This window comes from Camelus ferus, chromosome 8, assembly GCF_009834535.1.
Source record: "Camelus ferus isolate YT-003-E chromosome 8, BCGSAC_Cfer_1.0, whole genome shotgun sequence".
NCBI classification, from domain to species: domain Eukaryota; kingdom Metazoa; phylum Chordata; class Mammalia; order Artiodactyla; family Camelidae; genus Camelus; species Camelus ferus.
The window spans coordinates 59,728,142-59,782,016 of NC_045703.1; the positions used below are offsets into that span (position 1 = coordinate 59,728,142).

At 36.2% G+C, this 53,875-nt stretch overlaps 1 protein-coding gene across 4 annotated transcripts; it reads right to left on the minus strand.

The window, feature by feature from the left end:
- Nucleotides 1–10,169: 10,169 nt before the first annotated feature.
- Nucleotides 10,170–45,886, minus strand: PPIL4 (peptidylprolyl isomerase like 4). 4 transcript variants are annotated; one of them, XM_006185444.3, is made up of 13 exons: nucleotides 45,732–45,886; nucleotides 40,864–40,931; nucleotides 40,712–40,776; nucleotides 40,307–40,424; nucleotides 39,543–39,685; nucleotides 38,924–39,020; nucleotides 38,029–38,145; nucleotides 35,649–35,773; nucleotides 33,987–34,053; nucleotides 29,432–29,543; nucleotides 25,945–26,041; nucleotides 21,251–21,398; nucleotides 10,170–16,197 (listed from the first exon to the last, which is right to left on the minus strand). In XM_006185444.3, exons 1-13 carry the CDS (start codon nucleotides 45,799–45,801, stop codon nucleotides 15,946–15,948), a joined length of 1,479 nt encoding a protein of 492 aa, XP_006185506.1. In that variant the 5' UTR covers nucleotides 45,802–45,886; the 3' UTR covers nucleotides 10,170–15,945. The 4 variants fall into 4 exon arrangements, with proteins under 4 accessions (XP_006185506.1, XP_032341017.1, XP_032341019.1 ...); XM_032485126.1 differs by lacking the exon at nucleotides 45,732–45,886 and adding an exon at nucleotides 45,515–45,719; XM_032485128.1 differs by lacking the exon at nucleotides 45,732–45,886 and adding an exon at nucleotides 45,036–45,496.
- Between the last annotated feature and the right edge of the window lie 7,989 nt (nucleotides 45,887–53,875).

Genomic DNA, 53,875 nt, shown 5'->3' on the forward strand with positions numbered 1-53,875 from the left:
CAGGGATTTTCTAATACCAACTGCCATTCGTTCAGCCCCTCCCGGTATTTGGTGACCTCCCATCAGAGTGTCCTGGTGCCCACAACAGCTCTCTGGCACAGGAAATATTATTCCCATTTTTGAGATGAGGTAATTGGGGCTGGGGAAAGGTAATTAAACTGCCCAAGTTCACTCAGTAAGTAATTGAGTCAGGATTGAAACCCAGAGCCACCAGGCTCCATCATGCACGGTCACCCGTGGCCTCTCAGCTCCTAAATCCCTAGTAAAACATGCATGGTTTTCAAGAGAAATCAATATTTTCCTGGGATTAAATTTTAGGAGAAGTCTAAGTCCTTATATGGAATAACGTATCGGACAATACCTTCTGCTCAAGTCCTACAGAAGGTGTAGAGGGTTCAAATGCCCATCCTTCATCAGAGGCCTTCATAAAAAGCTGAGTCGTTTCAACTCAGGGAAGGGCTTCTATGCGGAAATGAGCTAACACTGTCCAGGAGCCTTGTTCTCTGACTGTCTAACTGTCTAGTGGAATAAAGCGACAGCCACATACTGCCAAGGGGCTCCTTGGACGATCTCCTCCAAATACCAGACACTGAGTCATGGGATTTTTATGTATAGGATAGCAAACAATCAAGGAGGGACTTCTCTGCAGAGACTGCCAAGTGCCACCATGCTGTGCACTCAATAAAAGATGAGCTTGGGCAAGGGGACTTAAGAACGCTGATCTGTGTTCAGCGCCAGGTGAACAGCACTCTGCACAGGACAGGCCCCACAGTGGAAGCAGCAAGTTGTTTTGCAGAAAAGTTGTTTGAATCTGCTCAACTATCAGACAAGTAAGTACTTGGCAGAGACCCCAGAATTCTGTGTCTGAAATCTTGGAGACATTTTGTAGACCAGAAAAATTGTTCCTCAGCTGTCTCCATAAGAAAAGAACCACCATATGGTGCCTTTCCAGTATCTGATTTAGAGAAATCTCATCTTGATTTCTCTACAGCTAAAAAGACTTCGCTTACATGACTCTAAGAAGCTGAAAGTTTTGAACCACTGTTTAGGCTATTTCTCCCCAAAGGGAACAAGAAATAAGATCTGCCGGAGGTTACAGTTTTAGTTACTTGATCACTGACCCCAAACCGGACTCTCCGTTCGAGAGACCGAGGACAGCAGCCTCCCACCAGCGGTGGCAACTGGGCCCACATCTACTTGCCCCTAAAAGCTGTTAGGCTTGGAGAAGGGCGAGACAGCAGGCCTGGCACACTTCCCTCTTCTGCTCTAAGCCTGGCATTCAGTCTGCCCTCAGGCTATTTTTCTCCACTCTGGCCCTTGCGGTGAGAGACAGAGGTCTGTGCTTTCAGGAAGCAGCTGGAGGTGTTGAGACAGTGGGTCCTAAATGCGGGGTACGGACCCTCCCCAGGGAGGAACACACGAACGTGTGGGCAGATGATGTGGGTTGTTTCCGTGGTTCCTGGACCCTGGAAGCCCGAGGACAGACCGAGGCAGGACTGCTGGTTTGGCTCCCCCGGCTCTGTCCACAGCATCAGGGAGCACCGGGAACGGTCTCCTACTGTATAATCCGTGTTCTCCGAGCGCCAGCAGAGTGTAGGCACTGGCAGGGCCAGGACACGCAAAGGCTCGGCCCTGCTGGGGACGCCCAGCCCCTGCCCGTGACTCCTCCGCCCGCAGCGCGTGGGAGTTCTTGTTTCTCTGTCTCTCCACCGACATTTGCGAGTGTGAGACTTTTTGCTTTTTTCCAGCTTGATGTGTGAGAAATGGTGTATCGTTTCTCAGGGTGATTTTTTTTTAACTTTAATTTCCCTGATTACTGTTGAACTTGAGGATCTTTTCATATGTTTCTGGGGCGTACAATTTTCTTTTTTCCCCCTATTGTTCATTTTCCTGCCACGTAGACTTTTTATTAATTGGTATTAACCTTCATCTGTTCTTCATGCTTTATCTTCCGTATGTGCCGGGACTTCCAGCTCCCGGTCAAATGCTTGCCTTTCAGCTTCGTTTACAGTGTTTTGCGGCTGCAGCTGTTTTCACTTCTATGTCATCAGAAACTACTGTTTTTTCCTTCATCATTTGTGCTTTTGGAATCTTGTTTAAGAAATCCTTCCCTATCCTGAGACTGTAAAGATATTTCCTATACTGTCTCTAAAGTTGTAAGTTTCTATTTTTTGTAATCAGACCTTTTATCATGATCTTTTTTTTTTTTAATGAATGGTATACTTGTTAGGATAGGCGGCTTGGTGTCATGATCTCGGAGTCAGGCTGCCCTGATGTGATTAGCTGTGTGACCTTGAGCAAATTATTTAACCTCCCCTTGTCTCCATTTCATCATATGTAAAATGGGAATAATAATCACATCTATCTCATAAGGATATCCTGGGAATTTAATTGATGCATGTGGACTGCTTATAACAGTGCTTGGCATATATATTTTTAATGTTTTTTCTCTTTTTCCTTCTTGGTGGGGGCAGGTAATTGGGCTTATTTATTTATATTTGGAGGAGGTACTGGGGATTGAACCAGGACCTCGTGCATGCTTAGCTATACCTTCCCCCACTCCACCCCCAGCATATATAGTAAACGCTCCACAGTTTGCTGTTTTTATTATAAGCACAAACTTTAATGCAGATAGGATTGCTGGAACTCATTATGGCAAAGTCTAGCACCCAGGGAACACTGCAAAACTGTCAGAAGGTGACAGAGACTTGTAGAACAACCGTCTTGGTCACCAGCAGGAACGTGTCTGCCACGGTACCCACGGCAGCACATGGGAAGCAGCTGGCTTTGCTCTGTTGCTTAGCCAGTCGTCTAACTGCAGTTGTTACTGGCTTGGCCCAATGATCTAATTTAAAACAATTGTGCATTTAAAACCATTTTAGTTTATGAAATAAAATCTATGTCTCAGTTTCTTTGCATGCCACCTGAGATGTTACCATAAATAACTGCAGGGATCAAGGCGATAAAGACTCATTTAAGCTCATTTCAGTTTCATTTCACACTGTACACTGGGCTGAGAACATAAGCACCAACTAAAGAGTGTCCGTCCCTGAGTGACATGATTGTAAACACAGAGCTGCAGTCACACTATACGTGTTCGAGTGAAGCAGACTTGGACTAAAGCCACCTCAGCGGGGGGGGGGGGGGTCGGGGGGCTGTCCCGTGCAGCAGAGGGTATTCAGTGGGCCTCTACCCACTAGACACCAGTAACACAACCCTCCACGATCAGACAAGTAAACATGTTCCCAGACATCGTCAAGTGTCCCCTGAAGGCAAAATTGCCACTGATTCAGAACTACTGGACAAGAACTACTGTGAGGGGGCAGAGGAGGCCTTGCAGAGGAAAAGGTGGTTTGGTGACTTTGAAGGGATAGGAGTGTTCCAGGAGAAGTCTGGGATCCCTGGGACATTCCTGATGGAGGGAAATCTAGGCAGAGGCTCAGAGACACAAGAAGCCTGACCTGCTCCCTGTGGCTGAGACTTAGGCTCAAGGGGGAACAATTCAGCTCAGGAAAAACTTAACAAGCCTTTTTTTTTTAGGAAGCTTTTTCATTTTAAAAATACAATTAACTGAATCATTAATACGTCTTCCACACACAGGTAGCTTTGTTGTGATTTTTATTTCTGGGCCATCATGAAGCAGCCAGAAGGCTGGGAAAACCGGGTGTCTCAGGGTGATCGAGGTTCAGAAACTGGTTCTAATCAAGGCAAGGGCCTGGCATTCCAAATGTCACCTAACCGTGGAAGCATCTCAGACCTTCTTATCAACCAACGGTAAGGAAAGTGATGATTTTTCCAGGGTGCTCTCCACCTGACTCTATTCTCTTTCCAAGCTTGGTCACCGAATTCCTGGCCCTGTTGTTTAGTGTCTGAGTAGCTGACTGAGGACTCAAATGCCTTTGTGTTTGGTACTGGAGACATTCTCCACTTAAATTGTGAGATTGTATCTATGTAATCAAAATAAAGTTGGCGTTTTGGAAAAATCTCCCTTAAGCTGCTGCAACCACTCAGCTCCTTTGGATTAAAGCTGACTCTGGGGAACCCACCTTTTCTGGAGACTGTGGTTCCCTCACAAAAAGCCCCTAGGGAGGTATGAGATGGTCTAACGCTCCAGCCATTGCTAGGAAGAGAGACTACATGTCAAAAGGAGGGAGGTCTAAGGGAAACAGGTAGAGGAACCCAAGTTAAGGGCAAAGAATGAGTTAAGGTAAAGCCTTACTCCTGGGCTAATGACAGCGGATTGTAGGTGGTCACATTTGAACACTTGCAACACACTCTACATCTAGAAACTGGGGTTCTCAGGCTCCCCTGGGCATTCTCTCCACAGCTTCCTTGCTGGCCTCTGGCCAAAGTGCTGTGGAGGCTTTTCTTGAACTTTACAAACACCCCACCTCTTGCAGTGGATTGAACTGTGCCCCCTAAAAGGATATGTCAAAGTCCTAACCTCCACTGTGTGTGAATTTGACTTTATTTGGAAGTAGGTTGTCTGCAGATGTAATCAAGATAAGACACTGCCATACTGGATTAGGGTGGGCCCTACATCCAATGATTAGCATCTTTATAAGAGAAAAGAGAGGGAGGTTTGGATACAGAGATGCAGAAGAGCCACAGGGCAGAAGGCCAGGTGTAGAGAAGCAGAGACTGAAGTGATGCAGCTATAAGCCAAGGACCACGACTCTATGCTAGGAAGAGGCAAGGTAAGATTCTTCCCTAGAGCCTTCAGAGGGAGCAGGGCCCTGCCGACACATTGATATTGGACTTCTAGCCTCCAGAACGGTGAGAATCAACTTCTGTTGTTTTAGGCCAGTTTGTGGTCATTTGTAATGGCAGCCCTGTGAAAGTAATCTCCCCGCCTCCAACCCCTAAAACACCATCTTCAGAGCTCTCAGACATGGTAACCATTCACTCAGCTAAGTGCACGCCTACCATACACAGTGAGAAGACAGGAAGGAGCTGGAGAGTGAGTCCTTGGGCCCAAGGGCTGGTTGGCCGGCCAGGGAGCAGCTGCCTGCACTCAACACAGCACTGCCTGTGCCCACAACTGCAGGGGGGTGTGCGGCGAGAAGACAGCTGAGACAAACCTGGAGATCAAGCAGGTTTTACGGGGAGGCCCGTCACAATCTTTCCCATAAGCGTATACCAGGGGGAAAGGCCACGAACATGTGTCTTTGGTTTATTTTCAGAGAATGAGTAGTAGATAATTATCAACATAATAGTGAAACATCACTTATGATAAAGTTAAAAATATGTTACTGCTGTCTGCTGAGACCACAGAATTTGTGGGGCTGGTTTCCTACTCGAGGTGAGGCACTGTCCTGCGTGCAGATGTGCAGACACGAACCTGACAATGTGCATGTCCTCAGGACAGCCCTCTGCTGCACATCCCACCAACGCAGCACAAAGTGAGCCCCCGTCAACCAGGGGGTCTCCATTCAACCCTACACCTTATCAAAGTTTTACTAGAAGCATGCCCCTCGGCCGCCATCCCAAAGAGATCTGATTGATTTTCCATAATGCCTAATGAGTGATTAGGTCACTAAGATAGTGTGACTTTTTACATTTTTATTTATTGCCTAATCCCAGTTCCAGCACTGCACCAGCTTGGATATCAAATGCAGGAGGTGTCAGCTTATATGTCTCCTCCAGGAAGCCTATTTTGATGTAAATCTGGATTGGGATCCATGTGTCAGTAGATATCAAATGAATCGTGCATGGTGCCATCTGAGGAGTTTGGTGACAACCCTTGAGTGACTATACACAATTCCCAGATAACTTTTCTCGACTGTCCTAATGTCACCTCCTTTCTTAGCAATATGTTCTAATTTTCCACTGTGGGCAAATCAAATCCAAGCTTCTCAGTTCTGCATTCGGTGCCTCCCCTTCCTAATCTCCCTTCCCTTTCTCACCGCCCTTCACAGTCCTCTGCTCTGGTCAGACCACCATATTGTTCGCTCTCTACCTCTTGCCTTTGCTCTAGTCATTTTACAATGTAGTGTCAATTTCTGGTGTGCAGCACAAAACTTCAGTCATATAGGAACATACATATATTCATTTTCATATTCTTTTTAACCATAAGTTACTACAAGATATTGAATATAGTTCCCTGTGCTATACAGTATGAACTTGTTGTTTATCTATTTTTACATATAGTAGTTAGTATCTGCAAATCTCAGACTCCCAATTTATCCCTTCCAACCCCTTCCCCCACGCCGGTAACCATGTTTGTTTTCTATGTTTGTGCGTCTGTTTCTGTTTTGTAAATAAGTTTGTTCGTTTGTTTGTTTTAGATGCCACCCATAAGTAATATCATATGGTGTTTTTTCTTTCTCTTTCTGGCTTATTTCACCTAGAATGACATTCTCCAGGTTTTCAGCAACATGGACGGACCTGGAGAATGTCATTGTCTTTGCTCTTGACTCATTTTCTGATTCGGAATCCCAAGCTCTCTCCACCAGACCAAGCTGCCTGGAGGAAACAAAACTAAAGAAAGCTTTTCTCTTTTTCAGAAACCAGAAGCCATTGTGGTCTTGTAAATTCACAACAACAAAGCATCACTCTTCCAACTTCTCTTTTTATAAAAGCTCTCTTGCTTGTACGTTACCATATTTTCAATCCTTTATGTGTCTCAAGTGTCCTAGTGTCCTGGGTAAAGTAAATTCATAGCAATATAACTTTTTAATTGTACACAAAACTCTCTCAAAAATTCTGCCCATCTCCCATTCCGCGCACAAGGAATAGGAGAGGAGGCAGACGTAAAATTAAACCTAATTAGCAGTCCTGGATGGGTAAAACAGGGTAAGAATAAAGATTGTCCCATTGGAAAGAATAATGGAGATTACTTGCTTTAAAAAGGTAATTTTGAAGGTTAAGGGGATCTCCATATTCTATCATTTAACAACAGGAAGCACAGTCTTCTCTAAAATTTCCCATCAAAACATGGTTTCATAGCAACAGTCACTGAAAGGTAAGGCTTCTGTAGATTTCGATTTTACTGTCTATAATGCATTCTTTGTGACTCACCCTGGATGGGTAAGAAATGTCAAACTTGAGATTAAAATTTTTTATGACAAATGGAAAACATAGATACAAAATATCTTTCAGTAACTAAAAAGCAACCAGCTTATTAAAAGACATTTGTGAAAGTATGAATCCATTCAAAGTTTCTCTTTTTAGCCTTTAATAGTTCTGATCAAAATCTTTGAAAATTCAGCTGGTATGGGAGATTAACCTGAAACTTTACAGCAAAGTTATAAGGAATGAGCAATTTTCATCTCAAGATACCTATTTTTTTCTTTTGAAAAATAAAAAATCTATAGCTCACTTTTTTTTTTTTTTGGTTTTAGCAAAAGTGAATAAGATATATTACTGGAACCATGATTTAAGAGTTTACTTAAAACCTAGAGAAGCAAAACAGAAGAAATAGGAAACACAGTTACTTTACCCTAGATGTTAGTAATAGTAAAATAGCACAATGACTGCCCTGTACCTAGTCAGGGAGACTTGATGGACACTATGATTACAGGTCCTCACTATTAAGATCACTTTCTGAGTAACAGGACTCAGTGTTTCCATGCATACGTCTTTGTTAAAACTATAGATTTTCATACCTAAAATATCAGCTATTTCAATTAAGGATAGTTTTCCCTTGAAATGTGAGGTTCAGAAATTTTTACTATTTATTTTTCCCACTGAACCTATTGAATTCAAGTTTCAGTTATCAGTAAGTGATTTCTTCTCACTACTCCTATTTCATTCAACCATCATTTCTCTCTTGCTCATTCATTCTTTCAGACCACAGTTTAGAATCTTCTGCATGGACAGTACTTATTTTTCTAGATTCAGGGTGATAGTCTCTTATGTAATGTCATTACATTATTTTTTCTATTGATGGGTAAGAATTATGTACAATAGTAGAGAGACACCTGCTCTAAGCAGTATGGTAGATAGGATATTCTGAATGGTGACCTCCCCTATAACCCTCTCCCCACTTCTTGTAAAACATCCGCATGGCAGATAAATCCAGATAAGTTACAGCAGTCATACTTTAAATGCATTAATGACATTGTAAGACAGTTGGGGAAAGTCCTCAAGACCAAAAATATATGAAAGAAAAAATGGTGAGCAAATCATCAGCCCTGACTGTAGAGCTTTGGGGACTGAGGGCCTCAGACCACAGTGATGAAAGATGTTGATGAAGACTAGGCTTTAAACTTGAAAGTCAGAAAACTGAATCTAAGATTTTCACACAAAGCCAGGAGACTAGAAGGGCTCACCATCAGAGAAAGACTAGGCTAGAAAAAAAAAAAAAACAAAAACAAAAACATCTGCAGCTTTAAGGAATAAAGAAAAAATCTGCAGGCATCTTCCCAGCTCTGCAATGAAGGTGATGGGGATAGCTCCTAATTGTACACATGTTTTCTCTGATATTTTGTTAACTCTCACTATGTCCTGTGGTTCAGAAGTGCACTATGCATGCACATGGAAACTTTAAGCCAATGAGCAAGGAACAAAAGAAAATAAAAACCATACAAATTTGAAAAAGAATCAAACAGAACTTCTAAAAATGAATCACTGAAATTAAAAATTCAGTGGATGGATTAAGTAGCAGATTGAATTTATATGAAGAAAGAAAGAATGAGTGACCTGGAATGCAGACCTGAAGAAATTATTCATAATGAACCATATGGAAAACATAAGAGTTAAGATTCAAGGAACAGAATTCAAGGCCTACAAAAAAACTGGAATTGCAAACGAAAAAGACAAAAATGAATAGAGGAGAGGCAATATTTGAAGACAAAATGGCAGAGAAGTATCCAGAATAGTGAAAAAATGTGAAGCCATTAAACATAGGAAATTATATGCCTAGAATAATAAATAAAATAAATCTATATCTATTAAGAGATAGATTGTGAGTTTGGGATTGACAGACACATATCGCTATATGTAAAATAGATAAACAACAAGGATCTGCTGTATAGCTCAGGGAACTATATTCAATTACTTGTAATGAGCTGTAATGGAAAAGAATCTGAAAATACATACATATATATAATATGTATGTATGTATATGTATAACTGAATCACTTTGCTGTATACCTGAAACTAACATTGTGAACTGACTAAACTTCAATAAAAAAGAATTTTTTAAAAATCCATATCTAGGTACAGCAAAGTGAAACTCTAGGATACCAAAGACAAAGAAAAACCTTTAAAAGGAGCCAGAGCCTTTGCTACAAGTTGTGCTGGAACAAGTGGATATCCTCAACCTACATATTACATCTTCTCAAAAATTAACTCAAATTGGGTTACAGATTTAAATTTTAAATCCATAAAGCTTTTAGAAAAAGTAGGAGAAAAACTTCAGGGTCTAGGGCTAGACAATTCTTATTCTCAACACCCAAAGCATGGTCCATAAAAGGAAAAAATTGATAAACTGAACTTTAATAAAATTAAAATCTTTTGTTCTGCAGAGACTTGATTAAGAGGATGAAAAGACAAGCTACACACTGGGAGAAAATATTTGCAAACACATATCCAACAAAGAACTAGTATCTAGAACATATAAAGAACTCTCAAAACTCAAAAGTAAAAAAAATCCAACTAAAAACAGGCAAAAAACATGAAAAGACATTTCACCAAACAGGATATATGAAGATGGCAAAATGTGTACATGAAAAGATGTTCAACAGCATTAGTAATTAGGGTAATGAAAATTAAAACCACGATGAGCTATCACTATACGTACACCAGTTGGCTAAAATAAAACAGGGAAAACACACACTGGCAAGGATGCAGAGAAGCTGAATCACCCATCCATTGCTGGTGGGAATGTACAATAGAATGACCACTCTGGAAAACAGTTCAGCAGTTTCTGAAAAATCTAAACTTGCAATTGCCACATGATTCAGCAACTGTACTCCTGGGTATTTACCCAAGAGAAATGGAGATTCATGTTCACACAAAAATCAGTAGCAGCTTTATCCATTATAGCCCCAAACTAAGAACAACCCACATGTGCTTCAACAAGTGAATGGTTAACTGTTGTACATCCACAGGGTGAACTACTACTAGCAGTAGAAACAAATTAACTGCTGATACATGCAATAACCTTGTAAAAGTCTCCAGAGAATTAAGCTGAGTGACAAAGAAGCCAATCACAAAAGGCTATAGACTGTGTGATTACATTTATATAAAATTCACCATAGTAAAATTACAGAAACTAAAAACGGATTAACTGGTTGCCAGAGGTTAAGGAGGGAATAGGAGAGACAGGGCAGTGGGCGTGGCTATAAAAGGGCAACTGGAGGGACCCTTGTAGTAAAGGGAATGCTCTGTCTTCACGCGTTGGTGTCGATATTCCGATTGTGATGCTGAACAACAGTTTTACAAGATGTTACCACTGGGAGAAGCTGAATGAAGGGTACACGGATCTCTGTTTTATTTCTTACAACTGCATGTGAATCTACAATTATTTCCAAAATGAAAAGTTTAATTAATAACAACACAAAATGAAAAGTTTAATTAATAACAACAAATATGACGATGTTAAAGCATTTTTTTAGAAATGGTTGAAAATGCTTCTGAAATGTAATTATCGCCCATTAGATGTGCCCATTATAAGACATTCCTTTTAGAAGCTTTGAAATGTTACAATGTATGCTTATGTAGACACAATCTTCTGTCTCAGTATAGAGGCACTGACTTCAACAAAATCTATTTATTAAAAAAAAAAAAAGAAAAAACAACAAAAAAGCAACCAGAAAGAAAAGACACATTACCTCCAAAGAAATGATATTTGCAATAATAATGGGCTTCTCCACAGCAATAAAAAAAAATCAAGATAGTAGAGTGCTGAGGAAAAAAAGTATTCAGTTAGAATTGTGTATGCAGAAAATCAACTTTAAAGAACATAGGTGAATTAAAGACATTTTTGATAAATAAAAACTAAGGGTTCACCGTCAACAGACTGTCACTAAAGAAATATCAAAGGTTCTGTTTTGGGAAAAAGGAAAATTATCCTATGTGGAATATCTGACATGCAAAAAGAATGGGTAAATCTAACAATTACCTGTATAAAAACAGTAACAATAAGGTCTAATTTGTAAGGTTAAAAATCACAAGCTAAGACTAAAATACTGAAGGATTATAGCACAAAATTTGGAAAAGGGGTGATTTAAACTTAAAGATTTCCAAGATCTTCAATGACAGAGGAAGGTGAAGATATTACCATTATATTTTCAGTATGAATGGTAAATTTCAAAGGCAATTCACCAAAACAATGAAGATGGGGGAAGGGGGTAAATTTTTTTTAATGTTTTAAGTTAATCCAAAAGAAAATGAAGGGAAAACAAACAAACATACAGCACAAAATACAGTGGTAGGAATAAATCTAAATATACCAGTAAGCAATCAGGACTAAACTCATTGGTTAAGGTTAAGATCATATTAAAAATAATCCATTTTGTTATACGCTATTTCTGAGACACATTGTAACATAAGGACCAAGTAAGATAAAATTTAAAAGGCAGTAAAAAATCTACTAGATATACTATGAGCATCCTCATGTCAATAAAGGAAAAAATGCAATAACAAAAATGACTAAACTCTTGAGAGAAACAGAAAGCTGATACTTCTATAATCATCAAAATCTAATCATTAGTTAAATTTTCTTACAAAGAAATACAAAGGTCAATTTTACAGGCACACTGTATCCAATATTCAAGGAATAGATACTTCTAAATATTTCTCTTCTATTTCTATAGGGAAAAAAGAAGAAATCACTAACTTATTCTATAACATGGACATTAAATCCAGACAAAAGTAACACAAAAAAAGGAAAATTATAGGCCAATTTTATCACTGTATTAGGAATTTCAGCCAGGAAGCATTGTAGGAACACCACCATCAAAATAAGTATATACTTTTTCTTAAAAATAATTAAAAAAAAAAAAGAATGGGGATAGGAAAAAAAAGTCATCATTATTTGAAGTTATCATTGTCCACATGAAAGACCCAAGAAAACCCTATGAATTTTAAATCTAAGACTTTAGCAAAATGGCTCCATATAAGAGCAGTAATCAAAAATGTAACTCCTTAGGTGAGCAAACAGAAAAAATATTTTTAAAGATATCATTTATAGTAGCATAAAAGATAAACAAGTAAATCTAACAAAAGATGCTCAAAAGCTTTAAAAGGAAAATTCAAAGAATGGAGGGATATACTATCTTTATGAACAGAATCATGCAAAATTACAAAGATATTGGTTCCACAAAGTAATCTGTTTGAATGCAATGCAGTTGAAGTCCCAACAGAATTCTTTAGGAAGCTTAACAAGTTGGTTCCAAAATTGCACAGAAAAAAGGGCCAAGGCATTCTTAATGAAACAAATTGAGGGAACTTGCTTAAAAATCAAGACTTTCTCTAAAGCCAAAGAAATGTAGATGTTTGATATTGATACTGGAAAAAACAATAAACCAACGGAACAGAGAGCCCAGGAAACAAAACCCATATATATAAACCTGTATGACAGATCAATAGGAGAAAGATGAACCATTCATAGTAAGTTCTGGACAACTGGTGGAAAAAAAAAAGTGAATTTGAATCCCTGTTATCACACCATGCACATACACACAGTATGGATTAAAATTAAATGTAAAAAAAAGTTTTTAACTTTTAGAATATAGGCGAATACCTTTATTAAGGATTTCTTAAACAAAATACAAAAAGCACAAAACACACAGGAAAAGGCTAATAAATTTGACATTTAACTTAAAATTTTCTACCTAAAATGCATAAGCTAACTTTAATCAAACATCTATAGACTTAACTTACAGTTTATAGGAAATAGGATAGAGGACACGATGAAGATACCATCAAATAATTCCAGAACGTGCATTATTCTACAAAACAATTGGCCTGAACTCTTCAAGAAGTCAATTAAAAAAAAAGGGTGGTTAGGGTGGGTGGATGGGTAGGAAACTCTTTTAGATTAAGAGAGTAAAATGGCAAAAATAACATGCAAAACATGAGCTTTGGTTGAGTGTGGGTTTAAAGACCAGCCAACACCTAAAAATGATATCACTGGAACAATGGGAGAAATTTGCATATATATTAAATACCATGGGATTATTGTTCAGTTTTTTTTCAGTGTGATAATAGTATCGTGGTAATACACTTGCTTTTTGGAAAATGTATGATGAAATGCTGAAAGATGAAATATCATGATGTTTTCAATTTATTTTCAATTTGCTCAATGACCAAATGTTATTAACTGTTAAATCTGGTTGGAACGTATATGGAAGTTCATTGTTTTGCGTGTTTCTATATATGCATGAATTTTTCATATTAAAAAGCTGGAGGAGAATTTAAAACTTGTGCTCTTTCAAGGGCATCAATAGGTAAAAAAAAAGAAACCATAAACTGAGAGATGTTTGCAACATCTAATAGTAAAAATGGACTAGTATCCACAATCCATTTTTAAAAAAACACTCCTTAAAGACATCTATAAGAAAAAAACAACATAATATCAAATGGGCAAAAGACATGGAATAAGCTTTTCACAGAGCAATCAGGAATGAATATATATGAAAAACAGCTCAACCTTGTTAGCATTTATGAAACACAAATTCAAACAATGAGACTTCCATTCCAGCAGGATTTATCTTCCTCATATTAAACAACTAAACACCTGTACAAAATATATACAACAAAGTTTTTCAGATATTGGACAACTGTGAAGGGACAGTGACTCTTGAGAGAACAAAGCAGGGAAGTCTGACAACTGCCTGGGCTTACTGCAGGGAGAGCTGGGGAGTTTCCTGGCGGAGAATTCAGGGGGGCCAAGGTACAGTCTGTAGGGCAGAATATTGGAGACAGGAGGGAACTACAGAGGGAAAGTTCCAGATCTACAGAGGGTTCCCCTGAGTCTTTGACTAATCAGTGTATGCACTTGAGAAAACCACCCAAAGGTGGGAAAGAACCACCAGAAAAGAATAGGTGGTACAATTCAAGTTCATACAGGGCTCAGAATAGCTCTTGTTCCTAAAGCCAGAGTGGAGAAATCTCATAATAAACCAGGCACAGGGAAGATTATTCAGAAGGGTATTATCTCAGTAGTGGGCCAAAGTAGCACTAGATTTAAAGCTGTTCTGGTCCTATCCCATTAAACTTAAAAGCAAACCACGGAAGGATCAAACTGTTTCTAAATAACTTAATCATGCCCCAGAACAAAGCTCAACATATTTAAAGGAATACAAAAAACCCCAGCACCTAACAATGAAAAAATCCAAAATTTACCAGGCAGGCAAAGAAGGAAATTACAACCCAATAATGAGGGAAAAATCAATCAATATAAACTGACAAGAAATGACACAGATACAGAATGGTCAAGTACATTAAAACAGCAATTATAAATATACTTCAGAAATTCAAAAAAAAAAAAAGAAAAAAAAGAGGAAAGCATAAGCCTGTGACAGAGAGACAATGGAAGATACAAAAAAAAAAAAACAACCCAAATGGAACTTCTGAAGTTTAAAAATGTAATTTATGAGGTGAAAAATACACTGGGTGGGATTAACAAGAGAGTAAATACTTAAGGAACTTGACATAGCAATGGACACTATACAACCTGAAACATAGAGGAAAAGGAAAAAAAAAAAGACTTAGGAAAAAAAAAAAAAAAGAGCATCAGAGTGCTGTGAGACAATTTCAAGTAGCCCAACATACAACTGCAGTCCCAGAGGGAAAGAAGTGAAAGGAGGACAGAGACAGGGAAAAAAAAAAAAGGAAAGAAAAAAAAAAGAAAATAATAGCCCTAAAATACCAAATTTGATGAAAACTATAAACCCACCCCCAGCAGAAGAAACATGGAGGGAGGTGGAGGAGAAACCCTACACTAAGCACACCATGATCAAAGTACTCGGCAGCAGCAATCAAGAGAAACCTTAAAAGCAAACAGAGAAAAAGAACAAGAAGAAAGTTTCCTACAAAACAAACACAAGAATAATAGTAGTCTTCTTGCTGGAAACGACAATTAAGATACCACTTAACAGCCATTGGATTGGCAAAATTTAAAAGTCTGAAATTAAAAAGTGTTAGAAATGATGCAAGACAAAGGTAATTCATACAGTGCCTGTAGGGGTATAAACTGGGACAGCCACTGGAGAATGTAATTTGGCCTTATCTTACACAGATGAAGATCAGTATCACATGACCAAGAGAATCACTCCTAGATACAGAACGTTCATAGCAGCATTGTTTGCAACAGCAAAAATGAAAACAAACCCCAAACATGCAGCAACAGACGAATGGATAAATTACGCTCTATTCATGTAACACAATACGGCAGTACAAATGAATGACTTTCAAAAAACATTAGGTTGAAAAAAGCAATTCACAGAAGTAAACATACGTTATACCATGTATAAAATATTCAAAAACATACAAAACTTAACATTCCACTTAGGAATACATACATATGTGGTAAAACTGTAATAACAAGAGAATGACAAACACAAAATTCAGAGTAATAATTACTTGAAGAGGCGAGGGCACTTTTAAAGTGCCAGTAATAATCATTTCCTAAGCTGGCTGATGGGTACAAATTATTATTCTTTATACCTTGTATATACATGTTTGTGTATTTTTGTAGGTATGAAATCATTTTTTAAAAAGGACTGAAAAATATGAGTGACTATAAAAATGAAGACTACTATTTATGTATAACAATTAGTGTAAAAAAGTATACAAAGAAAATGTTTAATTCTTTTTTGTCTTTCAGCGCCCTATACTATCAGTGTTAATCTAAAAGGGCCATAATCCTACCATGAAAAAATAATAATAATAACAAGCAGAGTCTTTAACTGCTTTGACACAAAATCTGAACATCTGGTACTCTAAGTTATACGAGAAAGTGTAAATGTTAGCCAATTAGGTCTGATTCCTCTTTCATCTGTACTTAGATTTTTCTTTATCTTTGGATTTTTTGGGACTCCTGCTTCGGTCTCTCTTTTTGCTCCTTTCTCGTTCATAGGGATCTGTTTGGTATTTGGATTTGTGACTATTACTATAGTGGCCATCCCTTTCTCGAGATCGGCTCCGACTTCGGTTTTGAGGTCGGTCTCTCTTTTCACTCTTTTGTTTCTCCCAACAACTTTCTTCTTCTTCATAGTGACCAAAGCCCATTTCCCTGTAGATATCCTGTCAAAGGAATAAAGAGTTATAAGTGAATCAGTAAAATAATCATTTTGTAGGCACTGTCAATTAATAAAACTTAAATAAGTCCCCATTAGCAAGCAGTTTTAACAGCTCAAATTTGAACACTACCACTAATGCCAAGAATCTTGTAAATTAAAAAGCAAAAATAACTAAGAAAAAGACTTAACCATTTTCTCATCCATCTCATTACTGTGTACCTGTTATTTCAGCTAACCTGAAGGATCAGATCTAAAAACAAGGAACTGAAATAGCCCAATTGAAATAAGTCTTTGGGGCAAAATTGCAATACCAAGAATTCTGGCTGTGTATGGTCACCTCTTTCTCTGTCCCTTCTCCAATTCCCAAAAACGTGGTTCCATCACTGGTCTGCAATAAAACTACTAATATTCCCAGGAGAATCCCATAAAGAAGACATCATTTAAATAACATAGCTAGAAGAGGTTTTAGACAAATCAGTCTAAAAAGAAAACAGATTGTGAATACTTTGGTCTGAGCAATTATTTTTAAAGTGTTGATTTAATAACAGCTCCTCTCTAAATCTTCAGATAAATTGTTTTATTTAAACTAAACTAATAGATGTTTTTATTAAAAAATCAGTATTTACATACTTTTTTAAATGAGTTAAGAAACACTGAAATAATCCATTGCCCCAAAGACTACCCAGTGGGTACATCTGGTTCTATTCTTAAGTAGCAGTAGTAACTTTTCCATATAGAAAAGGGCTAGTTACAACCATTCTATCTGTGTCTTATCTCTAATTAAAATGAATATCTTAGCAAATGGCTGAAACTGAAAGAGATCAGAGCCAATGCTCTTTCAAGAACAATTCAAAAAGTTCAACTTTCTTAAAAGATTTCTCAAAGGAAAGGCAAAATTCTAAGGACTGAACTCCCAAGGGTCCCAACTCTGTCACCTAAGACATTATTATAGCAGATGTGAATGTCAAGGTTTAAAATCCAGAGTGGCGATATCCAAGGTCAAGGACTAGGTTTTAAGTAACGGATTCATAATTGTTCCATATGCTGTCTAGATACCACACATTATGGCTGGCAGAGAGACTGCAGTGTGTGAAAACAGATCTAACATGATTATTATAATCAGTGTTTACGGAACACCTCATTAGAAACTGATTCATGATTTCCCACACAATGCCAATAGTTCTTGTCATTCTGTAAGAGTCCTAGAGGTAGTAAAATGAGTAGGTATTTTAGTTTGACCTTTTACCAACTACTTTTGAGCAAAATGTGACATCCCTAGGTAAAAGAATTATTTTGTGCTTCCTGCAATATGTATGAAATGTAAATATCCATGTACTATTCTGACTGTACACCTACTACTTATTTCTGTACTGGTTAAGGGAAAAAACTTTTTAAATGGAGAGACGTATAATCTATAAAGTCTTCAGCACATTAGTATACAAATAAGCACTTGAGTGCTTTGAGGGTTTAAAATAAGAGAGAGAGAGAAAAGATTACGCAGTACTTAATTCTTCAAAAAAATTGAGGAAGCTGAAAATATGAAATGGACTGAAACCTTACAACCTCTCCTACTTGGTATAGTTTTCAAAGCTACACAAGCTTTGAAGTCGGGCAGCTCTAAGTTCAAATGGTCTTTGTCATTCAGGAGATGTGTCAAACAAGAAAAACTCTTGAGGTTAGCTTTATCAGGGAAGGTTTCATAGAGAAGTTATAAAGTGCCTGAAATGAGCCTCAAAGATAAATGGGTTAGGGTTTGGACTGGCTGCGAGAAGGCTAACGCAAGGAGTAGAAGTGAAAACCAGAAAGCAAGGTTTAGCACTGTTCCCATGAAGGAGAAAAGTTAAGCAGTATTAGAAAGACCCTATATGTATGTGCTTGCACAGTGCTAAGTGCTTCTGGAGTACAGTATTATCCTGACCGTGGAGATAAGGAAACTGAGACTGAGGAGATCCACATAAGTTGTAGGTAATTATTTAACTGATTAGTAACTTTTCATATAAAATTGAAAAGGGCATGGTACAGAGTAGTGAAAAACTCCCACACCTGACTAAATCAAAGTAAACGTTAAAGTTCCAGCGGTCCCACTGAACTACAAGGCCCACGGGCCTAGGGGCCAGAACCTTCGTATCTAAGTTGAGGGAAATGAATCAGATGAGCTCTAAGTCCTTTCCAGCATGGACTTCTAAAAATTTTTATCATTTTATACATTTCAGACATAAGACAAGATGATTAAACCAGCACGCAACTGAAAAAAAAAAAAAGAAAGAACCATAAAATGGCCAATTTAAAGCAATCAACTTAACCTAGCCAATGATTTCATGCATAGTAGTCACAAAAAATGTTTAAAAATTTAAAAATCAACCAAAAGCGGTCCTTGCTGAGGTCCCTGGGAATAAGTCAGAGATTTAGTTACACCTAAATCACTAACATTAAGTGATTAAAATGACAGCAAAAATAGAGTCCCAAATTATAAGAATACTGACACCTATGAAAACCACAGAGGACAGCCAGCCAGTCTGAGTACTTCTCAGCCAGGCAACCCACAGTTGAGTACTCACTTCCTGTAACCTCACTAGAACCCAAACCTCAACAACACAGTAACCAACCACCTTGGAATTAAGACATGAGGTGGAAAAATTAAACAGAGATTTTGAATTGAACAGTAAGGCTGTCATTCAATAAAAAACAAAGAACGTGAAGAAATCTAAGTTAAAACATTCTTAGGAAACTAAGCTCACCAAGAAAAAAGGCCAACAAATAGGAAAATTTGAGCCATATCTGAAAATCACATAGCACTGAAAACTCCCTTTAATGATTATGTATTCTTGAGACTAAAATCAAAGGGCTAAAAATCAGAATAATAGAAAAAGCCTATGCCCACTGAAATCTTAAATATGGATGCTGTTTTATTAGAAAGAAAATGAATACAGCTGCATTATTAAATCGAAGTATAAAGTCAAAAAACATTTGCTTTAAGATACTTTGAGGGGAGAAATAAAGTTAGGAGATTACTGCCAAAAGAGAAGGACATTTGCTACTGTAAAGTTTTAAGCAATCAAACAGTAAGATAAAAAAGATTCACAAAAAGGCAGGGGTGAGAGGATGGGAACCACAGGCTTAAAATGCAGCCAGTCTTCAGATTATCTCAAACACACTAATGTGTATCATTGAGGAGTCCATGTACAAGTGCAGGATGAGGAGCTGTAGCTAAAAGGAACATATGCGGCAGGGGGAGGTGAGCGGTCAGTGGGAATGAGGATTTTTAGTGGAAAACATGCTAAGCATTCATAGAAATGTGATATAGCCACCATTAAAAAAGACTGAGGTGGTCTTTGGCTAATAGAGTATAAAAATTAAGAAAGAGAGAGATGTTCCTTTTAGTTCACACTGGAATTTTATACCATGGGACAAATTATATTAGAATTAGCTGGATTTAGGAAAGAAATCTGCTGACAGGAATACATCCCAGGTAAGAGCAGCAGCAGAACAGATAGGGGTGCAAGTCTGAATTTAACTTATGGTTCCATTACATGTTAGCTGTGTAAAACCATGTGCAAGTAGCTTAACCTCTTTACTTTTTTAATTTCTTTGCTGTGAATACCCACCTCGTATTGTAAGGACACAGAAGATGTTAGCTATTACTGATTCATGTGAGGATTACTTGAAAGACTGACAAGGGTGTAACTTAAAAACTGAGAGCAGGGCATGATGGATGGGAATCTTTGAACAGCAAAAGGGCTATGGAAAGAAGAGAGACTGGACCTCTGCTGGACAACAGCAAGAAGCAGGAAGATACACTGTCTAGAAAACTGGGGAATAAGAATATATATAAAATATGCACTTGCTGAAATTTTTTAAATAAAAAATAAACCATAGAACATATAAAATGGTTAGCTTTGGGGAAAGACGAAAAAGGGGAAAGGACAGGAATATAAGTTGGTTCTCTGTAAGTACTATTTTGTAGATTTTACTTTGGAACAGTACAGTCTTTAAAACTACAAAACAAAAATTTTAAAGCAATCCTTAAACATAGAAAATAAACAAACTGACATATGAATCCAGTTAATGGCCTTACTACAGACAGAAACTATTCCAAATGATTTAAAACATAATAATTTGACTATAATAGTAAAAGTAATAGTAACAGCCAGTGTAGGAAATGTTTGCACACACATTTTTTTTTCCACTTAATCTTAACGATGTGCCTGGGAGATAAATATTATCTTGATTTCACAGAAGAGGAAACTGTGACCAAGAAAGTTAGATAACTTGATGAGGTAGCAACGTAGAAACCTAAACTTGGCTTTTCTGACAGCAAATCCTTTACTTTGCCAACCATACTCCATCTTTCCATCTCTGCGTCTTTACTTGACATTCTCATCGTCCTGCGTTCCCTCTGCCTCCTCATCTACCAGGGCCAGTTCAAACGTCCTCAGGTGGCAAAACCAAAGCAAGGAGCTGTAATATAATCTGCTGTTCACTTAACTGAGAGCCAAAATGCAGGCTGGAAATGACTCTTCTCTTTATAAATAATTTCCTTTGGGGAATTTTTAATTATCGTCTCAGAAAATGTATTGTTCAGGAATGGTTTGAGGATGATCAGGTTAGTTCTAAGTGCTGCTTTTATTTCATACATAGAGTACAGAAGGACATAGATGGTGTTCAGGTCCTAAAACTTCAAGAGCTGTAAGTGCTGTACATAACACTTAATGATAAATTAATACGATGAATTAGAAGAACTTTTTTTAGCATTACCATACTTGTTTTTGATGGGGAGTAAGTGAGTGTCCACAGATATGGAAATCACTCTTGCTTCACAATGTGGAACTATATGATATGTTAAGTCACTTTGAAAACAGTATTTTATAATTTGTTGTATTATATTCTTGAAAATTAAAGTTCATTACCCTGGTGAAACCACTTGACATCTTAGAGTTAGGAACACAACCATCCCTATTCAAAACTGTACCCTTACCTCCAACATTACATCATCAGAATGTAATTTACAAAGGGATAAGGTACTTATTTCTCTACCAAGTCAGGACATCAGTAAGTACCTGATTAGTATTTTTGATTGGCATGTAGTCCTCATCTTCTTTTTCTTCAGAGCAGTGATGGGTTTTCTTCTTGTGTTTTTTACTTGTGTGTGAGTGACTTGATTTTGAGTCTTCTGCCTGGTCCTCTAGTACAAGATCATATTTTGCACTGTAGCAGTTAGTTAAGGAAAATGTGAGAACTGACACTCAAAACAAAGAATCTGGTAAACAAAGGGAGGCCAGGAAGCTAAAGGTAAACTTTTAAAGCAGTAAGTATCTCAGAAGCATAGAGTATGTTTTTAAAACAAAACTAACTCATATTTTACTTCATTACATAGTCAGGAAAAATGGAAAGAACCCTAATCTTAAATAAAGAGTTATCAATTGCTAAGTGGGCAAAAAATATGGAGAGGAAATAAAACTGTCTTCACAAATGAAAATATAAGTAGCATAAAAAATAAGGAAACATATTTGTCAATAATGAAAAATCTTAAACTTAGAAAATGAGGAACATTTTTAACCAGAAAAAATTAAGACATTACAAATCCCAATGCCAGAAAAGGTATAAAAGATGAAAAATATATTCATGTGACTCTTCTTCTGAGTGTAAATTTGTTTAATCTTATAGGAGAAAATTTAGCAATACATATCAATTTATATTTAAATTCAAATACAAATTTACCAAAAAATTAAAATAACACTAAGTTAAATGAACAAAGGTACAGTTGTCCCTCATTATCCACAGGGGGTTGTTTCCAGGGCTCCCTGAAGACACCAAAAGCCGCAGATACTCAAGTCCCTTATATAAAATGGCACAGTGTCTGCTTATAACCTACACTTGTCCTCTCTTATACATTAAATCATCTCTAGGTTACTTATAAAACCTAATAAATGTAAATGCTACATAAATAGCTGCCTGCACAGGGTAATTCAAGTTTTGCTTTCTGGAACTTTCTGGAAATTTTTTTCCCAAATATTTTCAACCTGCAGTTGGTTGAATCCATGGATGTGGAACCTGCAGATGCAGAGGGCCGACTGCATACATAATAGGATTATTTTTAATAACAGAAACTGGGAACAATAAACAGCCTAGTAATAAAGATATACTTAAATACTTCAGGGTATTTCCACATGATATTATTATGATAAAGGAAGTATTAACAATGACAAATGAGTCCTATGAAATAACCTGGAAAGGTGCTTATGAAAAATTAAAAGTAAAAAAAGCTTGAAGCAAAAACTATATATACCATACAGTGATTACAACTTTGCACCTTTATAAAAGAGCAAGGCTTGAAAGAAACAAGGAGAAATAAAAAGTTTCATTTGTGTAGGTAGTAGAACTGTAAGTCAATAAATTTCACACGAATGTGTTATAAAAATTATAATACGTTTTAATTTAGAAATAAGTGTTTTTTCTAATACACTATAATGTCTTAGAATAAGAGAAAATGTAAAACTATTACAACCTCTGCTAAAAATAATCTCAAACTCTAAAACAGATTCTGAGGAAGGCTGACAAGGACTAGAATAGTGGTTTTCAAAAGAAAGCTCAGGAGGAAGCCCAAAACACAGAGCTATTTCAGTGGCGTGTGGGACTAGAGTAAAAGCAGACATACTTCCCCTGGGACAAGAGCTTCATGGCTGTTTTCATGCTGCCAGGTCTGTGCTTCCAGGGATGCCTCAGTTCTGTACAAGATTCAACAGGAAACACTGCACCTCCTGGCTTTTCACAAGATGGCTCACAATGGCTACTTAGCCTGCATCATCCTATTATTATTATTGTTGTTGTTGTTATTTAACCTTTGTGCACCATCCTATTATCACTCCATTATCTCCAATGTTTCTCCTTTATACTGCATCCCAGCATTTCCACAGTAGCTGCTGGAAGTTTTCCTTTTTCAGGTATGAATTCAAAAGCCCTTGCTTATGACTTCACCTCAGTATATGCCTACACATGCTGCTCCCTGTCTAAAGTGTTTCCAAGTGGTGTTTTTCAAACAGCTGACAGTAATCCACCAATGGGGTGCAAAATCTATTTAATGGGTCACTAAAAGCCACCATTTTAAAATAACATAGAATAGACAATAGAGGGGGGAGGGATACAGCTCATGCTTAGCATGCATGGGGTCCTGGGTTCAATGCCCAGTACCTCCATCAAAAAAAAAAGAAAAGAAAGAATAGAAAATACAGTACATGGCACCTAATAAAAATATTTTTTATGACATTTTGGTTTCAATTATGTATGTGTGTGAATGATTCACTGGACTATACTGGGTCAAGATTTAAACTTTATTTCTTAAATAATGGATCACGGTGAAAGGAAACAGTATCTCACCTCAGCCCTCCTCTCCACCATATTCAAGCTGCAGCTTTAATGTCACTACTTATAGTATGACTTAAGGATCCTCCGACTTACCCCTACTATACGTTCCATATCCAACAAATGTACTTCCTTGCAACACTACAGACATATATAATTAATAGTGATTATTTAATGTCTGTTCTTCCTCCAACTCCAAAATAAAACACAAGGTCCCTCTGAGCAGGGGTTATGTTTCACTGCTAAATTTCACTGGGCATGTAACAGATGCCAAATAAGTGTCAGCTGAATGCTTGTAACACCACCAACACACTTGTTATATCTCTTCCTTCCTCACTTATCCACTATCTTCTACTGACCACTATAATCAAGACTTTTAGAAGATGTCAAATTGCTCCAAAATCCTATGAATTAAATACAACTTTGTGATCTCCCTGACCTCTTTTCCCCCATTACTTCCCTGAGGTCTAGTCCAGCCAAGTTAAACTTCCCTCTTCTGTTTTTGAATTCTCTTAATAACACTTCTACAGCAATTTCTCTTTCTCTCAAGACCTATAAAGTACATCCCATGCCTTTCTAAGTAATTTATCTGTACTCAGATTATCCTCAGAATCCCCTTTCCTCACCAGAGTAACAAAGTAACATGTAAAAAAAAATATGTTACATATTAAAATATATGTTCTGTCCCTCTATTATTGTACCTGAGATTATAAACGAAACCTATCAATTACTGAGAACATAAAGAGCATCAGTAGGATGATGATCAGGGTAAGACTCAGGGATTCCTCTCTCTCATTCAGTGTTGTTTGAGAGGGGTTAACAGTGGTTTGCACCAGGACTTGTCTGTCTTCTCCATCAACTTCAAAAAGTTAAAAGCAGCACTGTTCAAACTAGCCATGTGTACTGGTTTAAATTTAAATTAATTAAAACTAAGCAAATTTCAAAATTCAGTTCCTCAGTCCATTTCACAAGTTCAATAACGACATGTGGTTAGTGGCGATACAGTACATTTCCATCACTGCAGAAATTCTGTTAGACAGCCCTGGGCTAGAGCTTTATTCTCAAACATGACTAGTTCCTTTCTTAACTCTAAGTTATCATCTTGAATTTAAATCTTGAATTTAAAATGCTTTAATCCTAGATATTCTTTCTTTTCAGCCTGAACACCCTCTACAGGGGGAAGGTGCCTCCTCCTTTATACTCCACGACCGGACTTCCTTCCATTTGCCCTGCACATTCCCCTTCTTCCAGCTGCAGTTACTCATGGTTGGCCTCAACTTAATTTCAAAGATTTGGTGAATAAATTTCAAGTGTATTCCACCCATACCTTTTATGATTCTAAGATTTCAATCATACCCCTCACTAATGTTCATCTTTTCAGACCAATCTTTTGTTTTCTGCTTGTTCTGTCTGCATGTGAAACCTCTCCTCATGCTGATTATGTCAGTATACTCCACACTTACTCCAGCTCTAACACCTTACAATGCTTTATGCATTGCAGGCAGCCAATACATTAAAAATATGTATCTAACAGGTCAACCTGATATTCATCTTTCCTTGATAAATACTTGGGAAAAAAATGTCTATATAGTATGGGAAAAGAGAATCCCTAAAATACCAACAGAAACCAGGAAACAAAGAAACCATTTACCAGAAAGAATCACAAAAGAAATAACCTTTGCCATGTGTCGAGTGATAGATTTATAATGAGAGCATCAATGAACAAATTAAAATGACATAATATGAACAGTATGTTTCATTGCTTCTTACTTGTCTCAAACTAAAACTTACAAGAATCTGTAAATTAAAGGGTCAAGTCAAAGGATTTCTTTTTAATCCTATAAAAGTCAACTCTTGCACACATTAGGAGCCCAACTAAACACCTGTTCAGACTGACCATGTATTATGCCGAAAGAATCTACTCACGCGAGACAATGACAGGATTTTGTTATCTACATAGTCACCATCTCCAAAGACGTTAAACATATAGAAGGGTTAACACAAAGCGTTTAGCTTAGCTGTGAAAAAGAAATTTCTGATTATGAGAAATTTAAAACATTAAGATTATACACAGAAAATACAAATCTTACCTGCAGATCATCTGAGAGTAAGTGTTAACCTTAACCTAAATGCAGGGAGGTAAAAGAATTAGGCTAAAGATTTCTTTCAACACTAACCTTCTCCATACAGGGAATATACTGAAAATGTAAAGTATAAAGTATCCATATGTAAAACGGTGAAAAGAGATAAAGATAAACTAAGTGATTTCTCCACAAGCCACCGGGATTCAGGAACCTTGTCTTCTACGGCCTTTGTGACTCTTTCTATCACACAGTACTCTCTGGAGTGGACGGTCAACACATACTGATTAACTGGTTCTTGTGAAGGATACTCCTGTTTGGGCTTTACTTTATCTTTCAGAACCAAATTAGATGGTTTATCCTGTTCCTTTTCATACTCCTTGAAGTCACTCTTGGTGTATTTCCCGCCTGTTTATTTTAAAAAGGGGGGAAAAATTAGTAAGAAAAATCACCTGATGAACCAAGAACAGTAATTATTTTATAAAGGTATAATATATAAGAGCTATTTTATAAGTGGCATATATCTCTGGGGATAGAAAAGGCTGAGAAGAAAAAAGAATTGTAGCAATTCATTCTCCATTACTATTTTAACTGAAATCAGATATCTCAAGACATCCATTTTGCTAGGTAGCCACATGCTGCCCCCTAATGATATACATGAATATTACAACACCAAACTTCCAAATCCTAAATTACACAGAGAATACAATCACCAGAATATAACGCAGGGTTTAAGCACAGCCATGAAGTCCATGAGAATATTAGGCCCAAAGGAAACTGAGGGCTTGGGACCCGAGTATGTGATCTGAGAGGCTTACAAGTTTGGAAGAAGTGAGGGTTTAAAGACCTCTGATATGTCAAAAGAGACATTCTGCCCTAAAATTTCAACAGAGCACCAAGCAGAGAGAGGACAGCAGGATGTATGCAGAATGTCCCTTAAGAGATGGGGGGCGGGGGAGGTTGGCAAGAGCACCAAAGATAAACTGTCTCAGCTTTGAAATTTCTCCTTAAGAGCACCTTTATTCCTCACAAGTGCCAAGAATGAAATCACCAATTCCTTCAGAAAAACAGGACCTACTGTTACACCCTAACCAGCCTACAGTAGCAGGGCCAGGAAAAGAGAGAACATTCCTTCTTTCAAACCTAGTCTCCTACCAGATGAGGACCCAGTTCATACCTACATCCTAGACCTGTGACTCAACTGCCTTTCCTATCCCCTCAACCAGCAAGAGGAACTGTTTCCACCAGGAATGCTTCCTACATACAGAAGGGCCAAGTTGAAGGCACAAGGAAGGCAAACAGGTGTTTTGATTGCGAATCCTACATATACCTTGATTGTCACCAGAGTCTTTAAACAAAGGAGAGAATACAAGTAAAAAGGTGGGGGGAGGACATCAAGGACAAGATGAATCTACCTGGCAATTCCAGAGGCTCTAGAAACAAAAATGGCCAGTAGACAATGGTTCATATAAACGTGAAACAGACAGCTGTAAGAGTTAAAATACTGGTAACTGTAACAAACAAGCCTTGTTTCATCACTGAAACAACTATCTGCCATGTGCTTGCCATTACCAGTCTCACAATGGATGAGGCAGTTATGTTATGACAGAAGGAGCAACAGATTAAACTGAGAAGTTCTGGATTCAAATCCTGACCCTACTGGGAGGTCCGAGGTAAGACACTTCAGTTCTCTGAAACTCATTCTCTTCATTTATGAACTGAAAATAACATCAACGTTTCACAGAGCTATGGAATCATTAAATAAGGCTATAAGGGAAAGTACTGAGCACTGGGAATGGAGCACAGGATACACTCAACTTTCTAAATGTGAATCCATAATATACAAAATTATCTCATAATTAACAGAGATTAACAACAAAATACACGTTTATGATGGGACATGTGAAACTGAAGCATGTCTCCTATGTGATGTTTTATTTTAGAAAAATATGAAATTCACTGAGAAGTCATCTTGTAAATAAACTACATTGAAACTACTTAGGAAGGCAGTATCATTTCTTCAGTGGGAGAATGGGTTAGGAAGAGACAATTGAGAAAAAGCGACAAACTAGTTAGGACCTGTTTAAATCATGTTTATGTGACACTGGGTGAAATACTTCACAAGATTATGCCTCAAGTTCCTTCTCTGTAATGAGGTATTATAAAATACTTATTGCACAGACTCACAGACATAGAATACAAACTGGTTGCCAAGGGGGCGGGGGGTGGGAAGGGACAGACTGGGATTTCAAAATGTAGAATAGATAAACAAGATTATACTGTATAGCACAGGGAAATATATATACAAGATCTTGTGGTAGCTCACAGCGAAAAGAATAATGTGACAATGAATATATGTTTGTTCATGTATAACTGAAAAATTGTGCTCTACACTGGAATTTGACACAACATTGTAAAATGACTAACTCAATAAAAAATGTTTTAAAAAATAGCAAATAAATAAATAAATACTCACTGCATATATATATATCCCAAATGACAAAATTTAATTAGCTTTCTGGGAAAAAGCCCCACAGAAGAGCTACTGGGCGGGACTACTGGACCAGAACTGTACTGCTTAGGCCACCAGCTCATTGATAGTTCCTAAATGTACTTATTTGATTCTTTTGATCACATAGCTATAATTATCACATGTGGAAAAAAAGAATTCATAAAAATCATGAGAAATAAAGTGTTACAGAAAAAGAAAGTAGTCCTAAAGTTCCTAGTACAATTTAGCATTGCACGGTGAATTACTACTAGAGTGAAACCTTTTAAAAACGTTGCATCGACAATCAAAAACCCACATGATTTCAGCATACCACAGAGTCAACCTTCAGGGTGGTATGCCACTACCAGGAGTTTATCTGACGTGTATATGCATATGTGGGAAATGCCACATGTTTAGGGATAGGACATAATACACAGAAAATAAATGATTAGCAACTTGACTGTCCATTAGTAGGACTGGTTCAATAAGTTGTGACACATACATTCAACAGAACACTGTGCCACACTGAAAAGAATATTGTCATTTTATACACTGATATAAACTATCTCTTTGATGTGTTATAAAACAAAAAATGCAAGGTACAGAAATAGTATGTATGGCTTGCATCCACTTGTGCTTTCCTTGCCTAAAGGAGAAAACTCTGTGTGTATTTCCTTTTTTAGAGGAGAAAACTATATATACATAATATATATACAGGAAAAACATGAAATTCTAAACATCAAATAAATATATACTATATATGTGTATAAACATACATATTTAAATATGTGAAATTATATGTATTTAAAGAATATATGTAGAAGGTTACAAAAGAAACAGGTAGCAGAGGCTGCCTCTGGGAAGGGAAACTGGGTAGAGGAGCAGGAGTGGAAGGGAGACTGTGTTCCACCACCTTTTCATAGATCTTTTCAATTTTGTACCATATGGCAACTAAAACAAACACTCTTAAGAAAAAAAAAAATTTTTTTAAGAGTTTTGCCTCTAGAAGAACCAAACCACCACCAGGTCATAATACCTGCTTTGGAAACATGTCATGTCTACAACGGGTAATTGTAAGTAATTAGTTACAGTCAAACATAGAAAATATATTCATCATCAGTTTAAAATACACATAATGCACATTCACACACACCCTCTTCTATCTTACGTGCCAGACAAGTTACGTGAAATCAAATGGCAGCAGTTACACCACTGAACATCTCTAACAGCACTGTCAAAGGAGACACATACACACACGCACAAGCATGCAAAGCAGAACAGAAACAAAGAAAGATGAACCAACATACCTTTTCCTTTCCATTTAACCTTTGCAACAGACTGGCTAAAGTCCACATGTATTCTTCTGTCATCTATAAGTACATTATCCATTTTGAAGAACGCTTTCTCACAATCTTCTTCCTGACAGTAATTATAAAAACTCAAGTATAAATCATTATGGAAAAGATTCCTGCAGCTAGAACAAATAGTGAAAGTACAAAAAGTTTCTTGTTACTAAAACTAAAATTTGAATACTTATTTATGCACTGAATGCTGTTAAATGCTTGGGGTCTATTATTTCAATTAACTCTGATAACACAACTCTATGAGGTATTGTCTATTATTACTTCCGTTTTCTCAAAGAGAATACAGACACTTAGAGAGGTACAGAAGTTGCCAAAGGTCACACAATTGGCAAGTATGAGAACCAGAATTTGCACCAAGGCAGTCTGATTACAGTGCAAATACATGTACTTGTCAATAGTGTTATATAAATCCACAATCCCTTTTACTCAAAACCCTAAAATACCCTGAATATTGAAAGCTGTTTTTATAAATTTGGTGTTAAAATCCATGTGACAGCAAAACCTGACCTAGATTTTGGATTATTCCACTAAGTATGAACATTAATTTGTTTCATCAGGGAAGTATTTTTGTGACTATGGAATGCTGACCCAGAGGATTATCAAATAAATTCACAGATATGTGTACATGTACACACACACACACACACATATACACACATAAGAATTACCTTTCTAAATTCTGAAAAAGTTTGAAATGGAAAAAATAGCTATTCCCAAGGGTTTTGGATAATAGATTGTGGGCCTATGATACCAAGGTATGTGTTACACAGAAATTCTTCTGTCAGTAACGTGACGAACCCTACATCTCCATTTCTGACATCTGAAGACTGGAAATGACACATTTCAACCCAGCACTGATCAATTTTCTCCTAGATTCCTGGAAACTCATTTTGTGATCTGGTCACAACTCAACTAGAAACAATTCAAAGAGAAGCAGATAAAAGAACCAGTTATAATCATATTTATTTACTATGTATGTCAAGAATTAAACCAATTATAAACTCCATGACTATATACACAAAGTTTCATTCATCTTTGAATCTATATCATTTAGAACATCATCTGGCACGTGGTAGGCAATTAATGTATATTTGATTAATCTAATTGATTATACTTATAATTCCAGACATAATTCCATCACTGTGCCAATTCCCTAAAGAAAAAGTTCTCTGATACTTTTTTCAGGAGGAGAATATTTGTACTCGATGAATGTATACTCAAACAATAGTTAAGGAATCTCTTCAAAATTGAGATTAAAAATACATATGGAAATTAAAAGGACAAAACTATCCAAATTTTCAATACAATTTCAAGAACAAAGTTGGAGGACTCACACTACCAGATATTAAGACATTGTAAGGTTATAGTAATTCACACAATTTGACAGGGGTGTGAGGACAGACAGACTGGTACAACAGTACAGCATCCAGAAATAAGACTTTACATGTATGTGGACACCTGATTTATGACAAAGGTGGTACTGAAGAGCTGTGTGAACAGGTAACCTTTTTAATGAACTGTGCTGGGTAACCTGGCTATCTGAAATAAGAAAAATGAAATTTAACATGATTCACATAGTACACAAAAATCAAATTTCAGATCTAAATGGGAAAGATAATTTCAGAACAAAGCTTCAAAAGACAGTAAAGAGAATATTTTCATGACTTCGGAGTAGGCAAGTATTTTTAAAACAGGCCATAACATGGAAGAAAAATACTGACAAACTGAACTAAAAATTAGAAATTTCTCCTTATCAAAAGACACCATTAAGAAAGGGGGAAAGGCAATCCACAGAGCAAAAGATGCTTGCAACACATACAACCAAAAAAAGTTTGTAACCTGAAAATATAAAAAATTCTTACAAATCAATAAAAAGGTAGCAAATACCCAATCAAAAAGTGGCCAAGTCTTGAACAGGTACTTCATTTAAAAAAGAACATTCAAAGGACAATAAACATATGAAAAGGGGCTCAATCAGGGAAATGCAAAGTAAAACCACAGTAGAATGTAAAATCTAAAAGACAGACCATATCAAGAATCGGTAAAGATACAGAGTAATAGGGACTCCCACACATTGCTAGTAGAAGTGAAAATTATGACAAACCCTTTGGAAAACTGATTGGAATCATCTCCTAAAGCTATACCTACTCAGCAATTCACTCTTGGATATATACCTAACAAAAATGCATATCTGTACACTGAAAGACATGATAGAAATGGTTTACAGTACTACATTCATAACAGTCAACTGGAAAGGACCCAAATGTCCATCAATAGCAGAAAAGAACTCTAGTTCATATACACACAATGAAATATTATATGTCAATGAAAATTTACATACACACAATAAAATACCATATCAATGAAAATTAACCAAAAAAAGTTAAAAACTATATGCAATAATGTATAAATCTTACAAATGTAACAATGAGCAAAAGAAGCTAGACACAAAAAACACACACTATGTTTACATTGATACCAAGTTTAAAATTAGACAAAATAAATCTATGATACCAGAAGTAGCAGTGATGGGAAGTTACCGGAAGGTGACAGAAGGGGGGCCTCAGGGATTCTGGTAACTATCTTCTGCTAACATTTTTATTTCTTGACTTGGGTGGTGATTTACATGGGTGTATTAACTCTGATAATTTATCAAGATGTTCACTCATGAGCTACACGTTTTCTGTATGTATTTTATTATTCAGTTTTTTAAAAAAATTTGACCAGATTATCCAAAGCATAAAGAACTTGTCTAACATGAAAAAAAAAAAAAGACTCAGTAATGAACACTTAAAAAGAGGTTACCACTCATGAGAATTATGAAGCAGAATAATGTAGTTTAATCTGATTTTCAAGGACAGAGAAAGGCTGCAAAAGAGCCATCAAAAATTGAAATGCTGAATCATGATAAAGAATTCATAGAGTCTAGAATCACCCTACGCTCTATAGTTGACCTATTCGTGGTGAATGGTACACCTGCAGAAGACTGAGAAACACAGGCAGTCATTAGTTTATCTGACAAAAACGAAACGAAATTATACTTGTGAGCAAATCAACAACATAATCCTTAGTGTTAATGATGGAATCACACTGTCAAGTCGACATAAAGTATTCATAGCAACCTGAAGGTAGAGATCTCTTTCCTGCTGACACCAATGTACCCTGTAAGTATTACTTCTGGTACACCTGGCACCAGGTCTAGGTATAATTTGTTACGTGCTGTCCTCCTCAACCATCTATTATTCATCTTGTACCCGTAGGACCTATCACAGTGCCTGAAATATAGGTGTTTGACAAATGCTTTGGAATAGCTGTAACTTAGAATGAGCTACTACTCGACACATGTCAATCCAAAGCTGCATGAAGAAACAGCATAGCCTCACATAATGGCTAAAATCATTAGGAACAGAATCAGACATACCTAAGTTCAAATTCTGGGAGCAAATACAAGCTCTTTTGTTTACCAGATGAAGAAAAGTACAGAAAATAAATAGAATTAATACAAATATTCCTAGTCACTGTATAACTCACATTTAAATTTGATGGGGTTTTTTGCGGGCAGGGGTGTTAATTAGGCTTACTCATTTATTTCTTTTTTTAGAGGAGGTAGTGGGGATTGAACCGAGGACCTTGTACATGCTAAGCACGTGCTCTACCACTTGAGCTATATACCCCCCTCTAAATTTGATGGTTTTTTAAAAATACCGAAAATTTATGAGTATTAACAATGTTTTATATCTGAACAATTTTATAAATATAGGTAGTAGTTAATATTTGTTACATAAAATGTTAACTGAGTTATTAACTATTTCTTTGAAAATAAAACAGCAGGACAGAAGGCTATGACATTCATTGGGTGCATGATTTTAAACAAGTCATCACCACATTGTGCCTCAGTTTACTCATTTAGAAAAGAAGGACAGTACAAATCTCACAGAGTTGTGAGGATTAAATGTAGGTCATGTAGCAAAATGCCTGCTTAAAGAAAGTTACCTGAATACATAAACTATCATTACTATTCTAGATCTAGAAAGTACTAATCCAATACTCAAGTTTTATTCATAAGGAAGGTAATGCCCAGAAGAAGAATTCTAAATAAAATGTCAGGTATCATAGAATAGCTAGTCAGTGACAGAGCTCAGATTAATATCTAGATCTTAACACCCAGTCCACTTTTCTGTTACTCAATTACATATTTACCTAAATAACACTGAAAAATTATTCATAGAATGAGAAAGACTTTACCTGAAACTTAAAAATTTTTATGTTCACATTCACATAGGTTGAACATAAACCTAAAGTAAAACATACACTAACATTAACAGATGTCAAATTTATCCCCTAATTTGAATATAATAAGGTTATTTTTCCAGGTGCCTAAAGAAAGGGGAAACTGATTTTCTAATCTTAGAGACTAAAAAAGTTCTACAATTTTTCACACTTTAATACCATATAAGAACAAAATAAATACAAACAATATATTTATATTATGACCTACTTTTTCAAATTCAATAAAAGCATAACAGAGGGATTCTCCAGTCTTCCAATCCCGGATAACTTCACAACTGAAAGAAAGTTTGGAAAAAAGTGACTTTAAAGAAAAAGCATTTACTCTCACTTTTCAAAAGTAAAAAACAAAATAAGCCAGTTATTAAAGGCAAAGTTAAATTCACAGAACTGTATTTCTCCAAACTTCAATAATAATTATTTTTTTAAAAAATAGTTTACCAGTCTAGTAACTAAATTATTCAGATTCTACTATAAACGTCCTACCTAGGCCTACAATCCTGAATTTCTAAAACATTCAAGAAAGAATAAGATAAAAATATTTAACTGCCCTTTGACAAAAGGAAATTACTGCTAAAAGTTCTTTTAAATCCTAATTTATTTCTAGTCCAAATATAGGTGAATCATAGACTAGCTAATGTTACTGTAGAATAATGTATGTACATTCATACATATAGACATGTTTATTAGCAAACTTCTAATTTGGGGGTTTTGAATTTTATTTTTTAAATTTTTTAAACAACTTAATTGTGGTGTAATTTCTGTACAGTAAGTTACACATATTTCAGATGTACAATTTGATTAATTCTGACAGATGTATACACCTACGAAACTATCACTACAAACAAGGTACCTAACATTTCTATCACTACCTAAAGGTTTTAAATTTTTATATAAACCAAATTCAAATTTAGTCAAATTAGGTATAGTTATTGCACAGAACTAATCCATCTTAAGAACTAAGTGAAAGAGCCAATAAGGTTGGCCCTGGCTTGATGCTTTTTCCTCATGCATCTTAAGCCTCATTTTAGAAACATGAAATAAAACAAAGAAATACAAGGAAGAAAAAGTTATCACTTCACAGCACATGGTTCAGCTGTTAGCAATAATTAAATACACATTAAAATGGAAGGATCTAACCAAAATTATGACATAACCAAAGCAGGAGGCAAGAATGAAGGGGGGAGGACAGAAACAGAAGGGAATCCTCATCTTCCTTAGCAAGAAGTCAGTCTATAATGTCTACAGTTTAAAAAAAAACAAAAATAGCAATAATGGAGTATTTTTTATAAACACGATACATTGTAAGTGGGTGGAGAAATAAAATCAGGTAATATTTTATGGCAAGATTTTTCTTTCAATAGGAAGAATAAAAAATGGCTTCATAGAAGAAAAAAACATGAAAGGAAATTCTAAACATAAAATAATACTTTTAAATCAATTACAAAATATTCCCCTTTCTCATAGAAATACTAGCATTGCATTGATAATGCCAGGAAAATAAATTGAAAGAAAAATTTTAGAAAATTTATATTCAAATTACTTTTGGTTGCTAGAAATTCTAGGGAGAATTTAAATGGACAGATATTTAAAATACTAAAGAAGGTTATTGAGAATAGTAAAGAACTAGACTTAAACTGTTTCATTCACTTCCTGTTTTAGAGTTGAAAATGCCTGTGTTGGTAGTGAGAGACTCATTCAATTCATATATTTTTTTCATACGTATTTTCATTCCCTACCATTCAAAAGACTCATCTGTAAAACTCACCAGTATAAAATTCACCTAGAGTTCACAGACTCAACAAAAATGTCATTAGAAAATGACCAACTAATACCTAACTTTTCTAAATCTTTCACTAATTCTAGAGATTACCTTCTTATTGGCCCAAATCTTGAGAATATTATCTCCAGATCTTCATCTGTGGTTACTGGATTCAATTTACATACAAACAGCACATTTTCTGGAGGTTTAATATCTGCATCAGGTAGGTCTCCCACCTAAATTACAGATAAACAAGAATATAAATCAACTCCTTTGTTTAATTTCCACTATAAATACCCTATCCAGGCCCACAATGTTAATTTCCCTAAAACATCTAAACTTACATTATAAACTGCAGGCTCAGGAAAAGAAAGCTAAATAGACTTCGAAATTCAAAACTCCACTCTTCCTGGCAGTAACAATATTAATAGCCAAAATATTTACCTGACTCTGACTTCGTGTGAATACTGTACTTAGCATTTCATATACATTTTTGCCAATTCTTAAAATAACCATGCAATTTCCATTTTAAAGATGAGTAAAGTGAAATTCAAAAAGGTTAAATAACTAACTTGCCCAAGGCTATACAGTTGTAAGCAACAGAGTTGGGACTTGAACCCAGGTCTACCTGGCTTCAAAGCCCGATTTTATCTCCACTTTTTCTTCCCCAAGTATTTGATATATTTTAAAAAGAATTTATGTAAACTTTACCTAAGTTATGAAGTATGAAAATAAAGGATACCCATGATGCCACCAACTAGCTTAAGAACTAAAATGTCCCCTGATTCCATCAACCCTCTGCTTCCCTCACCACAAATGAGCAATTTTTAGTTTTCCTTTTTGGCTAGTCCCTTACATATCTATAGTTTTACCACATCTCTATATGGTCCCCCAGCCTGCCTTCTACTGTAAGGAAGAGCACTCCTTTATTATCTACTTATCATATATTCATTATTAGTTTGGACTCATGGATTCCTTTTTTTGTTTTTAATAAATAGACTTTTATTTTATTGAGCATTTTTAGGTTTAAAGAAAACCTGAACATGAAGTAGAGTTCTCATGGACTCCACCCTTCTCAACAGTTTACCTTTTTAATTAGCATCTTGCATTACTGTGGTACATTTGTTACAACTGGTGAGCCAATATTGATAGATTATTAACTGAAGTCCATAATTTACATTAGGAGTCACTCTTTGTGTTGTACATTCTATAGATTTTGACAAATGCCATGTATCATACAGAATAGTTTCATGCCTCTAAAAATCTTCTGTGCTCCACCTATTCATCCTTCCTTCCCCCTAACTACTGGCAACCAGTGATCTTTTTCTTACTGTTTGCATAGTTTTGCCTTTCCCAGAAAGTCATACAGTTGGAGTCGCACAGTGTGTAGCCTTTTCAGATTGGCTTCTTTTATTTAGCAATATGTATTTAAAGTTCCTCTATGTCTTTTCATGGCTTAATAGCTCATTTCTATTAATAATTACATAGTATTCAATATGGGTATACCACAGTTTGTTTATCTATTCACCTATTAAAAACATCTTGGTTGCTTTCAAGTTTTGGCAAGTATGAATAAAGCTACTATAAACATTTGTGTGCAGATTTTTGTGTGGACATAATTTTTAACTCATTTGAGTAAATACCTTGGAGCACAATTGCTGGATTGTATCACTCAGCTTTGTAAGAAACTGCTAAATTCTCTTCGAAAGTGAATTACCCACTTTACATTCTCACCAGCAATGAATTACAATTCTAATGTGCTTATTAAACTGTCTGTTTTTAATTTTTTTAAATTCAGTAAAGTTTTCTTGAATTATAATCTTTAACATTTGTTCCTTCAGACTAGTGATGCTAGTATGAATTTTAGAATAATGAATCTAAAAGCTCTACTATATAAAACAATAACAGTAATAAAAACTTAAATTATTATATACCTATTCCAATATTTATTGATAATTTATGTGAATGAAAGGTATACCTTTTCCACAAAAATAAGAAATGGAAAAAATGCCTAGTAGGTCAATTAATCAACTACTAAATAACTCTTCCCCAGATATTTTTAGTAATACAGAAGTGGAGTATATTTTAGAATGTTCAATTTCTGCCTAGGTTTATTTTACCCTATTAAATTCTGCTACTAAATCTCAATACTTGAGATGTATAAAGAATTATTCTTGAATACACCGAAAATTCAGTCCAAAAAAATTCTTTAAAAATGAGGTGGGTATAAACAATTGAGATCCAATTAATATTTGTTAAGTTGGATACCCACTTTCCATTTTTTAAAAAGGCCCTTGTCACTATATTGATAATGGAATCAAATTTGTTTACTTTCATATGTATTATTATGTCATATAAAATTCAATCCAGAAAAAAATTCTTAGCTAAATTTTTAATATTTTAAGACTATCAAAAAGCCAGAAATAAACTCACAGAGAATATGTATTAAATATATTGCAGAAAAAGTGTTTGAACAAAGTAATTATCTTACCATTTCTAACAGAATAGCCTGAGTTTTGGCTTCTTTTTCTGCCTTTATTTCTTCTACTTCTTCAGCTGATCTTCCTTTGAAATCATCTATTTCTTCATCTGCTCCTATTCGACCACTCTGTAAGGCAGAAGTTACTCAGATATACATTTAAAGAATAGAAACATCTAAAAAACATGGGAGACATTATGCTTTATTCTTAGTTTCAGCAAATATGTTAGAATAGAACACATTTGTTTCACAAATGTGAAACAAACTTACAAACTTATGAAAACTGGTTTAAATTAATTCAAAAATTACTAGCCAGACTAGGCTTCTAATTTATTTTTAAATCAAAATAAACATTTATATAAAAACTGCCTGATATCCAACTAAGAGCTGAATACAGAAGATAAATGATCTTAGAAATTAAGCATCAAATCCCAATTATAAGGAAAATTCAGCTTTGAGGAAACCTAATAAACAGAAATTTATACATTTAAAGACCTGAAGGAAATGTCTCCTTTATTCCACAGAGATTTCTGGGTTCTATCTTGGCTCCAGAGTATCCCCAGTTGAAAAGTTCCTTCGCAAGATGATAATTTAATTTAGCCTTAAAGCTACATACACTCTTATCTAGAGTTAAGAGATAAGATAAACATTTTCCCAAGGTGTTCATATAAACTTCCAGAGCTAAAGATGTTCTGGTGGAACAGAAACTAAAGAAAGAATATTAGGGAACTAGATACCTAGAAAATGAGTATCACCATGGAAGAGAAAAAAAACTCTAAATTTGTCCTAGTATTATTGATCAAGCAGGATAATCATCCTGAAGAAATAAGTTCAATAGTCTATAAAGGGAAATCTATGCAAAGCACTAATATGTGTGTATGTTCAATCACAAGATGACTCTACTTACATCTAGTTGCTCCCTTGTGGGTTCTGGTGATCGATCAGGAATTAATAAATCAGGAGGGTCATCAAATGGATCATCTAAAATCACTGTATGATTTATCCTTACAAAATAAATCCAAGTCAAATGTTACGTGTATGTTATTTCAAAACCCATGTTTTACTTTTTATAACAGTAACAAATGTTTTAAGTAACTCTAATGCCAGAAAAACTGTAAGTTCTTAAATGTTATTGCACAAGGATATTACTAGAGTATACTTTCACAATTATTGTACTATTTTTCATTGTTTGACCCTATATTTACTACTCTACATTACACTAAGATATAATATGAATGTGTAAATCTTTGTGATTTTGCCATATTTCTCAATAATCTGTATTTTTAAAAAACTAAATTAGAGGATTAATAATTCCTCCTGACATAAGCAATTATAAATAATTAGTACAAGTACCTTGTTTTTTTTAAAAATAGGTCTTCTCTATTACAAAGATTCTTAGAGTCTTGTATTAATTCACAGTTCAGAATTATCCAAAAATCAATACTCTGTACGCCATCACCTCTACATATCAAACAACACAGCATCAAAACATTCTAGTACATTCAGATAGTAAACCGTAACCATACCTGATATCTTGATATGGTACAAAGTCCTTATCAACAAAGGTCTCGTTAATTTTCTTAATTATGTCCATGCCTTCTGTCACCTCACCAAACACTGTGTGAACACCATCAAGGTAATCTAGATTATCTCCTGTAGTAATAAGAAACTATATAGAAAGACATAGAATAAACACAAAAATATATATGTAATTCAAACTGAAATCAGTTACACACTGACAAAAAATACACAAAAGTAAGACTCTATATTAACTGCAAGAATTGTCACTAGTACTAAGTAAAAAGCACAAAGCTTGAACATAAAATATCAACACATACACAGACGCTCTCCTAACTGTTCAAAATACTTGAACAAACCAAATCTCAGTTTCTTCACATGTAAACTGTGAGAAAAAAAAAGCTTCTACCCCAATGGGGCTGTTGTGACAATGAATTAAAGTGCTCAACATAACCTGTTTTGAAGTAAGTAACAAACACTGAAAGGAAACAGGCCACAGTGTGAACAGTGACGATCCATGAAAGTGGGGCTGGGCTTGTGGGTAATGTTATTTTCTCCTTCATACTTCTCTGTATTTTCTAAATTCCTCGCAACGGACATGCCTTACGTTTAAAAGAACAACATAATAAAGCTTTTTTTATATGGAAAAAAATAGTGCAATCTTTTTCTTCTAACAAATACCTTTGATCAAAATTCTCCCCTCATGATAGTTTAAAAAGATAATTTTCTGGGATCCCTCCAGCAAAACTCATCTCCTCACCCATTTCCTAACCTGAGATCCATGCTGATCGCTGCCATTGTTCACCATGGACACAGTGCCTTTCTTCTTGTGCTTAATTCTTGGCACTTTTTCAGCCTCAAAAAAGCTTGCTTGATCGCCATACAGTTGACTAAAAATACACATAATAAGGTTATAAAATATAAGTACTTTCAACATGAAATACAGGACTAGAGTTATATATAGGGCACTAGAGTTAGCATATAGAGTTACCATTTCTTTATAGAAATGCCACTATGATTCAAAATAGTCTTTTTTTTTTTTTTGCTATAGACATTTATGGAACTTGGGGGAAAAATCTATACTTGAACCATATTTTAAGATGCAGATTGAAACATGCTAGTTAACATTGTTAAGAGGCAAATCTATTTTCACTCATTTAAAAATAAAAGAACTTACCCAAAAACAGATTCTCCTCCACGGCCAGTCCCTGTTGGATCACCAGTCTGTATGATAAAATCCCTCTGTAACATTTAGGATGCTTTGTTAATTCACAGAGTTTGCTAGATGGTTCCAGTAACAAAGAATATGACTAATATCCACTAACTCACCTGTACATTGTGAATAAGGCAATAATTGTAATATTTTATTTTACACAACTTCAGGAAATTCAAACAAGCTGAAAGAAAGTAAATACTAAGTTTATTACAGTAGTTCACAAATACATTTTTAACCAAGTAAAAGTACAGTTAGTGTAATTTAATTTCTAAATTATCATACAAACCCCCCCAAATAGTCAAATGTCCCAAGCCATTAAAAAAAGGTAGTAAGTTTAGAAAAAGGCAATATATTTCAAATTCTTTTTATTCTCTTTTTCTTTGGATTTCTTGGGCATCTGAGCTATGCAGAAAACTGAAACTTATCTCGGATAAGCAATCGTTTATTGATGGATTAACTTTGCAAGAGAAAAAAAGAAAACTAAAGATATTATGATAGGAAATAATTGAACAGAGTATCTTGAAAATCAATACAGATTGTGTAAATTAGAGAATCAAATATCTGGGACCATTTTTTTTTTTACAATGATTGAGTAGCTCTTCACAAAAATCCATACACTTTCAGCTTTCTGAAATAAATTCACTCATTTATCCAATAAATATTGACTGAGTATCTTCTAGGTACTTGGCACTGCTGTTAAGTCAAATGCCACTAAACCTTGGTCTCTGCCCTTAACAAGTTCACAGTCTAGTTGTAGAGAAATAGGCTCACAAGTTCTCAAGGCACTAAGCTAGAAAACAGACAGAAAGATATATTAGGCAGTACCTGCCCCCAAGGAGCTTCTAAACCAAGGTCCTTACACCTGAATACAAATAGTTACATACTGGGCATACCTGATAATACCACTTGTGTATTTAAATAGTACGACAGTAAAAAGTGGTTTTAAAAATGCCACAAGAGTTGAAAAGATAGATTGTTCCTGGCTAGGGAAATGAGAAGCCCTCACGGAGGCTTAAGGTGAGCATTAAAAGAACTGGATTGGCAGAGAGTTAAGAGCGGACATTTCAGGCCTGGAAGACATTATGATATGGTCTAGAAGTGGGAATTTAAATGTTTGGGGGAGGGTCCAGAAGACTGGTATAACTTCTATAATACTCCAGTATTACAGAGTAATAGAAGATAAAAAGGCTAGAGGGGTAAGGTAGGGCCAAGTTACTGGAGGGTCTTGAATATCAGGCTTTTGATCATTTTTTCTAGAAAAATATATTTCTGGGCTTACTATTCAACATATAGGAATAGTCCTTTAACTAGAAAACAAAAATAATGGACCTAAGCAGTGATCATCAGTGGCTACCAAAATCTTAACAGGAACACCGTAACAGGTGTACCAAGTTAGACAAGCTTAAACCCACTAATCAATTTTAACATCACAAAAAGATCCAACCAGACATCAAGTGCCTCCTGAATGTGATATAGTTGAAAGTAGAGACTAGCTTATATGAAATATTCTTGCCAAAAACATTAAACCTGAATCTGATCAAGGTTCCAGATCCAAGGAAGCAATTTATGAGAAACAGAAGGAATAGAAGAATGTTAAAAAAATATATACAACAAGGATGAAATCAGTGAAATCCAAAATGAGGAAAATGCTACAGAACAAATGACCCAAATTCTTTCTCAAAATTTTTTCAGGGAAAAAAATGGGAGAGGGTGCCAAGGGGAACCTACAGATTAAAAGATATTTAAGAGACATATAAACCAATATAATATATGGACCTTCCTACAGAACTGAAGACACTCTTACCACATAATCATGTTCTTTGGTATTTACCCAAAGGAGTCGGAAACTTAGGTCTAAGCAAAAACCTACACATGGATGGTTATAGCAGCTGTATTCATAACTGCCAAAATTTGGAAGCAATCAAGATGTCCTTCAGTAAGTGAATGGATAATCTGTGGTACCATCACAATGCAATATTATTAAACACAAAAAGAAAAGAGATATCAAGCCATGAAAAGCCATGGAGGACTCTAAAATGCATTTCACTCAGTGAAAGAAGTCAATCTGAAAAGGCTACATATTATATGAGTCCATCTATATAATATTCTGGAAAAAGCAAAACTATGGAGACATTAAAAGCTAAGTGGTTGCCAGGAGCTGGCAGGGGAGGGATAAACAGGCAGATCACAGAGGATTTTTAGGGCAGTGAAACTATTCTGTAAGATACTGTAATGGTGAATTCATGTCACTATACATTTGTCCAAACCCACAATGTATACCACTAAGAATGTACCCTAATGTAAACAATGGAAGTTGGGTGATAATGAAATGTCAACATAGGTTCATCTAAGGTACCACTGTAGTAACAAATGTACAGTATATACCATGTTACATGGTACAAACATTACAAATGTATTACAGAAGTACTACTCTGGTGGGAGATACTGACAATAGTGGTGGCTGTGCATGTGTGGGGTACGGGACAGAGGGGAAATCTCTGTACTTTCACCTCAGTTTTGCTATGAACCTTAAACTGCTCTAATAAAGTCTTAATTTTTAAAAAGGTGGGGGAGAACCTGCAGATTAAAAGGTATTTTTGTCAACTAATATAACATATGGCCCTTGTTTGGATCCTAATTCAAATTACCAAATATTCTTTTAAATGCCTAAGAAATAATAGAAAAATATGAATGATACTAAGGAATTATTGCTTATTTTTTAAGATGTGATAATTTGTGGTTATATTATCTTTTTTTAAGTATCATTTAAGATACAAATTGAAATAATTACAGATTAAATAAATGCCATGTAAAAAATTTATTATAAAAAAACCCACTGGAGGTGGGGATATAAATGAAACATGTATTCACAACTGTTAAATGAAACTGATCATCAGGACATGAGGGTTCATTTACATGATTCTTTCTATTTCTGTATATGTTTCAAGTTTTCTATAATAAAAAGTAAAAAAGGGGGAAAGAAAAAGAAGAGAGAGGGAGGAAAATAATTCTGAATATATTTACCATAGATTGATAAGTAGTTATACATATAAGTAGATAATCCAATCACATGCTTACAAATACATACACAGGGTGGAACTTAAGTTTTTAGTGTTCCAAGCTATCTTTGCAGAAACACTGCTTGTCCATTCTGTGTTAATCAGATGGGGTAACCCTACCTCCCTTTTAGTTTCTCACAGTTCTAGAGAAAAATGTCCAATCACTTGCCAGGTGCTGCTCCAAGTGGAGAGTGTCAAATTCAAAGCAAAGCAAAACCAAGAGATTAAAAAAATACAATTCCCTATAAGATCCTGTGAACCCCTGGACCCTGCTATCCTTAAAGCTTACCTCAGTAACATGAGGCAATCGATTATTTTCTTTGAGCCAGTTTGGGCTGAGTTTCTGCCACTTGCACAAAGAGAGAGTCCTAATGCAAGTCCTAATGCAAAAGAGTAATGCAACAATGCAATTTGCATTACTCAATATAATGAATGTTTGGTGTGTGCCCTGAAAGTGTCAGACAGTGCACTAGGTGCTCAGGATATAGAGATAACTAAGGCACAGTCCCGGCTCTCTTAGAGTTTACATTCTTGAGAGGAGACCAAGACTTGCAAATAATTCCAGGACAAGAGGTAAATGTTACAACAAAATACCTGTTGTGTGATTTATAAAAGACCTGAGACAGAACAGAAGAAACCGATCTAACTCTGCTTAGGGACACGGGAGAGCCTCACAGAAGAGATCATGCTTGACCTGTGATGTGAAGAGTAAGCAGGAAGTTTGCCAAAAGGACAACAGTGGAGAGAAATGTAGGGTAGAGGTAATAGTATAAAAAAGGCATTGATGTATGGTTGAGTCTGTAGTGCTGGGGGTGGGGGTGCGGGGATAGCTGAGTGTGGGATAAAGTGTAGTATAGTATGTCAGGAGGCACTCTTACTGTATTGTAGCTTGTTTCATCCTCTTTGATAATCCGCATTCCGGGTGGCAGGACTCCGATAGTAACTAATTTCTTCTGGGCTCCAGTTTCTCCCCACTCTGATACATTCTCCACACTGTTGCCTATTATCTTCCCAAAACAAGAAGTTTGCTACCTCCCTGCTTTTTAAACCTTCCAAAGACTCTGGTCATCATTAGGGCACACAAGGCTATTCACGACCTGACCTAACCTAAAAACGTATACGAGCAGACGCGCAGTCTGCCATTCCACCGTCAAGCCACGCCGGCCTACTTGCTATTTCCATAAAATTCCAAGCAAACTGTTAAGAAAACCCTCGTTCCCACTCACCTTTGAAAGAACAAGTTCAAGTGTTCTGTATTCTTTGCTAGCTTCGCTTCCCCCGCCCACAACCAGGAAGAATTACTCCAGTTCTCTGGTTTCCATGGCAACGTTCTTCCACTACAACACTTAAGAAATTAAATGGGCTGCCGCGCCTCCTTCCCACCAATGGAAAAACAAGACCCTGAAGGGCAAGACGCCCATCCCTGGGCTTGGCACGAAGTCTCGCACAGTGGACGGTCAAGGAGTGTTTGTTAAGGTTGGGTGCACACCTCCGGACAGCCCTTTCTCCATCCAGGAGGGATGTCCATACTCACTGCTCCAAGCCCAATTTCCCTGCTTTCGTAAAGACTTACTGATTACACACGAAGAAATATGAGTTGTGTTCCTCTGGCTAGTAAAACGCAGTAAAGCCACGGGAGCTATGGGCATTGTATACGCAGCCTGTATCACACACATACACAGAGGTATTTAATAACCACAAGTACCCGCCACTCGACTGGCCATCACCGGATGCGGGAGAAGGGCTGCTCCTCGAAAAAAAAAAAAAACTTTTCTAACCAAGACCCTCTAATGAAACAGCCCGGTCGAGGGCACCAGCAGCCCAGAAGCTGGAACCAGTCTAAACCGGAGACTAGGCAGAAAACGCAAAGTGGGGAAAGGAGACCGATGCCCAGCAAGAGGTGAGCTGGGCTCGGGCCTCACCGCGCGGCCGCTCCTCCGTGTACAAGTCGATGACGACGTCGCCCAAAGTGGTCTCCAGCAGAACCGCCATGGCGCCTGCTCCTCCTCTGCAACAAGCCCGGGGGGTGACAGGCGCAGCCGGACGTCATCTACGCCACGCGTCACCCTCGGCGCGACGCCTTTTTACGTCATCCTTCCGGCGACACCGCCCTCTTCCGGGAGTCTCCTTATTGCTGCTCCGGTGGGTGTCACTCCCCGCCCTGCCGTGGGTCCCCGCCCCTTGCGCGGCCCTTTTGAAAATCCTTGACAGCCCTTGGCGACTGGCGCGGAAGACTGTCACTCAAAGAGGCTTCTGTGAAGAGTTTTGTGCCCGTTTTGTGTCCATCTGATGAACAGGGCGGACCTCTGAGCGGCCCTTTAATGCTCCTCAGGCCATCTCCGTCGAAGCCCGAGGGCGGCTGCAGCGCCATGTTCCCCCGACTGGGACGACTACTGGGGTTTCCTAATGGATCTCTTATCGCCCTGAATCAGAAACTTTAGGCCTTAACGGTACTATTTGCTACTCAGAAAGGTGATAAACAGAGCTCTTTCCTGGCTAACCATGCCTAGGGCAGAGACTATACCTGTTATCACAGCAGATGGTGGATCCTTGGGGCGATAAGCTAAAAACCACAGGCTTCAGCTCCAAATCTCTTCTGGTTTTATCAATACTCTTGATAAAATAAAATTCACACTTTAAGGCAAGACAAAAATGTAAAGGTAAAACTTCTTCTCTGCCTTTGGTCTCCTCCATCCCCTCCAGTGTGCATGGTGCATCTGCGTTATGTGTTAACCAAAGCTTTCCAATGGCAGAAATACTTATTCAACCTTAAAGATCAATTTTTCTTCTTCTGGGGCCAGCCATGTAACTCCTTAGAAGATAACTGTTCCTTTCTTAATCCTGTAAGAGGTCACGACCAACCACTCGCCTTACATGTGCAAACATCTTTGATGAACTTTTTGTACAATGCCAGTATATCACTTCCTCTAAAGACAGTGATTGGTACAGCACAGACTAGTCAGATAACCTGTGGAGATACTGGGCCACATCTAATGTAAGTTCTCAACTTACATACTTAGGATCTTAATGTTAAAAGCTATATTAACTTGTACTCTGCCTGTTTTACAAGATTATGATTTCTTGCATTACCAAATGTGTAACTAAGCCTCCGATAAAAACAATGGTGACTAGGCAACTTGAAAGAATTGACCAAATACATAGTTTTATAAGCTCAATATTTGGGGGTTTGTTTATCTTTTTTTAAAAATTATAGTTGATTTACAATGTTCTGTTGTTTTTAGTGTACAGCAAAGTGATTCAGTTATACATATACATACAAATATTCTTTTTCAGATTCTTTTGCATTATACTTTGTAAGATATTGAATACAGTTCCCTGTTCTATACAGTAGGCCTTTATTGTTTATCTGTTTTATATATACTAGTGTGTATATGTTAATCCCAAACTCCTAATTTATCCCTCCCAGCCCTTGGTAACCATAGCTTGTTTTCTATGTCTGTATTTCTATTTCTGGTTTGTAAATAAGTTCATTTGTATTTTTTTTTTTTTAGATTCCTAATATAAGTGATACATGATATTTGTCTTTCGCATTGGTAACTATTTTTAGCTTTTCAGAGAAACTCCATAATGTTCACCATAGTGGTTTCACCAATTTACATTGCTAGTAACAGTGTAGGAGGGTTCCTTTTTCTTCACACCCACTCCAGCATTTATTATTTGTAGACTTTTTAATGATGGCCATTCTGATTGGTGTAAGGTGATACCTCATTGTAGTTTTGATTTGCATTTCTCTAATAATCAGCATTGCTGAACATCTTTCCATATGCCTATTGGCCACCCAGATGTCTTCTTTGGAGAAATGTGTATTTAGGTCATCTGCCTATTTTTTTGATTGGGTTGTTTTTATCAAATTAAGCTGTATGAACTGTTTGTATATTTTGGAAATTAATCCCTTGTCAGTCATGTCATTTGCAAATATTTCCTCCCATTCCTTAGGTTGCCTTTTCATTTTCTTTATGGTTTCTTTTGCTGTGCAGAAGTTTTAAGTTTAATTAGCTCCCATTTGTTTATTTCCATTACTCTAGGAGAAGGATCAAAAAAAAAATATTGCTGTGATTTATGACAAAGAGTGTTCTACCTGTGTTTTCCTCTAGGAGTTTTATAGTATCTGATCTTACACTTAGGTCTTTAATTCATTTTGAGTTTATTCTTGTATATGGTGTTAGAGAACGTTCCAATTTCATTTTCACATGTAAGTGTCCAGTTTTCCCAGCACCACGTATTGAAGAGACTGTCTTTTCTCCATTATATATTCTTACCTCCTTTATCATAGATTAATTGACTATAAGCACATGGGTTTATGTCTGGGCTTTCTATCATTCCATGGCTCTATGGGTCTGTTTTTGTGCCAGTACCATACTGTTTTGATTACTGTGGCTTTGTAGGATAGTCTGAAGTCAGGGGCCATGATTCCTCCAGTTTCATTCTTTTTTCTCAAGATTGTTTTGGCTGTTAGGGGTCTTCTGTGTTTCCATACAAATTTAACAATCTTTTGTTCCAGTTCTTTGGAAAATGCCATTGGTAATTTGACAGGGGTTGCACTGAATTTGTATAATGCCTTAGGTAGTCTGGGCATTTTAACAATATTGATTCTTCTAATCCAAGAACAAAGTATATGTTTCCATCCGTTTGTGTCATCTTTAATTTCTTTCATCAATGTCTTAGAGTTTTCGGACTACAGGTCTTTTGCCTCCTTAGGTAGGTTTATTCCTAGGTATTTTATTCTTTTTGATGCAATAGTAAATGGGATTGTTTTCTTAGTTTCTTTTTCTGATATTTCATTGTTAGTGTATAGAAATGCTACAGACTTCTGTATATTAATTTTGTATCCTGTAACTTTGCTGAATTCATTGATGAGCTCTAATAATTTTCTGGTAGTGTCTTTAGGAGTTTCTATGTATAGTATCATGTCATCTGCAAACAATGCAGTTTTACTTTTTTTTTTCCAACTTGGATTCCTTTTATTTCTTTTTCTTCTCTGATTGCTGTGGCTAGGACTGCCAAAACTGTGTTGAATAAAAGTGGTCAGAGTGGGCAAACTTGTCTTGTACCTGATCTTAGGGGAAATGCTTTCAGCCTTTCATTGTTGAGTATGGTGTTAGCGGTGGATTTGTCATTTATGGCCTTTATTATGTTGAGATATTTTCCACCTATGCCCACTTTCTGAAGAGTTTTTTTTATCATAAATGGATGCTAAATTTTATCAAAAGCTTTTTCTGCATCTATTGAGATGGTCACATGGTTTTTATTCTTCAATTTGTTAATGTGGTATCAGATTGATTGATTTGTGGATATTGAAAAATCCTTGCATCCCTGGGATAAATTCCACTTGATGATGATGATGATCTTTTTAATTATTGCTAGAGTTGTTTTGCTAGTATTTTGTTAAGGATTTTTGCATCCAGTTTCATAAGTGATATTGGCCTGTGATTTTCTTTTTTTGTGATAAGATCATTGATTGTAATAGTGTAACTCCAAATGTGAGAAGAAGCAACAAGAGGGAAGTATGTCCTGGACCATAACAGACTAGTAAGACAAGTGGTGCAGAGGATTTGGGCTACTGCTAATGAGGCCTAGTCCAGTAAGAGCACAATGAGTAACCTATCAATGAAATCCTTGCCTGACCTGGGAATGAGCATTCCTAGAATCATGCAAAAACTTAGTCATGAAATGCCTCCCAAACCTTGGTCGAAATTAAGACCTAAATGGAAGGGATTGTAAAATAAAGAATGAAGAAAGAAAGACAGAAATAAAGAAGGAAAAGAATATTGCCCACCATCCAGTTCTAGAAGACTCAAGTCATTAATCAAGTCATTAGCCACCACAGTCACTGACCTATAATATCCCTTGAAAGGGATTCAGGACAAAGATCAGGATGAGGCACTTTGTGCTCTTGGAAAACTGATACAACTGGCCTTCAGACAGTTAGATATTTTCAGGAGAAAATTTCATGAACCCAGTTTCTTACATCTTCATATACTTAGAAAAACACTAAGACTATTAACTAAGATGTCTGTTCCTCTCAAATAGCAGTAACCTACCAAGATGAGTGCTTGATTTCATATACCTCTTTGCCAAAATCACATATATATGGGTCTCCCCCTTTACCTCTTCAGAACAGTTCTCAGAGCTCTCTTATAATCTCCCATCTTATAATCTTCAAGTTGGCTCAAATAAAATTCTCCATTTCTTTCTTAGATTGACTATTAATTAATTTTTTCATCCACACTGTAACTTAGAAAACTTATACAACTACTTTTGGCCTCCATTGAGGGTTTCCATGAGAAGTTTACTCCTCAAACTCTCCTGGCCAAGCTGATTACTCTTTTTAATGTCATTTTATACATACTTATAATGTCCAATAACTTCATATCTGACTGAAAACCAAAGTTGTTATAGTCTATAAGGCCTTACATTATATTCTGCCACCCATCTTCCTGTCTTCTTTCTTAGTCCCCTCAAGTCACACTAGACTTTTGCTAATCTTTGAACACTACTGGGCAGTGTCGGGGGGCTCTGCCTCAGGGCCTTTGCACTTGCTATCCCATCTGGTCAGAACCCTCTTCCTCTCTTTCACCTCCTTCAGATCCCTTGCTCATATGTCACCTCTCAGTGAGGCCTACCCTGACCACCATAATTAAAGTTAACCCCACATACCTACTCTTTTTTTTTTTTCCATAGTACTTTTTACCATCTAACATGCTGTTTAGGAATTTGTTTATATTTGTATACTGTTACTAGAATGTCAGCTCCAGAGGGAGAGCCAGTTTTGTCTGTTTTGTGTTCTGCTGTATTCCTAGTGCCTACGACAGCCTGCCATGTAATAGATGAATAATTATTTGTTGAATAAATGAATATTGGCAATTAAGTAAAGAAATGCAAATTAAAATAACAGTGAAATTGTGATGGGAATGTAAAATAGTACAATCACTTTGGAACAGTTTGGTATTTTCTTGCAGAGCTAAACATAATTTTACCATGATATCAAGCAATAGGTATTTACTGAAATAAGTTGAAAGCTTATGTGCACACAAAAACCAGCATGCAAATGTTTATAGCAGGTTAATTCATACTTGTCAGAACTTGGGAGCAATTAGGACTTTTTAAATAGGTAAATGAATAAACTCACTGGTTTAACAAATTGGAATAAACATCCATACAATGGGATATTATTTAAAGATCAAGAGAAATGAGCTATCAAGCCATGAAAAGACACGGCAGACTTTAAATACATATAGGTGAGTGAAAGAAGGCAGTCTGAAAAGGCTACATGCTGTGTAATTCCAACTATTTGACATTCTGAAAAAGGCAAAAGTATGTAGACAGTAAAAATATCAGTGGTTGCCAAGTTTCTGGCAGAATGAAGGAGAGATGAATAGCTGAAATATAAGAATTTTTAGGTCAGTGAAACTATTTTGTATGATGTTATAATGGTGGATACATGACATTATGTATCTGCCAAACCCCAAATAACTGTATGACACAAAGAGTGAACACTAATATAGTCTATGGGCTTTAGTTAATAATTGTGTATCAATATTGGTTCATCAATTGTAACAAATGTGCCAGACTAATGCAGTATGTTAATAGAAGAACCTGGGAGATGATGGAGAGGGTATATAGGAACTCTTCTGTACTTTCTGCTCAATTTTTCTTTAAACCTTAAATTGCTTTAAAGAAGTGTGTATACAGAAAAAAGATTTGCCATTTTTCATCTTTTACTTAAGTGACTCAGAAGATAAACAATCTTAAATATTAAATTTTATGTATGTAGCACTTAACATATTCCATGGTTTTATGGTTACAATTTCCATGATTATCTCTAAATATTGAGTCCCCTGAGACAGTAACCTTTCACTCCTATCCAACCCCACTCATATAAAAATCTTAACCTTACTATAGTAGACGCTAAATAAAAGAGATTTCATTAATTTTATTCTTTCCAAATCTTATTGCATTGCTACATAATACTGAATCATGTTTTACCAAAAATATCCATGATGGTTAATTTTATGTCAACTTGACTGGGCTAAGGGATGCCCAGAGAGCTGGTAAAACATTGTTTTGGGTGTGTCTGTGAGGATGTTTCTGGAAGAAATTAGCATTTTCATCAGTAGACTGAGTAAAGATGATTACCCTTACCATTGCAGATGGGCATCATCCAATCCCTTGAGGGCTAGAGTAGTACAAAAAGGCAGAAAAAGGGCAAATTTGATCTCTCTGCTTGAGTTAGGATTTTCATCTTCTCCTAACCTTGGACATCAGCACACCTTGTTCTCTGGCTTTCAGACTCAGACCAAGACTTCTATCATCAGCCCTCCAATTCTCAGGTCCTCAGGCTTGGACTGAATTATACCACAGGCTTTGTTGGTTCTCCAGCTTGCAGACAGAAGATTATGAGTCTTTTCAGCTTTCATAACCACAAGAGCCAGCTGCTATAATCTCTCTGTCTCTCTCCATATATATATACAGTTGGTTTGGGGTTTTTTGGGCATTTTTTCAATTAAGTCTAAGCTTTAACAAGGACATCATTTCCAAAAAATGTTAGGACTGTTAAAGCTTTATGTCAAAACAGAAGCAGGTAATTGTGATAGGCACCATGCCTGAAATGAGGAAACACAGAAATTCCATTCAATGAACAATAAAAATAAAATCTTAACACAAAATATCATGTAAACAAATAATTACAGGAATTTAGGAAGTAATTGTCAAGAACTGTGAAAAGTCTGAGTTTTTACTGCTTTCAGATTAACAAGTTAGCCTGCCATAATTTCATGGGTGCTAATAGAAGATAAGAGAGTCCCAGGTCAGAGACAAAGATAATTTATTACTCAGCACAGTAAGTTAAGTGAGTACCAGCATGTTTGCATCAGTTTCATTGCCTCAGAGTCCCAAAGTGCAACGCTGAGGGCCCAGACAACCTGCACATTCACTGGGTTGCATTACAGAAGAGAATTCCTGAGGTTAGGGAGCCTGACCTTCTCTAATGGGCATAAACATACCAGCCCTTTGCTCTGAAAGCAGACACCTATTTATCAAGGTTTGATGTATGTGTGTATAAAATCTCTTTGAAAGATGGCCTAGAAGAAAGGGCAGTCAGTACCTTGCTCACAAAATGTACAGAAACTCTAGAGTCCCATAGAGAATTATCCTCCACTAATAACCTTGCAGAGTCTAAAGAAAGTATTTTTTTCAAAAATCTTTGAAAACTGAAACATCAGTTCAAACTAATTGTTTGATACTGTGTATATAACTCATTTGATTTTTCCCAATATAATCTTAAGACTAGAGATAGCATTACAGGGTAATATTTGGTAAAATCCTGGATATGCTTAAAAGAAATACTATGAATCCAAAGAAAAAAGAGAGGATTTGGAAAAATCAAACAATTTTTAAAGACAAATTTGGGCTATTCAAAGAGAATTAGAAATTGACATAATAAATATGAGGAATGACTTCATATGTGAACTGATTCACTAATGACCACATATGATACTGCCAGATTGTTTTGAAGAATTCAGACCCACGTGTGGATATCTTAAGCCCAAGATAGAATAACTTATTCATTATTCACGGTGTAACTTACCATATCTTTATTTTCTATCTGTTTATCTATCTGTCCATCCTGATATATCACTAAATATCAAATATTCTACCTTAATAGGAAAAATATCATTTCATGATGATTATATAGTTTATGCTTGTCTCATATTACACTTTGAGTTTCTAATGATATAAATATTTAAGTGATTTGTGCAGTAGTTAAAAAGGTGAAAAGAAATGAGATATATCCTTCTAAATTCTACCAAATGTAAACACTAAAGTAGATTTTCTCTGGAGAAGAAGATCAGTAAATTTTTATTACTTTCCAAACATCAACATCACCAACCATCTTGACTAATTTCTCTTATATTGACATTGTGTACCTAATCTGCCCCTTTTCCTGCTTTTCCTCCTCAGACCCTGAGGAATCCAGTTTGGTAAACTAAGGTTCATCCTATTCCCTGTTACCATCACATTTATAGTGAGAATGACTTTGGATATG

What these genes read in the sequence shown, in the direction of transcription:
- PPIL4 (XM_006185444.3), bottom strand. Translation starts at nt 45,801, where the DNA reads ATGGCGGTTCTGCTGGAGACCACTTTGGGCGACGTCGTCATCGACTTG. An exon ending in AGGCTATTCTGTTAGAAATG is followed by an intron (nt 35,774 to 38,028) that starts GTAAGATAATTA and finishes TCTGTAATTTAG; the next exon opens with GTGGGAGACCTACCTGATGC. An exon ending in CAATCAAAAATACTAATCAG is followed by an intron (nt 16,198 to 21,250) that starts GTACTTACTGAT and finishes TTCCTTTGACAG; the next exon opens with GATATCTACAGGGAAATGGG.